At 36.5% G+C, this 72,089-nt stretch overlaps 1 protein-coding gene across 2 annotated transcripts; it reads left to right on the forward strand.

Moving 5' to 3' along the window:
- The first annotated feature begins 11,946 nt into the window (after positions 1-11,946).
- On the forward strand, positions 11,947-45,035 carry LOC119051921 (T-cell receptor-associated transmembrane adapter 1). 2 transcript variants are annotated; one of them, XM_037148886.2, is made up of 6 exons: positions 11,947-12,165; positions 24,570-24,680; positions 34,251-34,287; positions 38,469-38,533; positions 39,870-39,958; positions 44,524-45,035. In XM_037148886.2, exons 1-6 carry the CDS (start codon positions 12,159-12,161, stop codon positions 44,779-44,781), a joined length of 567 nt encoding a protein of 188 aa, XP_037004781.2. In that variant the 5' UTR covers positions 11,947-12,158; the 3' UTR covers positions 44,782-45,035. The 2 variants fall into 2 exon arrangements, with proteins under 2 accessions (XP_037004781.2, XP_037004780.2); XM_037148885.2 differs by lacking the exon at positions 11,947-12,165 and adding an exon at positions 14,871-15,035.
- The last annotated feature ends 27,054 nt before the right edge of the window (positions 45,036-72,089 follow it).

Genomic DNA, 72,089 nt, shown 5'->3' on the forward strand with positions numbered 1-72,089 from the left:
AGACTGCGAAGTGGATAACTGGGGTTGAGTAGGTGCAGCTGGGCCAGAGGATTGAGCCCAGTCACATACACTTGAGAGCACAGTGTGATGAGGAATAAAAGCTTAGGGAAATCTGAACAGTAGAGAAAATATACTCAATAATATCATCATCACTTTGTACAGTGACAGGTGGTTAGAAAACATCAGGCTGATCACATCATAGGCTATATAAACATTGAGTCATTATGTTGTCCGCCTGAAACTAATATAATATCGTATGTCAACTATAATTTTTAAATATATATATAATTAAAAATAAATAAAATTTTAAAAATTAAAAAGAGGGAAATTGAGACACTACTGATTTTAAAAAAGTTTAAAGGACATATGGACAACAACTAAGGGGGGTGAAACTGGGAGGGAGGTGGGGAGCACTGGGTGGTGGACTGGGATGAGAGTAAAAGACAGAAAACTGTACTTGAACAACAATTAAATAAATAAATTTTAAAAAAGAAAAAAAGTTTAAGAGATGCTAGACCTCAGGATTTCCTGAGCTACCATGCTCTAATATTTCCACCTTTTCAACTTCATTGCTTACTACCATGCATGCCCTACAAGCATTTATGACAGGAACCCTACAAGCTGTGCAAACCACTGTACATGCTGAAAAATTCAGTAAATACAGATAAAATGGACAAATTTCTAGAAAGATGAAAATTACCAAAACTAATTTGAGCTGACTTGAGAAATAATGGAAAACCTGAACAGACCTAGCAAAAGAAGGAACTTAAATTAGTATTTAAAAATAAGGGAAGAGACCTGGCTGGTGTGGCGCAGTGGGTTGAGAGCAGGCATAATTAAATGTCAGGGTTGTTGTTGTATGTGCTGGGCTATTTCCTGTTTGCTTTCTTAAAACCAAATAGGCTTGGTGCTGGGTGGAGCCTGATGTGTGATACAAGTTTAATTATTAAGCTGAACTCTAGACAACGACAGCTAGCCAAAACAGGTATTTTTATCATCACACTAATAATTCAGCATTATATTCTCATTGTAAAAGCTTCAAATAATAGAGAATTTAATAAAGTCCCCTTCTTTTTTTTTAAGGATGCCGGCTCCGTCAGGTCCTAGAGTTAGGAGCCAGTGGTTCCTAGAGTGGTTTAGGAGCCAGTCTTTGGGGCTGGCAGTCAGAGCAGTTGTGTGTCAGATGCTGGCAACATGGTTTTATTGTTTTATTTATTTTTATTTTATTTTTTAAAATTTTATTTAGTTATTTTTCAAGTACAGTTTTTGTCTGTTTCTCCCATGCCAGCCCCCCCGCCCCATGCTCCCCACCTCCCTCCCATTTCCTCCCCCCCAGTCCTCATCCCTGTGTGCTTCATACTTGTTCCTCCAAATCCCTCCCCTTCTTTTGATCTCTCTTCCTTTATTTTTTAAAGGATTTCATTTATTTATTTTTAGACAAGGGAAGGGAAGGAGAAAGAGGAGAGAAACATCAATGTGTGGTTGTCTCTCACGGCCCCCTAGTGGGGACATGGCCTGCAACCCAGGCACATGCCCAGACTGGTAATCAATCAGTGAACCTCTGGTTCACACGCCTGCTCTCAACTCACTGAGCCACACCAGCCAGGTCTCTTCCCTTATTTTTAATTACTAATTTAAGTTCCTTCTTTTGCTAGGTCTGTTCAGGTTTTCCATTATTTCTCAAGTCAGCTCAAATTAGTTTTGGTAATTTTCATCTTTCTAGAAATTTATCCATTTCATCTGTGTTTGCCTAATCTTTCAGCATGTAAGGTTGTTTGTATTTTCGTATGATTTTATTTTCTATAGGTTCTTTACTTATGTTTATCAATTGTATTGACCTTCACACAAGAACAGCTCTTGGTTCCATTGATATTCTCTATTGTTTTTATGTTTCTATTCTATAGATTTCTGCTTCGATCTTTATTATTTTCTTCTTTCTCTTTTAAGTTTGATTTCTTCCTTCTTGCTTGTCAAGTAGATTACTTCTTTAATTATGTAAGCATTTTATGACCCAAATTCCCTTCTAAACATTGTTTTAGCTGCATCCCATAAATTTTGGTGTTGTGGTGTTTTTATTTTTATTCCGATGCAATTTCCCTTGTGGGTTTTTCTCTGAACATTGGTTATTTAGAAGGCTGTTGTTTATTTTCAAAACATTTGGGTATTTCATGAATACCTTTTTATTGTTGATTTCTAATTTAATTCTATTATGGTGATAAAAATACTTGGTGTTATTTCAGTCCCTTTAATTATTATGAGACTTGGTTTATGGGATAGCTTATACCACTCCTTCCTGAAGATTGTTCCATGTGTGCTTAGAAATAATGTGTATTTTGTTGTTGCCATGTGGAAGATACTATTTACATATCAGTTAAGTTCTTCTGATGGTGTTGTTCAAGGCTTCTATATTCTTACTCATTTTCTCTCAACTTCTTTATATTACTGAGTCAGGAGTAGCTAAATCACCAACTAGGGCTGTTTTATCTTCCATTTCTCCTTAAACTGTATTGGTTTTTGCTTCATTTGTTTTCAGATCCTATTGTTATAAGTCTATATATTTATAATTTTATATGTTTCTGATCTGTCAACCCCTTTATCATTATGAAATATCCACAAAATTATCACTAGTAAGACTCTTTGCCTTGAGGTCTATTTCGTCTCAGATTAATGTAGCCCCTATCTGTGATAGTTACTGCATGCCTGCATTTTTGTTCCATCCCCCTCACCGATTTGTATTTTTGAATTTTAAATATTTCTCTTGTAGACAGAGAATAAAATCGTTTAAAAAAAAACATTTTACCTCTGCCTTTTGAGTGGAGTGTTCAGCCCATTCACATTTAACGTACTTATTAATGTAGCTGGACTTATACCTGCCACTTTGCTATTTGTTTTCTGCATATCTTACTTCTTTTTTGTTCCTCTATTTCTCTATTACTGTCTTTGTGCTAAACTAAAACTAGTACTTGGATATCATTGTAATCCCCCTGTTGATTCTTTTAGCTGTATTGTTTGAGGTTTTTTTTTGTTAGTTACTCAAGGGATTAAAATATTTATCTTTAACTTTCACAATTCACTTAAAGGTAGCACTGACTTAATTTTAGTAAAACATGTAATATCAGTAAAGCTCCATTTCATCTCTCATTTGTCTGTGTTGTTGTCATACATATAAAAGCTTCATATACCTTATAAAGCCAATAATAATGTGTTAGGATTATGGCCTTAAGCAATCTGATTTTTAAAAAATTAAGAAAGAAAAAATGGTACATACACACATACACAGTCTTTCCATTTACTCACATATTTCTGATGACTTCCATTTCTTCCTGGGTATCTGAGTTACTATCCCATGTAATTTCCTTTAGCCTAAAGGATTTACATTTTTTCCCTAGTAAGTCAGGTCTGCAGTGAATTCTATTAATTTTTCTTTATCTAGGAATGTTTTTATTTTGATATTTTTAATGCTTTCCAGTGCTTTCAATATGTAAGTATTAGTTTATTAGTTTTACTTATTTTTATTTTGAAAATAATTAATGTACTGGAAAAATGACCAAAAAATTCAAAGCAGAACACAATTTGGTTTAAACCCATTTTTTCTTTTCGTACTTTTAAAACTACTTATTGTTGTTCAATTACAGTTGTGTGCATTTTGTCCCCACCAAACCCCTAACCCCAGCCAAACCCAACTCCCTCCCTCTTCCACCCTTCCCCTTGGTTTTGTCTTAGTGTCCTTTACAATAGTTCCTGAAAACCCTTCTCCCCACTGTCCCCTTCCCCCTCCCCCCTGGCTATTGTTAGATTACTCTTAATTTTTATGTCTCTGGTTATACTTTGCTTGCTTTTTTCTTTTGTTGATTATGTTCCTGTTAAAGGTAAGGTTGGTTTTCAGTTGTGAGTATATAAAACACAATATATCTTTTTATTATTATTTATTAATTTTTATACTATTTCCATTAAGCTGTAAACCTACTTTGCCCACCCCTGTATATAATTTATATGAATGTTTTTCTTTAATATCGCTGCCTTATGCCTATATTAAGGGAAATACATCACTGACAAGGATGATATCCTTGATCATTGATTAAAGATGATGTGAATTGTAGGGTTTGTATTTTTTTGTATTTTTTCCATTACCATTTAACTCCTTTAAACCCCTCTCCCCACTGCAATTACCACAGTGTTGTCCATGTTCATGAGTCCTTCTTCATTTTTCCTCCTCCACCCCTTAACCTCCCTGGCAACTACCTGTCATTCACTTACCATCTATGAGTCTGTCTCTATTTTGCTTGTCAATTCATTTGTTTGTTGGATTCCATACACAAGTGAAATCATAGTATATTTGTCTTTCTCTGACTGGCTTATTTCATTTAGTATAATATTCTCTAGATTCATCCATGCTGTCATAAAGAATAAAATTTTCTTCTTTTTTACAGCCAAGTAGTATTGCATTGTGTAAATGTCCCAGAGCTGTTTTATCCACTCATCTACTGATGGGTCCTTGGGCTGCTTCCAGATATTGGCGACTGTAAATAGTACTGTAATGAACATGGGAATGCTTATGTTCTTTTGAATTGGTGTTTTGGGTTTCCTTGGATATATTTCAGAAGTAGGATCACTGGATCAAAATGCAAATCCATTTTTAATTTTTTGAAGTATCTCCATACTGTTTTCCACAGTGGTTGCACCAATCTGCATTCTTACCAGGAGTGCAAAATGGTTCCTCTTTCTCCACATCCTCACCAACACTTGTTATTTGATTTATTAATGGCGGCCATTCTGACAGTCCTGGGGCGATATCTCATTGTAGTTTTAATTTGCATTTCTCATTGAGCATCTTTTCACATGTTTATAGGTCATCTATATGTCCTCTTTACAGAAGTGTCTATTGAAGTCCTTTGCCCATTTTTAATAGGATTTTTAAAAAATTATTGGAATTGTGGGGTTTTTGTTCTCTTATGTTGCAGAAATTCCCTACTACTCCTAGTTTCTTAAAAGTTTTATTATTTTATTTTGGAATGTATGTTAGGATTTTGTTAAATAATTTTTCCACCTCTTTTGAAATGATTACATGGTTGTTTTTTGGTTTTGTTTTTAGTTTTAGCTTGCTAAAATGATTGCTTACAATGATTAATTTTTCTAATGTTAAACTTTTCTAAAAATATTTTATTTATTTACTTTTAGAGAGAGGGGGAGGGAGGGAGAAAGAGATGGAGAGGAACATTAGTATGTGGTTGCCTCTTGCACGTCTCCACTGGGGACCTGGCCTACAACCCAGGAATTGAATCAATGACCCTTTGGTTTGCAAGACAGCACCCAATCCACTGAGCCACAACAGCCAGAGCTAATGTTAAACTATTTTTGTATGCCCACTCATGAATGACATATTATCTTTTAGATATATTGCTCGATTAGATTTGCTTAAATTTTGTTAAGAATTTCTATCTATGTTTATAAGAAACAATTTTTCTGTAACTTTCTTATAATATTTTTATTAAATTTTATTAGTTTATTTTTTTAATTTTAAAAGTTTTATTTATTTATTTTTAGAGAGAGGGGGAGAAAGATCAATCTGTGGTTGCCTCCTGTGTGCCTCCCATGCAGGACCCGGCCCACAACCCAGGCACATTCCCTGACTGGGAATTGAACCAGTGACCCTCTGTCTGGCAGGTCAGCATTCAATTCACTGAGCCACACTAGCCAGGGCTAAATTTTATGGGTTTAATAATGACAGCATCAGCATCTAGTACTTACTGAGCATTTCACATGTAGCAGATACTAAGGTAATTTACATATTTTTATAAACTTGTACATTTGACATCATTTCAGACTTTACAAAACAATGGTAAGAATGGTATGAAGTATTCTTGTATATTTTTCACTTAGGTTTTTCCAGTTTTAACCATCTGTCAGATTGGCTTTACCTGTCTCTCTGAGACTTTTTTGCTTTAAAGATTCATATCTTCCTTAAAATCTGGGAAATTTTGACACACAGTCTTCTTTATTATTTCCTCCATTCCATCATTTTAATACAACCTCTGGATAAATGTTATCCTTAGCTTTGTTTTTGTATGACAGAACCAAGTTAATATTATTCAGGACATTTCAGGTATTATTTTAGGGTCAAAAAGTTGCCCTGATGAATTTAGTTAAATTTCTCAACATGAATTGATCTTATTTACTCTTCTGTGTTCTGGAGAATAAGTCTACTTATAAAATTATAAAGTCTCTGTCTGACAAAACAGACAGTACCTACTAAAATTAAGTTCATTCTCAGCGCCCCTTCTGTGAATATTTGTCACTCCAGACCCATTCTCTGTCTTCACCCCCTCTTTGACCCATGAGAGGCTGACTTCCATGAAGTGCACTATGAGTACTGACTTTCCCTCTGATGTCACTGGGTTTGGCCAATGAGGAAAATGGATGGAAGATTGAAGGACAAAGAAGAACAAAATTGAGATATTTCCCCACAACTCCCTCCTTGTCTGATCATCACAGGCAATGACTGTGGGGGTTGTTGTTTTTAAATGAAAACCATAGTTGCTGACAGGCAGCCTTACTTACAGCTTCACACTCCTTGGTTTCCAGTAACCAGATATGTCTCTAGTACCTCTAGTACTTTCTAGTACTTGGTACCTCCTAGTACCAAGGGATTGATATGGGCTTTCACTGTTATTAACATGAAAGTGCTTCACCATCCCTCATTCCTCCCATTAGTCCTGCCTGCACATTGTGTCTTTATTAAACTCATTCAACTAACTCTTGACCGTTGCATCTGTTTCTAGTCAGGACCCTGAGTGGCGCTTCACTTCTTGGTGTCCTTGCCTTCATTGTATATTTCTGGTGCCTAGGGTTCTCCAGCTAGAGTTTGCCTTCTAGAAATGTCCTAGTCCCAAACCTCTTATTTTGATAGACGTTTAATCTACTGTATGTCTTATTTGGTGAATTCACTAGCATTCAGTAGAACTAGTATTACTGTATAAGTGATTCTGAGGTTGCTAACTGTGTTACCTGCCCTGAGCATTTGGATTTAAGGGCTCATTTCTTCATAATCTCAAGCAAAACATCTCAAGAAATGGACACTCATTCGTAGGGGTTAAAGTCGATGTTATTTTTGGTGTTCCCTCCAGTAAAATCAGGTCCTGAATGTGGGAGGAAACCAGAAGCTAAGAGCCAGTTCAGGAAGACAAAGATGCTTGATGCAGCGTCCTGCAAAATGCTTTGAAAAAAATAAAGGTATATTCTTCTAGTGAAATAATTTTGGGGAATATTGTATAATATAATCTCTTGAGAAAAGAAATTGCATATTAGCTCATTAAAGCTATGGAAAACCCTACAGTAAATATACCGATTTTAATTAGTTTGAGTCAGTTGTGTGTCAAATAAACAAAATTTCTTAGAATGCTTAGAATTTGCTGATAGCACTCCCTCTAAAACATCACATAAAAATCTTTGTAATGGGGAAAATTGTTTTCTTCTGGAAAATTTGTATACATAAGCCTTTCCCAAGTAGGAAAACAGATTGTGCCTACTCTTAGCCATTTATCTGCCTTGTTTCTAAATTTTTATTTTTTGCCCTATTATTTTAGTGTTTGATTTCTTAAGATTTTTGGTTCTGTAAGGCAATAATAAGTGTAATAACGAGATCTAAGAATTTTATGCCAAATGTATGCATTGTTCTGTTGTTTTAACTTGTTTTTTCTCCTTTTCATCTGAGTAATTATTATGTTTTCTGGGGGATATTAAAGTGTAAACACAATGAAAATAAGAATCATCGCTATAGTCTAATCAGATGCAGTTGTAACACCATAATTAATTTTGAATAATTTCACATTTTAAAACAGCAAAATTGGAAGCACAGGGGACCCTCCTCTCCTGTCTAAAGTTTTTGTTTATTTTTTACTAGCTCCAGTCTTACTAACAAATGATTCACCCAAATAAAGGAAAATCACACAGAGAAATAAATTCTGTCTCTATAAAACAAAGGTATTCTAAAGAGTCTTTAAAATAAGGAAGCATCTTTTGTTATAGCAATAAGAGTTGTGCATGTTATTGCAAGTAATTTAAACAATATCTAAATATATAAAATGTAAACTAAAAGTCCTAGGTTATCCCTTGCTAATAACTACTCTTTACAGTTTAGAACCCCTTGCATTTAAAAAAAAGAAAAACATATTCGAGTATGTATATAATATATATATCTGAGTATGTATAATACACATATATATAATATACACACAGGGATATAAAATGACTATGTTACAGTGATAAAGGTTAATTATATAAATTAACCATATTAGAAAGATAACCATAAAAAGAGATTTAAAAACTGGGCTTTCTTTTATACTTTCTTACTTATTTTTTTGGTGTGGAAGCTCTGATTGGCAGCTGCCATTATGATCTCTCTCTCTCCTCCTCTTTCTTTGTTTTTTTAAAACAAAACCTCAATTGTGTTGGCCTTAAAATTCTCATTGCTTGATAGGTGCCTATCAAACCCACATACCTTCCCTCAAAATTTCCCACAACATTTCTAACTGCTTCAAGCTTGTCAGGACAGTTCTGCTTAGTCTAGCTATCTTATAAACTTCATTTTGATGACCCATCTCATCAAAAGTACTACAGAAGCCTCATGTTTATTCATCATTTGAACATGGCTCATGAAGCTATTATTCAAATCTCTGAATGCTCTTGCTAATGTATTTCATAACAAACATATATCCATAGGTTTTTAAATATTCTCATAATGTCTACATGTGCTCAGCCATCTATATTTAATGACAAGCTATCATTTTTTCCCCAAGCAAATTTCAAACATCTTGGAGCTATCTAATTCACAAACACAAACTTTCTGTATGACCTTGGTCGATCTTGCTCCATCTCCTGAGTATATAAATCTATGGAATGGGGAACAGTATAATGTATAAGGGGGGTCCCCCAAAGATAAACCTGAATTATCTTCTGGAGGTTGGACCCCTTGTAGTACTGTCTTCCCCACTGGCTGAGTGTTCTAGGAACCCATCTGTATCAGTGTACCTACGACCTGGTGTTGTTCTGACAGGCAGAGTTCAGTGTCAGTGAATTTTTTTGAAGACTCTTGCAACAAGTTTATCCATTTCATGGTGGGGGATTGACCAGTGCACCTGCCCACACCATGCTAGTGCTCAGCAGCTTTTGACCAAAAACAGCCTGACCCTCATGCCCCACCCTCCCTACTCACCTGATCTTGCCCCAAGCGACTATTTTTTGTTTCCCCAATTGAAAAAGTCCTCAGAGGGAAATGTGTTGCTGATGTGGAAAAGGTGAAACAAAAACTGGCAGAAGAACTAAAAGACTTCAAAACTGACAAATTCAGAAACTGTTTTGAGCAGTGGAAACAACATCTTGATAGGTGTATTGCATCAAATGGAGAGTACTTTAAAGGTGATTGAAGTTCAAACATGTAAGAATAAATACACACTTTTTTATAAATGAATTCTTTTTTTGCATCCACTCTCATAGATCACTTTTCAAAAATATGATAATTGGAAGTTGTGAAGTGGTTAGGATTTATCAGCCTAGGTTTATTTTGGAGATACCAATCATATGTCATATTCATTATCTCATTGAAGCTATTAGTTAATCACTCAGTGTGTACCCCAGACTGTCTATTGACCTAAAAAGAAAGAGTCTCCTCTTCCCTTTCCTTCCCAGACATCACAGACTTGAGGCAAGGAAGCCCCAAGGCAGCTTCAGGCACTGTTCCAACTGGTGCATTTAGTTGGAGTCTCTCTTCCTGTTGGGTTGTCTTAAGAGGTGCACCTACCTTCTGGGCCTAACCACAGAATTCCTGCATTTTTACCTGAATCATTCTTACTGAGTCTGGTTTTCCCTGCAGCCAAAGCCAACTACTGAACACCCTTATTATTTCTGGATTTGTGTTTTATGTAACGGCTGGGATGGGGGTGTCCTTGTTTCTTCTCATTTCATCCTCTGCACTGTTCTTATTCTAACAAGGAGATGTCTGCACCTAAATTTCCAGGCCTGAGGCCACCTCTCTCCCATGTATATTCTTCATATATCCCAAATGATATAGGAGAGCATCTACTTTGCCCATATTCCAAGGTCCTGTTCAGGTAATCTAATAGAAGACTGAGGCTCCTATTCTGCTCACCTGTTATCCTATTTCAGGACCCAAGCTCAACCTCTTATGACTGTTCCGCAGCTGGGCCCTTTCCTCTTCAACTGATGTCTCAGGTGCTCAGAACTACCTGAGGTCTGGCATTCGGCTTTCCAGCAGCTTTCTCTGTTCCTGTGTTCTACCTAATTCTTGATGGATCCTTTGAATTTCTCTGTTGTCCTTTGGTCCCTACATGAACCTGAGACTTCTGTTCCTTTGAGCTCTTGGTCTGCGGGCATCCAGGCCTGCTTCACACAACCTGTCACCCTGCTAATGCATGGCAGCTGAGCAAAAAGTTCTCCGGCCAATGGATTGAGAAAAAGCTCTGTTAAATGATTGGTCAGGATTCTTCTCTGTAGGATTTACCAAGCCTTTAATGTGCTTGCATTCACAATGGTGAGAATAATATGTTGAAAGAACATTTGTTTTTCAAAAATATCCTAAAGACCTAGTGTTATATAGAACATGTTTTGGAAATGCTTTTAATATATATATATATATATATATGATTAGATGAGGGAATCTCCATGGTCTCTTTTAGTTTTACAGATTCTGATTTAATGATTCACATGAAATGTTTTTGGAGATAGTGACTGAAGTAGAAAAGTCTGTTAGTGTTTAGTCAGCTCTGTCCAAAGAATAAAGAAACCCTGCATTTTGGGTACTAAGGAGTTGTTTTCGGTAATGAAGCAAGGCAAAAGCAGAAGACTAGCATTTCTTTATTTATTCAATCATTGTGAGAATATTTATTGAGAACTACAGCATGCCACGCATTTTTCTGGAGGCTGGAACTTTAATGGTGGATAAGATTAATACTCTTCCTGCTCTCAAGAATCTTAGAGAAATCAGCTGGAGCAAAATATCCTGCAAGCCATCTGATAGCTTTGCCCTGAGTTTGTGCATTGCCTCATTTTTTATTTCCCCTCAGTCTCCTTTTATAATGAACTGGATTCAAGTTTGCCATTCTTCTATAATTAAAGAAAATGAGTGGACTACATAAGCAAATATGCATATTGGCATACAACATGCAGCAGATAAATACATGCACAGAAATACATACAAAGCATATGTGTAGATAAAGAGACAATCTTTATCTAATGTTAAAAATAAAATGCTACCATTGATATATGTGTGAGTTGTTCAGAGCATTGTTCAGAACACCTGTATTAAAATAACCAGGGAAAATGCAGGTTCCTGGGCTCCACTCCAAATATTCTGATTTAGAGGATCTGAGGGATATGCATGTTGAATTAATACCGCATAAGATACTTATGCTCACTAACATTTAACACTTTTCACTATTGAGACTCCAAGGTGGGGACTGAGAGCTGGAGCTCGCTGCCAAATGGACCTGGATGGATCAGAGCACCCACGTGGGCTGAGGTGAGGGCTGGCGGGAAGGGAGGCACCCATTCTCCTAGTGCAACAATGTCAAGAAGGTGCCCAGCATACAAAGTTTCAAAAAGTGCTAATTCTCCTTCTGCCATGCCTCAGAGAAACCCCAGCTGACAGCTGAGCACACCTGGGGCTTCTCACTGTTTCCTTCCCAGTTCAGCAGAGTTTATTGTGTTTCCATGTAAATTCTTCAGGGAGGATATCGCTGGATTCTTTCCAGAAAGATTGGAGACCTAATTTATAGATCTAATTTATAACTTGATTTTATTGTTTATTTTTTTAAATTAGGTTTAGGTGTTGATAAAAAGTCAAAGATCAGGGTACAGAGGATTGTGGGATTTTCTCACGTTACACAAAAATTAAAAGCCTACTAGTTTCAGATCAAAAGTCTAGAAACCTCCATCACCACATTTCCTGTTTGCAACTGAACAAAGAACACACAAAAGATTTTAAGAAACAGAAAAGAGAAAAAACTGAGGTAGAGACAAAGACAAGTTTTACTGTCATTCTTCTTCTAACAAAGCAAAATTACTCAGAAACAAAAGTTTGTGAGAGCATTTGTAAAACAGGCGTTTGCCTTATGGCTACATAAGGAGTTCTTGAGAAAAGAAGTATGCCGGGTAAGTAGAATTTTTAATTTTTTTTCTTTTGTTCCTATGCCTAAAATTTCACTCAATAACTTCAAGTCTACTGCAAAGACACTTAAGATTTGGAAAGTAAATTAGTTTATACATTATTTTTAAAATGTGAGATAGCCTTGAACATAATTAGAACACATTTGGAAATCTATTAATCAGTATAAACGACTATTTTAAAAGAAAAAAATTGGGAAGTGATTTACAATATAAAGCTAGTTGAAGCTATTCAGTGTTTTTTCTTTAATCACTATGACATGTAAAGGAATTGTTATTTTTAAAGGAACTTTCATTGACCATACACATTCCTCTTCAGTGTTGTTCAGTTACAAAGCAGGCTAGGAGTAACTGCATTCTAATTCTTTAGAGTCTGGGAACTAGACCATCTCCCGAGGCTGGTGGGGGTTCCATTGCCTGTGCAATGGACTGTAGCAGTTGACTTCATGTTGACTGGCTGTGTCTCTCCCATTGATGGTTCATTCTTCTTTCATTGTTTAATGTACTTTTTATTTTGTTAGTGAATGGGTTTTTTGTGGTAAGAGAAAATGCATATTTATTGAGGAGAACTGAGAAGTATATATGAAAAAGGAAAAATTATTGAGTTACCATCTCATAATAAAATTCAAGATAGTACATTGTATTTCCTCCCAATTTTTGGTTCAATACATTCTACATGGTTTGTTTTTCAAAACCGAAATAATAATGCACATAAAATAATAATCCAACTTTTTTACCAACATTATAACATAACTATTTCCTTTTTTATAACTCCTACCTAATTATTTTACATGAATGTACAAAATAACATCTATTGGGTTAAATATAGTTTACTTAGTTAATTATTTTTTTGTTGAGCATTTATGTTGTATCTAGTTTTTCTTTTTTATATTTTAAATGACAGAAAGATGAGCATCTCTATAGCTCATCTGCTAAGGATTATTTTTTAGGAAGGATTTCTAGAATTGGAATTACTGAGTAAGAGGCTGTGAACATTTTAAATCTCATTATTATCAAATCACTTTTCCAAGAGTGATGCTAATTCACTCTCTTCCTAGCAGTGTTTCTCCTTAACAGGCTGATCTAATTTTTTAAAAAAGAAATCTTTTCTAATAAAAGCACAACAGGCTAACCAATTGTTTACTAAGCATTACTTTGATTATAATGAGGTTGAACATTTTTGCATGGGTTTTAAAACTGTTTATAATTCTATCACTTGTAAATTGTCTGATTATATCCTTTGCTTAATTGTTCTGCTTAGAGGACTTAACATTTATGAGTATGAACTATGTATTAAGATATTGTATCTTATAATTTCTGTGAATTTGCATCAGTGTTTTGTTTGCTGGATTTTACAATCAATTGATTGGGTTAATCACATGGGAGCGTAAGTTGACATGCACAGTCTTCATGCCGCTCCTCCTTTTCCAGGGTTCATAGATCAGCAAAGAACAACAAAAAAATGTGTTCCAGTTTTGCTAGTGTCCTGCAGGAAATGAATACAGCAACACTAGGAACAACTGCCATGAGCTAATGGTGATGGGGAACTCAGGAAAGCCAAAGTCAGTGAATATGACAGTCAACTCTTTCCAGTATTAATTAATTATAATTTTATAAGTGAAATGGTAATATCCCCTCCATGGCATTTTATAATCTAGTTTTCCCTTCAGGTGTAATAAGGGAACTCCTCCATTGTCGATTAAGATCTACAATTTCACAAAAGAGAGAAAAATATAAAGTATTCATGGTGAAGCATCATAGATCTTAAAACAAAACAAAAACCTTAATGTGAAAAAAGACGACAGTCTCATTTTGTTTGTTACATTGAGATGGGTGAAGTAAAAAAGAAAATGTTTGAACACAACGGGTTAAATTCCTAGTTAATTAAAACTAGGTATGAAAAGAAAACCCCAAATCTTTCCTTCTCTCCCACCCATGTGCCTCTGGTCACTGCATCAATCCATGTGCGGCATCATAATTCCTGCTGTGTTTCTGCAGTCACACAAAGTCAATATTAGCTGAGCCGAGTGGAGAAAACAACTCCTTTGGGCTACCATTAATTTCGTTTAAACAATGACTCCCACTGTAGTTACACTGCTGTTTTTCTAAAACAGAATTTTCATTGTCTTTATTCAGTTTGCTTTTCCCTTGGGCCTCAATCGCCTTTTTGAGAAAAATGAAAGCCTTTCTTTTTAGAAACCAGGTAGCTGGTTTCTAAAAGGAAAGGCTTCTGAAAGGCTGCAGGTAGCTGGGACTGATTTATGAATCATCTTTCAAATTCAGCTGTTCTCTAAAATAAAGGTAGGTTACAGATCATGTTTGATTCTTTAACTTAGATAGTTTGGCAGTGGTTTTAAGGAAAGTTAACTCAGGAAAAATTGTCACTTAAAGGTCACAGATGAGAAATAAATGTCCACAAATTGCTAATTAATAATAAGTATTGTAGATCACTTTTCCAGGCATTTGAAATTTCATTTAATTTTGTCAGCATTCCCGAATTAAAAAGAAGAGAGAAAAATGAACAGACCTTCTTAAGACATTAAAAAAACATAGTAGTGAAAGAAATTTGTTAGATGAACGTTTTCACACACCCATGCCGTCATCCGAGGGCCTCACCAAGGTGCTGATCCAATAGGAAACAATAGGTATGGACATGGAAGGGACAGCTAAATGCAGATGAAGAGAGATTCGCCTAAAGCAGGGATTTTTGCCGTTACTTTCATCCCAGCAGGATTTCTAAAGTTTACCAGCTACAGTTAAAGTTTAATTATGAAAGTGACTACAGGAATGACAACATACTGTCTTAAGATCTACCCTCCACTTCACACACATCCGTATGCTTTCCTCGATTAAATTTGGTAAGTATCGGTTAAGGGCATTCACGATGTGCTTAAAGGATGCACGCTGACATGACAGCAAGTCTGTGACTACACTCACTACTCCCTTTCTCCATGTTGTTTGACAAAGACATTGCAATGGGCTGTATGGCTATTGTCCCTTTCTCCTTTGTGGCCTCTCTTGGACATACACCACTCACTTCTCAAACAGCCCTCTGTGTATGATAGACATTTAAGGTTGACAGGTTTTAATTTTTCCATGAAAAACATTCTCTTATTCACTTGAAAGCCTGGGACTGGATTTGAGAACCCCTCCCGGTGCTCCTACCATTCTAATGACTTCTAGTGATGGGTCACGGGGGTGGACAGTCATGGTGGGCTGTCTGGGCAGTGACAATGTGCCACATTCAGAGAGTCATGAATGTGCCTGGTTAGCCACCAATCCATCAGCACAGTAAGAAAACTCATGGGGTTGCTATATCTGAACTTTTTCTTTGAATTTTCTGGGGTGCCTAAAATAAATACACATACACATTCATGGAATGCAAAGAAGGGTCAGTCACTTCTCTGACAGAGTTCATGAGGCAAGAAGAGAAACCATCAAGAAAAGTCATAACCTATATACTATAAACTCATACACTTGTCTCAGTTACAGAACCCCTGAAGGAGAAACAATTAAGGCATTATATGTATTGCTTTTCTATTGTTAACTTGTTTAAGTAAAGGCTCCTGTAAGAATCAAACCTGCAAGCAGAAAGACGTTACATTTGCTCAGCTGAGTTTCCGTCCAGAGCACATGTCACTGTGAATTTTAAATACAGTGCCTACCAAGTACTATTGGTTTTAAGGGAGTCAGAGTTCTTGTAATTAAACCTATCTCCATTAGCCTCTGGCAGTTGAAAGCTAATAAACTTAAATCATGGCTTTCCTGGTTGTCATTGCCTCACTAATGACTTCTTGTGGCCTTTGGCTTTTTAACAGTGTAAATAGCTAAATTCACATTATGTGGGAGTTCTTTTTAAATTGATAAAAGCTATACAAATGAAAGTAATTATAATTAATGAATAAAGATACTAAAGATTAAATTTGTTAGGCAGGAATTTTTGAGCACTTTGTGCATTCAGTATTATAACAGGCACTGTCTCTGCTGAATAGATACCCACACAATCTAGAAATATTCATATTGCACATGGGAAATAACTGGGTACAGGAAAGATGAAGTGGTGTGTGTGTGTGTGTGTGTGTGTGTGAACATTTACACAAATCTCCTGTTCAAGTTGAATATCTTCACCATGTAGCTACTCAATATCTTCTCATCTCTGTGTGTTTTGCTTTGTTTTCCAAAATGGGGGGGGGCTATTTATTGTTGGCAATCAAAGATTATGTAGGATATCAAGAACGTCATGAAATACAAAGCTTCTAAATAAAAATCCTCCTATGTAAAACTCAAATCACATTATAAAGGGAAAAAAATCTTGAGGGGAAAAAAGAGTTCAATATTCATATGAACTCTTAACATTAGAGGAAAACTGGAGACCATGCTGAACCAACTTTACACATTAGAAGTTAGCCTATGGTTTAAATTGGTTATGTGAAACAAATTTACTGTTATAGTAAAGAACAGTGAATGATAAAACACAGCCCAAGAGGAATGTACATTGTGGTCCCATGTTTTTGCCTTAGTGTTGCTGACATTTCATGAAAAGTATAAGGTCTTTCCTTAAAGCTTTCACATGAAATATAGGCTTGTGAGACTAATTTAGCTGTTTGTTTATAGCTGAGAGGGAAGTGTCTTCTTGCTGCAATTGATGAACTAATACAACTTTTTCAGGGCTTCCTTTAATTAAAAAGGTAAAAGAGAAACTTATAATCAAAATATAATTTTGTGCAAATGATATATAATGTATAGCTAAAAAAATCAGTGTATTTTAAAAATAAGATTAGGGCTTTCTCCTTACTGCCTCGAAGCATATATTTTTAATACTGTGCTGTATTTTATTTACCCAAACCACAACTATTTATTGAGTATGTATTAAATACTAGATGTGAAAAATGGAGAAAAAAACACTAAGTAGAAAGGAGTATGATTTTGTTCTCTCAGGAATGATACATTCTAGAGGTTTATTATTATTTTCTATGTATTTATTTAATCTTTTACCCCTCCTCCAGAAAGAGGGGTATTGGAAATGCAGAGAACAGTATAAAAGATAACCAAATAAATCAATGCAAAGAGAAATTAAGGAGCAAGGGATACAACTAGTTCACAAAAATGAGTATCATATAATCCCTGAGAATTATAATAGATTGTATTAAACAATACAGAAATACAGACACATAATCAATCACAACATGCACATAGACTATAAGCATAAAAATGTTGCAGGTTTTGAGGAGATCCCAGCTTCTTACACCTGAAATTACCTAATGATGTATCAAACAATATCTTCTAGTCCATAACATCCCCATAATTAATAAATTCAATGGTAAGTTTCACATAGTTGCACCCTGGCTGGTGTGGCTGAATGGACTGAGTGCCAGCCTGAGAAAACAAGGGTCGCCAGTTCGATTCCCAGTCAGGACACATGCCTGGGTTGTGGGCCAGGTCCCAGTAGGGGGCATGCAAGAAGCAACCACATGTTGATGTTTCCCTCCCTCTCTTTCTCCCTCCTTTCCCCCCTCTCTAAAAAGAAATAGATAAAATCTTTTAAAAAAGAAAGTATGTTTCCATATAGTTGGTTCTTTTCCTTAAAATGAGATTTATTTTGTCCTGATAACAGACAGAAAATATAGAAAATGAAAGGGAAAAAAAGAGTAGCAGAGAGTTTTAATTTTTATTTTCTTCCCACAACCCAAAGATTGGGTCTCAGCTACCATTTTAAGGCTGATGATCAGCTGAGATGGAAGAAAGTTTGATATTCTCTTACAACTCAGGAATATAACTGGGGTGTTTCCCGGTACAGAAAGTCACTGAAGCCCATTCTACCTCTATCCACAGGTAGATAAAGGAAGAAGTTAGAGGTAAGGTCAAAATTTCCTTCCAAAATCAGTTCTCCATCTTTTCAGTATGTGTGTGAGTGAATGGTCAAGGTTACAAAGCATATGTCCTAGAGAGTTGATGTCATAATTTCTAGAATGGACTATTTCTAAAGCAAGGTTACAAATCACTCAATTTGGCTGAAGGTAAACTATGAAGACATTTATTAAATGTTTGATTCTATAGGAATTTTAAGCAATGCAGCTTTCTGGTTAACTCCACAGTAATGAATTAGTTGTGAAACGTGTCCTTAGGCAGGTTCTACTACACTGTGCTGTACTATACCGTACCATGATTTATAATCACTAGGCTGAAAGGAGAGGGACATCTGCCGAAAGCAGTCATTCTTTCCTTAATAATAGCTAGAAAGAACAACTATTTCACAACTGGCTTTAGAAAGGTAAAAGCATGTTATCAGCATATAAGAAAAGTCTATTTTTCAGTTCTCACAGTTGAAGGATGTACACTTAACAAGTAAAAATAAACATAGTAGGTCCTTAAGGTAAATGTTGAAAAGAAGAGATTGAAAGCACATCCCATTTTAAGCTTCTTAAAATTATGACATGGTCTGTGAGGAGATTCTTTCTGCTCACCCTGGCACAGGTTATCACCATCCCAATTTTATGCAAATGAGTATTTCCGAGGGTTGTGATTGGGTTCATACTAGTGGTATTTCCTAATTTTCTTTTACAGAAATTGTACTCACTCTACTACAACTCCCCGATGACTTTTAAAAAAGAAAATAAAATCTCTTATTTATAATGGTAACTACTCCCATAAATGTAGTCAGATAGCCAGCTGTTAGCACCAACATTCTTGTATTATGCTTCCTAAGAAACAAACTAATTCTCAGTAGGGTTTTTTGTAAACACTGATTCACAGAAGAGAGAATTAGGATTTGTTGATGAGAAGTTTCGCCAGAGCCACAGAGGCCAAATGCGTTCCTCTTCTCTCACAGGTTCTATTTCTCAGCTTCTGGGAGGAAGGTCCTTTCTCAATAGCACTATAGACAAATGTAATAGAATCTTCATCATGTCTTTCTCAGGTTGTAGATGTTTCTAGACCTCACACTTGGTCAAAACTCTTCTGTCAGCTCATCATTACATAACCCTTCTTTACTCCTCTTTTCGTTTATTTAGTCAGTTGACACATGTTTAGCGAGCACCTACTTTGGGCTGAACAGGTTGCAGAAATGATGGTAGGAGTCTAACTAGTAGTAAGATAATAATAAAAAGAAAAACAATAGATAATATTATTGAGCATTAACTATTAGTGAGAAACACTAAGCTCCAAATCTCATCACATATTTTAATTCATTGAATTCCCATAAAAATAGGTACAATGAAGAAATGAGGCATGAAGATGAAGATAAATATGACAATCTTTCTGTCTCTTGGGAACTTGAGAGACTTCTGGGGACAGATTTTTGTATATAAATGATTAGGTCAATACTTGTGGAAACATAGAGGGATGTACAGGATGTCACTGGGGGGCAGGCAGCAGTGAGTGAATGCTTCAGAGAGAAGGTAGACTTGAAGGATGGTTAGGAATAGACGAGGTGAGAGGTACTTCAGACTAAGGAACAAATGCACAGAGACATGAAGAAACAAAATGGTGAATATGGTATCTATTGAAAATTGCAAATGCTTCAGAATGACTAGAACACAGTGTATTATTGGGTGGGTATAGCTGGCAAGTCCTAAAATACTTGCAATTTTTTAAAAGATTTTATTTATTTATCTTCAGAGGGGAAGGGAAGGAGAGAAGGAGAGAAATATCAATGTATGGTTGCCTCTCATAAGTCCCCTGCTGGGCACTGGCCTGCAACCCAGGCATATGCCCTGACTGGGAATCGAACCGCGATCATGTGGTTCACAGGCCCATGCTCAATCCACTGAACTACACAGGGCAGGGCGAATACTTGCAATTTAAAGAAACCTAAAATAACATCTTGTAGAAATATATCATGGCGAGGAAAGAAAGTGGAATGTCCTGTATATTTAGGGCAGAAACAGGAACAGGCCCCTTCTTTTGAAAGACCTATATCATAGACTTCAGCAAGAAGACAAGGAGACAACTTTCTCCAGAAGTCACGGAGCAGTGGAATGTATGAGGACAGTGTGTGGAAGGAGAGAGCTAGATCCTGAGTGGTAGCTGACGTAGTGTGGATTAAACAAGAGCGATAAATGTAATGTCAGGGCCAGTTGGACTAATGTGAAAGAGGGCAGACTGACCTGAGAACGGTTAGCTTGGTATTGTGTTTTAAAACCGTGAACATCAAGATAACAAATTCCTTTAAAATGTGTATATCCTTTGACCCAGCAATTCCTCTTCAGGAATTTTTACCTAAAAAACCCAAGATGAGTATACAGCTTTGGCTAAAGATATTCATCACAACATTGTTTATATAACCAAAAATTAGAAGCAACTTAAATATCTTACAATAAGGGATTGTTTAAATAAACTATGGGAAACCGCTGCAGTGGAATGCAGAGTTGCTGAAGGAAATGAAAGAATCTTTTGAGAGAGGAAAAGAAAATAACCGTACAGTCTGTATAATTGAGTCCTATATCTCTGTCTACAATAATTTATACACAGAGAATCATAAGTTTGGAAATAAACAAACTGCACAGTGATCATCTCTGGATAATAAGATTGGGGTTGATTCTTACCTTTGTGGTTTTGCTTCTCTGAGTTTACTAATTGTTGTGCAACATTCAACATGGATGATGTAACAGTTAAAGTTAATTTATTTAAATTTCCCCAAATATAATGACTTTAGAGAGTGAATGAATACACTCTACTTTGGCTTCCTGAGTAACCTGAAATATTTTTTCTGTTTTTCAATAGAAAAATATAGTGTGTACCCTCATACTGCTTTAAAATGTGAAAGGACTTAGGATTGTAACTAGACTGTGGTTCCATGACATATACAAGAAAAAAATCTTTAATAATAAAAATCATTAATTTAATGATAGAAATCAGAAATTAATATTTTTGTAAAATTGTTAGCAATGAGGGAAACTGAGACCCATCTGACAAGTGAGACAGCTTGCTGGCTCCATTTTCCATAATTATGTTAAAGCAACCACCTGAGAGAGATTATTACCAGTGGGATCTGGGGATCAATTGCTCCCTGAAAGAGTGCTTTAAAAATTCCCTTTGTCACAGCAAGTCTATTCTCAGGAACCTCTTCTACAAATAGTCCATGTATGCATAAAATGTTTAATGGAGTGTTCTGTATTTTGCTTATAGGAAAAAAACATCTTAAAACATCAGAATGTTCCTCTTAAAGAAATAAGTAGATGAATTATAGCAAATGCTTTGGGATTCTATGCAAATGCTAAAATTAACGTATTAGCATGGTAAATATCCCCCCAAATACAGTGGTAATCTTTTTAAAAAGCCAATTAGTTTAATATCAGTGTCCCATTTATGTATTAATAAAGGAACTTACATGTTATTTTACATCCTGGTATTGCTAGAATTTTTAATTTACATTCAGAAGTCATGTGTGACCTTTTCAAAATATATAATTAAACATAAATAGCAAATAAATAATTCTAGGAATATATGCAGTATCATACAATACCTAGCATTATTATATTTAAAAGTTAATAAATATTTTGTTATAGAATCCTCATAAATATTTATAGGATTATGTTCCTAGTGAATAAATTAGTCCCCTCTAAACCTTAGTGTTTTTAAACAAATTAATTGGTAGTGCTATTAAGGAAGATAAAAGGCTATTCAAGTCATCTCAATTGTTTTTTACTTTATGTAATATAAAAAAATTAAAGAAAAGAAATTCACACATTTTCCTACCATTTTCACTTAATTTTTCTTTATTAATTCTTGACATTTTTTTATAAATCATATATTTTATGTCCAGCATTGCAGAGTAGGAGGCAGAAAATCATCCCAATTTATTGTGCAACATACAGTATCTTGATCATCTAACTGACACAGTACAGAATTAGAGAGGAGATAGCAAACCTTAGTAGGCAGATTTTCTGGTGTTATAAGAAGCACAGACTAGTTCAAACAAAAGCAATGTATATAAGAATGTGACATGCAAATTATATGCACATGTACATCTATGTCAAATACATAGATATACTTTTTGTATTTAATCGTCTGTATGCTTAGAGAGCAGGCAGACAACAGTGTGGTGATTGCTGAGGTGGAGGGAGGTTGAGGAAGGTGTGGGAGGGACAAATGATGATGGACAGAGACTGGACTTGAAGTGGTGAACACAATATAGGCACAGATGATGTGATGCAGAATTTTGTACCTGAAACCTGTATAAATTTGTTAACCAGTGTCACCCCAGTGAACTCAATAAAAATAAAATAAATGAATGAGTGAATAAATACTAATAAATAAATAAAGCCAACCAAAATAGACAGGACCATTGAGGCAGTTCGGCAACCACGGCAAGGACAACAGGTATTCAAAGAAAACGATTAGCCATTCATCATCACCAAGCCCGTATTATGTTAAAAGGATTTATCTAAGAAATTGAAGAAAATCAAAAACTGTGATCAGTAAAATGACAACAAACTCACAACTATCAACAACTGAACCTAAAAAAAAACAACGATGAGAACAAATACTAAGCAAACAACTAGAATAGGAACAGAATCGGAGAAATGGACATCACATGGAGGAATTTCAGTGGGGAGGGGAAGGGAAAGAATAGGGAGGAAAGGCACAGAAAATTAAAAGCATAATTGGTAGGCATAAAATAGACAAGGAGAGGTTAAGAATAGTATAGGAAACAGAGAATTGAAAGAACTTATGTGTACAACCCATGGACATGAACTAAGGGGAGGGAATGCTGGAGGGTTGGCGGGTGCAGGGCAGAGGGGGGACAAAGGGGAGAAAATTGAGAAAACTGTAATAGCATAATCAATAAAATATACTTAAAAAAGAAAATAATTAGCCATTCAAATGTCAAATCTGAGATAAAGATTATTAGTAAAATAGAGCAGCACAAAGAACATTTGAGTTTAGGTATTTTTTATTGGATTATTTAAAGACAAACTAGGGAAGGAAAATTAATTTTCCTCCTGTTAAGGTTTTGCTTGTGCTGTTTATTGTGTTTAATGCCAGATTTTTTTAAAGAGCTTAAAATGGTTTTGTATTTTGGATAGTCACAGAGAGTTGGGATTGGAAGGTACACAACAATCTCTGCTGTAGCTATTTACATATTGCGGTTCATGAATATCTAATTATGGGTTTATACATTTTTCCCCTTCCCTGCCCCCAACTAAACAGAGAGTTCCTCGAGAGCAAGATGCTGTTTCCTTTATCTTTGGTTCCTAACATGGGGCACAGCTTCTGGCACAGAAGAGATGTCCAATTAGTACTGGTTGAACCCATAAATATACAGTATTATAGAATCACAAGTTACTCTTCTGGGGTCAGCATTCACATGGATATATGACTACTAAGATAATTAACCTAATTACATATATGTATATTGCAATCTAAAAGCTGGTTATGATATTAGATTCATATATATTAGGTTAATATACATAATTAGGCTAACATGTAATATATACATATGGTTATATATTATATAAAAATAATTTTGTATATAGTAAGTTATGTAATTTATGTGTAATATATATTGTATATATAAAATCAAGCTAATTATCTTAGTAGTCACTTATATCTGTATAAAGATTGCCATAAATAATCAATGGCAACTAATAGGCAATTGTATCCCACAGAAACCCTTTTATGGCTTAGGAATGAAAAAAGAAGCCTTCACAGAAGAGAAAGGGAAACAATGAATTATCCATTATCCATTCATGGGGATTTAAATAATATGAGAAAAGCTCTTTATGGCCAGTGTTGACAAAACTGGGTTTCTATGGTTCCAGAATCATTGATTTATCCCAACACACAGTATCTTACACTACTGGGAATAACAGAAGGAAGTAGTTTTGCACAAATAATGAAAGCAAATAGTCTAAGGATGAAAGACTACAAATAGTCTAATAGTTTAATTATAGCAGAGTATTATCTGAGTAATTTGGGTATTCTTGATTTTGAACCAAAGATTTTATGATCAGTCAGTCACCAGTTGTTAAATTTTAGTAGCCAGACTAAAAATGTTTTCTTTGTCATTAACACTAAGAATGCTTCTTTTTGCTCATGTTGAATGTAGGGACTTTTACCAATACCCATTTAGAAAGCTGTAAGAAGTCTTTGACTTTCAATGTTAATTAATTTCTTGACAGAGGATTTATCCTTTTTTGTGAATGAATTCAATAGTTTTAATTGTGTAATCTAGTTCAAAAAAATAGGTAAGCAGCTACTATATACATATTTGAGTTGATAGCACATTTTATTTTATTTATTTTTATTTTTCATTTACAGTTGATACTAAGTTTTATTTTATATTAATTTCAGATGTACAGCATAGCAATTAGATCTCTATCTGGTTTATGAAGTGTTTTCCCCAATAAGTCCAGTACTTATACTAAGGGTATGTTTGTTTTGTTTCACAGCAAACTCTGGATGCCAGTTTTATGTGTGGGCAATTCTAGTCTCCTTGATTTTAGCTTTGGTTATATCACTGATCTTCAACATTTCCCACTATCTGGAAAAGCAGCGACAAGGTAAGACATGAGAAATAGCCAGAGGGGGCTTGCTAGAGTTGAGACGGATTCACTGGAAAACAGTGGCAGACAATTTTATAAAATGTTATTCAACAGGATATTTTTATCTGTAGAAAATCTATTTGATACATTTTTTACCCTACGGGTTTTCTTAATTTAAGAATATAATCACATTAGAAATGTAAAAGCTTCCCAGTCTTAACTTTATCTTTGCCTTAAGTGATAGAGTTGAAAGAGCTTGTTTTGATAAAACATATTTTTTCTCTTCCAGTGGAATGACCTATAAAATTAGCCTATTCTGGTGCAGCCATAAAGATTCTCTCAGATGTGTGATGAGAAAATTGAAGGCTAGCTCTTTAAGTTTCCACACAAGCCTACTCAAACTTCTTGGCATCAGTCAGAACCTCTAAAATACAGATGGCTCATTGGCACAAAAAAGAAACTGAAAAAGCAATAGAATGAACCATGCGCTTGTTTTTAAACACTCCCAGGAGCAAGGAGGGAAGGTTAAGGGGACCTGTCACTGTCTGCTTTTCTTTTCAATAAGCAGGGCAGCAGTTTTAACCATAAATTTTACCCTCTTTTACATTATTGAAATCATGCAATGCTCAGCAAAAGCACAATCTTTGCACATTGTAGGCATTCAATATATGTGCAATGAATGCATGAATGGTTGGATGGATGGATGGAAAATGAATGATGGATGAATAGATAGAAAAATGAAAGTTCTCATTAGTAAATGAGTGGATCAAAAAACTGTGGTACATTTACATGATGGAATACTACACAGCAGAGAGAAAGAAGGAGTTCCTACCCTTCACATCAGCATGGATGGAACTAGAGAGCATTATGCTGAGTGAAATAAACCAGTAGGTGAAAGACAAATACCTTATGATTTCACCTTTAACTGGAACCTAATCAACAAAACAAACAAGCAAGCAAAATAGAACCAAAGACATTGGAAATAAAGAACAAACTGACAGTGACCAGAGGGGAGGGAGGAGGAGGGTCAAAGGGTAAAGAAGGGGAAGGGTCAAGTCAAGGAACATGTATAAAGGACCCATGGTCAAGGACAACAGTGTAGGGACTCAATGAGAGGAAGGGCAGGGCAAGGGAGAGCAATGGGGGATATTGGAACAACGGTAATAGAACAATAAAAGAAAAGAACAAATATGAAAGTTCAACAGTCTTTGGGAGGGATCTTAATATTCTAGAACCAAAAAAAAAAAATAGGGGCAGAGCATTTAGGTGGTAATTAACAAATTGAAAAGAAAATACATAACAGATGAAAAGTTATTAAAATGAAGTTAACTGAACTAAGTTAGATACATGTAACCAGGAAAAGTTGCATACAACTAATTTAAAACAATGGTCAGATTCTGGGGTGAGTCCTTGGTTCTCAGGGGTGTCTTCTTCAGTGCTCACAATGGTGACATAAAATGTGAAGAGGAAGGCATCATTGCTATGTGGGTTTGAAAACAAATGAGAGGCACTAGAAAAGTGGCATAGGTGATGTCACACATCTATTTAATAGCAAAATCACGGGTAAGTGCTCAGTTTTTCTAATTCTCTGTCCAAAACAGCTTCTACCAGTGCATGCTGCTTTTGCGTTGCTGACCAAATGTCCTTGGCCAGGAACCCAACACTCTTCTAGGTTCTCTATTATACCATTTCTACGCCTCAGAGAAAAGTTCAGGCAAGCAGCACTTTTTCACTAGTAATGACTTCAGCGATTACTTTTATAATAAAATATTTTTGAAAGTTTGTATCAGATGTGCAATTGACCCATCATCAGATAACTTCTCGGAAAGGTTTCCTTACTATGCAGAAAAAAAAATGAGCCAAGAGCAGTACCTTTCTTTATATAATCACTTAAAATGAATATATTTTAAATGTTAATTAAAATATTTTATGAAGGCAGAAAATATTTTCACCTGAGTTAGAAAGGTGAGTTGAACCACAGAGGTGAAGTAATTTAAGGTGGAAACCAGGACAACAGTAAGCATCTGGACAATACTCAGTCTTCCACTGATTCTAGTGATAATCCTGTGGAGATTCATGTGGGGTCGAGAAACAAGTGGGTTTTCCGATTCTCATTTTTATAGTTTGTACTTTGAAATTTATTTATGCATATCTATACCATTTTTTCATCATACAAACTGCTTTGGAGAATTGTTTACTTGAATGGTCAGTAGATCACTGCTAAAAACAGTAGCAGGCTTTTATTATTTTTTTAAAACAGATTTTTTTTTGCAATTGTACAAACCCTTACTGCCTCTGGCTTACCATAAATGAACCTATTGCCTGGAGGCAGTATAGAGGGAAATAACTTTTTTTATGTTGTTCAGCTACAGCTGTCCAAATTTTTTATACATGTTCCTTGGTTAGACCTTTTTTAAAAACAGAGAATAACAAATTACATTCATTGATGTATTTTTAAAAATCTATTTTAGTTCTTTCAATATTTTTTAACATCATGGTTTTTGAAGTCAACCTGGCATTGAATTAAAACTCTGCTTTTAAGATTTACCTGGGAGATTTTATACAAGTAGTATGAATTCCCTGAGTTTCAGTTTCCTTACATACAAAATGTTGTAAATGTCATAAGACTATAGGGTTCATGTATATAACTGTATTAACAAAGTAGTCCCCCTTAGTAATGGGGGACATGTTCCAGACCCCTGGCGGATACCCAAAACTATGGCCAGTACCAAACCCTATACATACTATGTGTTTTCACATATGTATATACATATGAAAAAGTTTCATTTTTATATTAAGCACTGTAGAAGATTAACAATAGGAGCTAACAATAAATTAGAAAAATCTCAATAAAATAAGGGTTACTTAAACACAAGCACTGTGACACCATGACAGTTGATCTGCTAACTGAGAGGGCTACTAAGTGACTGATGGGCAGGGAGTGTACACAAGGTGGATGGGCTGGACAAGGCGGCGATTCACTGATTCACGGCCCAGTGGGAGTAGTGGGACAGATTGAGATTCAGTCATGCTGCTTAGAATAGCATGCAATTTAAAATGTATGAATTGTTTATTCTGGGGTTTTCTATTTAATATTTTCGAACCACAGTTGACTGTAGGTAACTGAAACCACAGATAAGGAGGGACTACTCTACCTGAGCACAGTGGTAGGGACCTAGTTGGTCAGTCCTGGACAGTGTACAGCCCACGTCATCATCTGGGTGACCCTGGTGCTTCCTACCCTCATCCCAAAAACATTTGTTAAGAACTCACTATGGTCCATTCGTTTACTGACAGGCACCTAAGTTGCTTCCAGCTCTTGGCTATTGTAAATTGTGCTGCTATGAACATTGTAGTGCATAGGTTCTTTGAAATTGATGTTTTGGGGTTCTTAGGATATAATCCTAGCAGTGGAATTGCTGGATCAAAAGGCAGGTTGATTTTTATTTTTCTGAGAAAATTCCATACCGTTTTTCATAATGGTTGTACCAGTCTGCAATCCCACCAACAGTGAACCCTTTTCCCCACGACCTAGGTCCCCTTTTCCCCACAACCTCTCCAACATTTGTTGTTGGTTGCTTTATTTATGATATCCATTCTGACTGGTGTAAAGTGGTATCTCCTTGTGGTTTTAATTTGCATCTCTGGTAGCTAGCAATATTGAGCATTTCTTCATGTGTCTCTGGATCTGTTGTATGTACATATACACAATGGAATTCTATGCAGCAGAGAGAAAGAAGGAACTACTACCCTTTGCAACAACATGGATGGAACTGGAAAGCATTATGCTGAGTGAAATAAGCCAGGGGTTGAAAGACAAATACCATATGATCTCACCTTTAATAGGAAGCTAAACAACAAAACAGACAAGCAAGCAAAATAAAAACAAATACACTGAAATAGAGAACAGGGGGACAGTGATCAGAAAGGAGAGGGGAGGGAATTTAAGGGGAAAAATGAGAGGGATTTAGATGAACAAGTATAAAGGACACAGGGATGATAACTAAGGGGGGCAGAAATGGGGAGCATGGGGGAGGGGTGGGCTGGAATGGGAGAAATAAACAGAAAACTGTACTTGAAAAATAACTAAATAAAAATTTAAAAAAATAAAAGTATAAATAGGAAAAAAAAGAACTCACTATGGCAACATTATCCCATTTAATGTTAATGTCCGTCATCTGAGTGAACATTAGTTCCTCTGGCTTCTTCTCTGCTCCCCCCATTCCTTCACCCTCCAGGCCCTCTCCAGCTCCCACCTCATGTCTTGTCCCCATCTCTATTTTACTAACACGATTGTACAATCACCTGAATTTTAGCAATAATGGTTGTGTTCATTTAAGTCACACACAGGTTCATTTTAGAGAGTTTTCTGTAATCTTTCATGGAATTGGTTCTAAATATTAATCTATTGCAAATTATTTTATTTGAGATGCCATGTATCCTCCTCAGGTGGTGCACACAACCCTGGGTCTTGCACTTCATTAGTGTGCAAACCTAAGATTAGCCTTGGAGCAATGTTTATTTATCCTGAAAGAATGCCCTTCCTTCCTGTCCTCTCCACTTTTTCTGCCTGTGGCCCCTTCCCACCTCCCTAACATCTCCCCATATCTTTCCCCAAGTATTAGTAATAATTGCCTTCCTTTCTATTACATGAGCAAATAGCACTATCTTTCTTTCTCAACCAGAGATTCCAGGTGGATTTGGGATTAGCTCTGCAGACAAACTTGCTTCCTGTTTCTCGAAGATTCCTCCTTGCTTTGTTTCTGCTAGACAGATAAACTAGAAGAGATTCCATCCTACTAAACCAGCTTTTCTGCCGCTTGGTCTGGGAATGCAGTACCCCTGTATCTGGCCTCATACAACTGTATATTTTTGCATCTTTGTGCTATTCTTTGTGGTTAAGAAACTTGCAAGATATGACTCCACCTTGGCAAACAGTCAGTGGGTAAGTTGACTGTTTAGGTATTAAATAGCTTACAAAAGACAACCTCTATCCCATCAACAAGGTAATATCTTCACATTCAATCAGATAGGCAAGATAAGCCTCTCCTTGACGTTTTCTGTAGCAGTGCTAGGTAGAAGCTTTGAAATGCAGTTCTTCCTCCCCTCCAAAAATAAATCTTTCATTTTTATGTGATTCTTGGTCCAAATCTATTCTTTAGGAAGGTTATGTTTATTTCTTATTTCTTCTGATAGGATTGCATTCATTTTTTCTCCTTTAAAGCTGTATGTGTGTGTGTGTGTATTCTTTATCCAGCTTTTCTTCTCTGTTTTGAGAAGGATAAAGCAAGTATATGATTTGCTCATACATCAAAGTCTTATCAGTATCTCTCCTATTCACTAGAAAATTATGGCACATTTTTCACATTAAAAATGTATCAAATCTTTTTTTATTATGGCATTTCAGCCATGTGCTGTTGTTTCTTGTTGTTATGTAGTGTGCATGGAAGGGCGAACCCTATAAAAGGGAAAACATAAAAGCAGCTGTTTGCTCACACCCTCTCAACCATGAATCAGAAACAAAGGTTTGTACCTGAATCACAGGAGAGGGTTATGAAAACTCACCCAGCTCTTCTCATACAGAGTCTTGCAAATATAACTGCTTTACCGCTAAATAAGAACTGTTTTTTTGTTTTACTGATAATTATTGAAGTGATTAAGTAGCTTTTAAATCATTCCAGTTATATGTAAATATACTTTGCAAGCCCTCATGTAAGAGCAAGACCTTTTCAGGAGCCTGGGCTTGCCGACCTTTCTCCTTAGCTGAAACCTTTACATTTTTTTATTACTACCAGCCTTTTTAAGGAGATCATATTCTATTACACTTCACATAGAAAGTATTGTAAAACTGAAGCTACACTTGTCCCAGGAGTCCAACTCCAGGTGACACATATAAGCTTTAAGAGTGGCCTGGAACAGAGCGGTATCCTTGAACTCTTCTTTATAATTCCCCTCTTTAGGGTGCTTCTTCAAAATGGTTGGTCTTGCAATATAATTTTTTTACCTGTTAGTTATTTTTTTCTTCACATTGTTTTAGTTCATTTCCTTTTACCTACACATTACATTAGTATATTGCATCCTTTGCATAATTGCTTCCACTTTTTTCCTCACGAAGCTTTTTGGTCTAAACTCCTTTGCTATTCTTTCGGGACAATATGTCCAACCACATTTCCGTTCTACAGGGTAATCTTTTCACCCATCACACCAGGGTACTTTCCAGGCACTGGCATTCACACTCCAACCACCGCCATGGAAAACACACACTGTTCTTTAAAAATCTTTGTTTGGGGGAATATTTCTACTCCATAGTTATTTTTACTTATTCTAAGTAATGCCACTCTTTATTTTTGTTTTGACTTCTTTATTTTTTATCTTTTCTTTCAATTCAATATTCAGTTGGTGACCATGCCTCTGCCAAAGGTGAGATTTGGTTATTTCATTCTAAGTCAAGCTTTACTTATGAATATTTTATCACCAAAATAGCATCGTACTTATATTCATTGTTTTCAGCTAATCCATTTAATGAAGTAACTTCCCAATTGAAATCAGCACAATTAAATTGTGGTTTGTTATGTGATATGCATTTAGAATGTATAGTATTAAAAATTAACTTTGTCATTTTCTATGAGGTTTTTACAAAAATTGTTTTATTTATTGTCTACATCTATTTGCCTGATGTAGGCATTATTATCCTTACTTATGGGTAAACCAAGAACAAAGTTTTGAAGTGATTTGCATGTTGCCACATGGCAAATACATCAAAGAACTAATGCTTAAATCCAAAGTCTTCTTATTTCTCACCCTGAATTTGTTCCATGACACATCAGGCTATTCTTGTATATGATATGCACTTTAATTCTAGACAAACCTGAATAATTATTGATTACCTGAGTGTAAACATTTCTGCCATATCAAAAAAACCCCACATGTTTTCTATTTTCCCCTTTACATTTTTTTTGGTCTTTATTAACTAATTTTTATTCTTATGCTTATTGAAGTTGTTTACATTTCTCACTCTGCCATTGCAACAGCAGACATCTCTCTGCTTCTCCCTAGGTCTACATGCTTTCATATTCACAGGACTAATCTGAAGTTAGTTGAAAACAACTGCATTTTTATTATGCAGCTTTTGCTAGGTAGGGCATTTCCTGCTGGCTGGCAGAAGAGAATTTTAGATATACCCCAGTGGATTACATTCATCATTTTTGGTCCCATGGCTGCTCTGTGTGTATGTTTTGCAAAAACTTCCTGCTTTCGGTCCTTCACAGAATTATTCCAAACGCATTGCCCTGTGACATGCCCCTTGTATCCCTCCGATGTGAGGATTTTGAGGTTGTTCCAATAATGCTTCTCTAACAATTAATGATCTCTCTGGAGAATAACTTAATTTTGTTGCATGTAAATCTTCCTAAAAATAATCTCTGTAGTGTTTGATGATTCGTTCAATTATTTGGAAATGTCTGTGCTAGTTCTTTACCAGTACACAGAGTTTTCCACATGTTAAGGCTGAAAGTCCTGTGTTTGGTCGAGACATAGATAATACTGGGGTTCACTTTTATGCAAGTAACTTCTGCAAAATTTTTACTTTATTTTAATGCCAGGTCAAATAATACCTAATCAAAATAAATTAAATATAATATTATGTACATCCATCTAGTTCAACATCAAAGAAAAGTTATTAATGAACAGATAAGACACACTTCTTCATAATACTGGTTTTATTATAGCTGTACTCTGAATTTGCCTTAATTTCCCTCAATAGTTCCTTATAAATCTACTGTCTTTCACTTAAAAATGTCTGGAAACTATTTTTTTCATTTTGAATACACATATTTAATTTAAAGTACAAATATTTCCTTTCACTTGCCTTTGAACCAGTCCCTGGGTTACCTTCTTTGAGTTGGCACGGAATCTGTTCACGGTTTTGCAGCCCTACACACCACTCACCAGTCCTGTTGCTGCAGCACCCAGACTGTTTCTTTAAAAGCCGTTTTGCTGTTTTTTCAAACATTAAATTTATTGAGGTGACAGTGGTTAATAAGACCATATGAGTTTCAAGTTTATTTCTACATATTCTTTTTTTTGGGTTGCAATTACAAAATAAATTGGTTTTTTTTATCATTTCTTTTTCTGAAGTTTAATTGTTAGTATACAGGAAAGGAGTGGATTTTTGTACACTGACTTGGTATTTTGAAACTTAACTGTATTTGTTTATTGTTTCTAGTAACAATAAACAAATAGATTTTTGATGGAGTATTCAGGAAAGTGTCATTTGCAAAAAAGTGATATTTTGCTTCTTCATCCTTAATTTGGATGCCTGTTATTTCTTTCTCTTGCCTGACCGCTCTGGCCAGGACTTCCAGAACCATATTAAATAAGAGCAGTGAGAGTAGACATTCTTATATGTTTTTAGAGAAAAAGCTTCCAGTTTTTTGCCATTGAATATGATATTACCTGGGGGTTTATCATATATGGCCCTTATTATGTTGAGGTATTTTTTTCCATACCCATTTTATTGTGTGTTTTAAACATAAATGAATGTTGTATCTTATCTAATGTTTTTTCTGCTCCTATTGATAAGATCATATGATTTTATCCTTTGTTTTAATGTGGTGTGTTACATTGATTCATTTATGTTTGTTAAACCCTCCTTGTGCTCCCGGAATGAAGCCTAGTCAGTCATGATGTATTATTTTATTTTTTTAATGTATTGTTGTATTTTATTTGCTAGTATTTTGATTAGGATTTTTGCTATATTAACAAGAGATATTGGTCTGTAGTCTGTGTGAGTGTGTATGTGTGTGTTATCCTTGCCAGGTTTTGATATCAGGGTTATTTATGTTGGCCTCATAAAATATGTTAGAAAGTATTGCTTTTTCTTTAGTTTTTTTGGAAGTTTGAGAAGGATGGGTATCAAATCTTCTTTGAATGTTGGGTAGAATTCGATAGTGAAGCCATCTGGTCCTGGACTTTTACTTTTGGGGATTTTTTGATGGTTGTTTCAATTTCTTCATTTTTGATTTGTCCATTTAGATTTTCCAGTTCTTCATGATTCATTCTAGGAAGGCTATATACTTCTAGGAACTTCTCCATTTCTTCTAGGTTTTTTAATTTATTGGTGTATAGTCTTTCATGGTATTTTAGTATAATCCTTTGTATTATCTGTAATATCTGTGGTAACTTCTCATTTTTCACTTCTGATTTTGTTTATATGAGCGTTTTGTTTTCTTTAGTGATTTTAACCAGGGGTTTGTCAGTTTTAAATCTTTTCAAAAAGCTGGCTCCTTGTTACATTAATTTTTTGTATAGTATTTTCATTCTCTGTTTCATTCAGTTCTGCTCTAATTTTTATTATTTCCTTCCTTATGCTGCCCTGTGTTTCACTCCCAAATTGCCAACAGACACAGGCTATGATTGGCCCAAATTAGAGACAATCATTATCTCTCGTTCAAATAGTGGTGATCAAACGGTTTGATTAAAGATATTAACTGACATTGAGGCTAAGTTCCCCCTCACAACCCTTTCTAGGGGATTTAACAAATATATGTCAAAACTTCTTTTAATTTGTCTATTTTGAATATCTTTCAGGTAAAATATACAGGTACACTGAAGACTACATTCCCAGGTATGTAGAAAATGAGTTACATATTGTGATTCCCAATTAATAAGAGAAAGAAACAAATGTTATGTTGCTGATAGGTTTGGCTCAGGGATATTGTATTTGGATTAAAAATAAAATGAGAAGTGAGTTTAATTACTTTTACTCCCATCTGAAAATTAAAAACTATAGCATTATTTTCTGCCCTAGTTACTTACTTCTCCTGAGTAAGTGAAAGAGCTGGGTGAAGAACAGAATGGGACTCCAGCCTGTTATCTCTAGAATTGTCATCAATTTCAAGGAAAAATAGCCTACATTATGATTCAGATTATATTGAACCATGCATTCATACACACACACACACACACACACACACACACACACACACACACATATATATAATTATGTGGCTCTTAAGAACGGAGAGTGAAAAGAAATCCAGCAATACCTAATAAAATTTAAGATGCTTTAAGATGTTTACATGCTTGCATTGATTAGGATGCTTTGTGATATGTTGTTTCTAAGGATAATGTCATCCACCACAGAAATGTGACAAATCGACTCTAAAATAATATGCAGTTATAGGTATCTTACTCTCTTTAATACCAGCTCAATAGCTAGTTAGAGAGAAATTGTATAGTATGATGCTTCTTCTTCTCCTTTTTTTTTTTTTTACAAAAGGTTTGTGGTGTGAATCATAGTGAAGAGTTTCATTTTCTTAGACAGTATCTTCTGACCCCAATGTTTCATTAGAATGGAGATTTCTCTTTTGGATGAAAAAGTCTAAATACAGAGAATTGCACTGAGGACTCTTCAAGACCTTCGTGAAATGGTAGACTGATAGACTTAAAGGTCTTTCAAAAGCACAGAGCTTTCTCAGTCAGTAGGATAAGATTTTTTTAAATTTATGATGTAGATTAATTTATTTAATTTTCTTTTTTTATTGTTGTCAGTCAGTAGGATAAGATTATAAGTCTCCGAAGGGTCTGTTGTTTTCTTCTCCACATGGGCATGTCTCTGGCAGATCCCGGCTCTGGGCTGTAGGCAGTCCACCCACAGAACTTGTTTTTCTGAGTGCTCTTTGCCTTGGATTCTGTAACATAATATTCAAGTCATTAGCTCAAATCAAGAGTAATTTGCTGACTTCGTAACAAAGAAAATCCTACATCATTATGTATAAATTAATCTGATGATTGATTTGATACTTGTCATTTGAGGGCAATTAAGATGCAAAATGATAGAAAGTCTTCTGATTGATTATTTTGCTGAAGACTGGGTTGGTAGTTTGGGGATGAAGATGGTAAAAGTCAGAAGGGAAAATTAATAAAATACCTATCTGAACGCAAACAGTCTCTTAGCTATAGGGAAAATGCAGAAAAGAGGTTGGTTCTTTTATAACATTTAATATAACTCATTCAACAAATAAGAGTTTCACTGAACAGTAGAGATGGAAAGATGCAGATTCCCTCCAGGGTTTAATAATCAATCTATTGTAACAAATCTTCATGCAGGCAAAAACTGATTATACAATGCAGATTTTATCTATAAAAAGTGGTTGGCATGTTAATTCACATATTTATATATATATATATATTTCACAATTTGTCTATTTCTGATTATGCATTTTGAGATCCAAAAGTAGCCATGGCTTTCTATAACATTTATACACTTGCAGAGCCCAAACATATACCTGCTGATTCATAGAAATGTCTATTAAGCAGATCACATTAACACCCAAACCAATTTCTGACAGACCCTCAGCTTGCTCTTTCTGCACTACGACAACTTTCCAGTCCTTTAAAATGCCTTTATTTAGTTTTGTAGAAATATCTTTCATTTGTATTTGGATATTAGAATGTTACATTTATATAATGCAATTTGAAATTGAAAAGAACAATAGGAGCTAAATAGTTTAACATCCATGATTTATAAATTAGAAACATAACTCAGAATTTATGCCCAAAGTCACCCAGGCAGAAGTAATGGCTTTTTAAAAATTGAATTTAATTATTTAATCTACTTAGACAATAAAGTATTAAGACATTTTTCTAGAAAGGACTTCACAATAAAATAATAGTAAAATGTAAATAACAACTTTAAAATATAAACTAGAGAAAATATATGTAAAAGTATAAAATATGGACCCTAGTAAAAGACAATATTATTTTAAATTGTGGAGTGTCATAAAATGTGCTTATTGGTTAGAGGACTATTTCAGACATTTTTCTGGGCAATAGAGAATCTGATCTAGCCAAGAACTCAGAAGTACACTGGCCTCTGGGATCTAAGCTTATTTATGAATTTATTTTTAATAGTAATTAATCTTCTACTTAAAAACATTGCCAAATATTTGTGCTTGAAGTTTATTAAATATTTACAATAGGCTGAAGCTATTTGGCATTGTTAAATATATATACACACACATATATATTTGTTAGGTAATATATATTACTTAATATATATTATAACAAATATATAACAAATTTATATATATATGTTATATATATATATAAATTTGTTAGATAACTGCTTCTGAATAATATTTCATTTGAGATGATTAATTGTTTGAGACCTGCCTGTAGACACAGGGCACTGCATTATAAATCACATCTTATTTTCATTCATAACAATGAAATGATGTTCACTTTTTAAACATGATTTATCATTTGCAGATTGTATCTGCTATCTGTGTGGGCTAGAAAAATAGATGGATTGTCTTATTAAAAATTCTTTACCTTTTGCTATTATATTCTCTGCATAGCCGGAGGAAAACCACGAACAGGGTCCCTTCTGTATCCCAATATTAAGCTGTTGAAATATGGATGGAAAAAAGGGTTATGTATGAGTTCCTTTGTTATAAGATAAGCAAAATACATGCCAGCATCTGGACTTTCAAACTATTTTGCCCAGGTATCATTTGATCTGTAATTTTTTAAGGACATCTACTTGCTATTTATATTCACTGTCTCCTTTCAGAAGCACCACTAGTAATGCCTTGAGATAAGCGTTCTTTTTTCTTTTGTTGCAGTTCCCTCCAGCTCTTGGTGATGTGTAATATCAAAGTTAAAGCAGGGTTATGAAATGTCCCTCTCACTGCCTGATGGGTCCCTATTCCCAGGCTGCTGTTGTGGAAGCTGGTTACCAGGGTCATGTGACAATGCTGGGATGGCTGCTGTAACCCTTATAGGATTACTGAGAGGAGGCTGTAAGGAAACTTAATCAAACATCAAGAGCAAATAAGATTCAGGGCTTTAAGACCAGACTTGATTCACAATCCTAGCACTGCCGGCTACTGTCTATGTGTCTTTGGAGAGTTTGCCTCTGTGAACTGCAGATTCCTTTTATGCACAGTAGGGATAAAAACAAAATACATCTGAAGGTTGAATGAGCACAGACATAACAAAAAGCTTTAGTAATTGGTAGTTATTGCTGATATTCTACATAAGGGTGGGCAAAATACATTAATCTATCTGAATCTTAGACTTGTCGTATGGAAAGTGGGGAGTGATAATAGGATTTGGGTAGAATTTTGCTGGATCTTTGATATAATGTATGTAACACAGCACAGCATCTGGGTATAATAGGCAATCAATCACTTTATTGCATCTGCCAATATTTTCTTGGCCTTTTATTTTTTAACCATCCCTGTCAATTAATAGTTACTTAGTAAACATAGTTTTAGGTTGTTCAGAGTGAATGTCTGGGTAAGTAAACAGGCAGCACAATATGTTGTTAGGTGCACAGATAACTTAGGTTCTGATCCCAGTTCTGCCCTTCACTACTCTCATGACCTTCAGAAAATATGTGCCTTCTCTGTGCCTCAAATTCTTTGCCTTTAAAATAGGGGTGCTATAGTGCTTATTTGGTCAGATTCGAATAAGAATTGAATAAATGATTATACAAAATTCACTTCAAGTAGCATCTGACAAACAGTTAAGTGCTAAGTAAGTACTTGTAAGTAAGTGCTAAGTAAGTAAGTAAATAACTATCGTTATTTCAGGAAAGAAGTTCCAAAAAATAACTCTTCAAATTCATACACACATGGATGCAGGCATGCTTTCACACTTGGATTCACTCAATCACGCATAAATGTTTCTACCTTAATTGGCCAAGGCTGAACAAGTTTACCCGATATCGAATTTAATTGAGAAATTAGTTAAAAACTATGTGTAAAGTGGATTCTGATCCTTTCTTTTTCCTTATTATAGGGAAGATGAGTATTATATTGAAGATACACCAATATATGGTAACTTAAATAACGTGGTGGCCTCAGGTAAGTTTCATTTAGTCAGAAATTAACTTACCTATAAATTAGTACACCCACCTCCTACTCAATTCCGCAAAGAATTTGAGGCAGGTTATTTTTCATCACAACCACATTTAAATACTCCAGTGATCACCATATATTCACATATATTTAACATATTCTTTTAAATCTAAAACCACACATTATAAATGCGTCATAACATTAGGTGTTAATTAACATCCTGCTTCCACATGCTCTCCACTTCACTCTAGTAGTAATGAGAATGCAGGGAGGCTCTATTCCATGAATTTTGGCACATACAGAATTCTCTGAAATGCTATTTCTAGAACAGAAAATAACCCACCCAGGGAAACAGTGCTCTGTGCAGCCTATATAAAAGCAAATCTACAGTAAAATATCTGAAGTAATGAATGCATTTTCTGGTTTTCCATGTTTTAACTCATTCTCTGCAAGTACAGAACCTAGGGCTATTTTGACAGCAAGTGGGAAGAGATCTGAGTCATCACCGAGTGGGTTATATATGTTTTTCTTAGGTGACGGGTATTCATCAATTCCCAACATGTTATTACTTAAAACATCCCAACCACCCAAAAAGAGAACACCCCAAATTCCTCAAAACAGACAACTGTGAGCAGATTCCAGAGCTGTGATGAGAGAATCCAGGAGGGTGATGCCAGCATTTAAGCTCATCCTTGCCTTGCACACACTTCAATTCCCAGCAGGAAAGCTGGAGCTGAGCTCCTGTGGATCTCTGTCTCAAACAAATGGACTGATTTGATCTGACTCTCCACATACCAAAATGATGTGGAATTCTCCTAGAGTTAGGAATGTGAGAGTTTTATAGGATTCTGTAATTTATATAATTGTAGTCTTTCTTCCATTGTCAAGTACCCTCTAATCCCTGCACTTTGAAGAATCAGGAACTGCTTTTCAGGAATGAACTATTGAAATGAATTTTCCCTCCTGTTTTGCGCCTTATGTCACCATGCATCATTTGCAATCGTACTTAAAGAGAAGAGAACACAGGCAAAAATTTAACTCATGGGATCTCTATAACATCTAAATGGTAGTTTGAGATTGTCCTGGCCTACAAATGACTGTGATTTAGTTTTTATCCCAAGTGACCTCCTCTTGACTTGTTGTTAACACTGTGAGACAAAAGACTTCACCATCTGACCTGCAGAGAACAGGTCACCTCTTTGTATCTTCATGACAAAAGACAAGTTAAATGATTCTTGTGGGTTTTACATTGATAGCTAAATGTCGTTTGGGTCATGTAGTTTTACTTGTGCCAGCATATTGTGTTTTTCCATCGTGAATCACAATCTTTTCAACTCCTAAGAACCAACGGATGAAAACTGCTATGAACAAATGAAAGCCCGACCAGAGAGATCTGTGAATGAACTGCAAGAAGCCGCCCCACCTGCACAGGTGAGTTCTGTTTTCTGCATCAGGGGTCAAGTTTAGTTTAGAGCACAGCACAGCTGCAGGTTTTAAGAGCAGAAAAGCAATGCATTCTGATGCACAACTAAAGCAGCCATTAGAAATTTTGCAGTCTGAATGTGTCAAGTTCTGGGACCTGAGCTCTAAAGGTAAACTCAAAGTCCAGTAAACACTACTCAGACCCACATTCAAACGGTCAAAATTGTGTGCAGTTACAAAGGCAATAGATTTAAATGAAAAAGCTGGTTTTCTTCTTAAGTAATCAATTAAGCTTTTTACTTTCAGATTGAAAAAATTGTGTCACAGAGATAAACATAAAAGTTGACACATGCATAATGCTCAAAGACCTAGATGTTAGTAATTTATGGGGAGGGGGGGGAAGGGGAGAGAGAGAGAGAACTTAAGTTAAAAGGTAAATTAGCTGGATGTAAAAGACCATACTTCTATTTTACAAGGCAAATGTGTATAAATTTTCAGACGAGCCCTATGTCTTTGGTCTTGCGGCAAGAGATTGACACACAGTAATTGGCAATAGGCAGGGCGATAGTTTAAACAAAAATGTATAAAAACCTCAGAAGATATGAATGGCTTTTTTTTCTACCACAATCAGCTCAACCTTCTTAGACTAACTTCAAAAGTTGTTCACAATTCTTAGCCTACCTGCTGCTAAAGTATACATTTAGTTAAAATAGTTCTTATTAATTCTTCTGTCAGATTTGTTCCTCCAACGATGTGCATTCTTGCTACTGTCTAGAATTAGCCATGGGTTCAGTATCTTCAGTGCAGTTGTTATGTGTCAGACCTGGTATTATGCCTTTATATGCATTATCTTCTCAGATTTCTATGAGGGAGGCAGCATTATTATTCCCATTCAACAGTCTTGAAAAGAATGAAACCCTTGCCCTAGAGCACTCAGGTCCTAGGTGGAGAGGCAGAATCTAAACTTAGTCCTGTCCAACAGAAAATATTCCCCTTCCTGAGATGGGTCCCATCTTGATACTTCTCAATAAGGTGGAATTTTTATCTATACAAATTCCGTACACAATCAACATTCTTGAAATTTTTATTAAGAAAGCAAGATGTGGTGAGATTTAAGCAAATGTAAAGTTGCTCTGTAATGGGCAAATCTGTCATCTATGTCCAATTAATTATAAAATGTCATTTTAGACAGAAGGTATGAAAAGACATGTTATAATATGACCAGCTAAATACATGATAACAAAAGGAACACCTCTAAAATAGGGTTAAAATATAACCACTAAATACTTCCCTTCTAAAATGTAGAGAGATTCGTAGCACCTTAGCTGTAAAAAAAACTGAGAATTTGGAACAGAAGTTACTTTTAATACATACATATTGAACAGGCCAGCTCTATTAGAGTTACATTGGGTTTTCACTAAATTGGAAATTGTGCAAAGCCTTAAAATGTCCTTAAATGCCTGCTATTTTATAAATTATAAGACTGAAGATACTCTAAGGAGATTCATTTTCATTCTATGACACCCTTCTCACAAATTTAGCTTCACAAATTAGAAGTAATTTCTTTATATTTGCACAATTCCATTTTATTAGAATGATCATTATCTTTAAAACACTGCCCAGTTTGCTACTATAATGCTTACTCTGTTGCTATAGTCCATTACAAAAGCATAAGGAATCTGTGATATTATGCATAAAGCTTGATGGGTGAAGCGTTTGTTGGAAAAGTGAAAATAAGTTTCTTGCCCTTCGAAAATAATATATACAGTTCAGAACTTGTAATTTTAGTATTTCAGTCTTCTTTTAACTAGGCAGAGTTTGATTATTAGCAAACCTAATAATAAAATGAGTCCTTGAGAATTCTCATATCCTTAAACATTTGAGGGGCACAAGTGTGAGCTTGCTCCTCTTCTCTTATCTTCATGTCAAAATCTCTCCTGTCTCTCCCTCCTATGTCAGAGACACCCTCTCTCCTTTCCAAAGCCAGTACTACTCCTTATGCTCTTGACCATTTCTTCTATTTATTTCAAGATCTTAAACATTAAATTATTTGTCTCCATTTTTTACTTTTTAAAACTATTTTGCCCTGGCTGGGTGACTCAGTTGGTTGGAGTGTCATTCTGTACACTGAAGGGTTGCAGGTTTGATTCCCAGTAAGGGCATATGACTAGGTTGGAGGGTTTGATCCCTGGTTGGGGGCATATGGGACGAAGCCAATCAATGTCTCTCTCTCACATCATCCTTTTTCTCTCTCTAAAATCAATTTTTAACAAACTATTTCTATTTACCTACCCATATGCACTAATCATCCCAATATTTAAAAACAAAACAAAACTTGAGTTCAACTTGTTTATCTCTCTAACTCCTAAACTGGTTTTTACTTTCCTTTACTATTTTCATTTCTTTCCATGGACATCCATTCTTTTACCCCTGGCTCTGTATTTTCCACCCATACACTCAACTAAAGTAACTTGGGAAACCACAGTGACTGTGCCAGGTACAATTTTTGGTTCTTTCCCAGGGTCACAGTTTTTGAACTCTGAAGCACTTGATAAAGTTGTCCAATTGTTGATCAGACATACATTATTGAAATGCTTTAAGCTATAAATGTGAAACTCAATTCAAACCACTTTAGCATAAAAGGAACATCACTGGTCACATGACAGCGAGCAGTAAGGGTGTGTTTTGCTTTTGAGATGACTGACTACAAGGGCTCTCTTTGTTTCTCTTCCCTCCCTGCTTTCTACTGTTACTGGCTTCATTCTCTTCTATTACCACAGACTCTTCCACTGAGGCTGTGTAAGCCACTGCAAGTCCCAGGTTTTCTCCCTCTCAGCTCCAGGAAACAACACATACTCTGTTCCTGTACCTGTACATCAATCCCAAACGTGCCATATAATTGGCTCTCCTGAAACCACATGTCATCTATTCTTGGGCCAACTCCTGTTGCCAGGGGATGGATGGTGTGATTGGTTCCAGCCTATATCATATGCTTAGTCCTATGCTGGCCCTGGGGTACAGTACTTTAATCTAGGACCAGGTAAAGCAGAGGACTTTCCCAAAGGAAAATGAAGAATTTATTATTTAAAAAAAGAATAAAACAAAGTGCTGGACAGACACAACAGATATCTATTCCTTCATAATACTGAGTGTCTTCTGGTTATTTCTGAACATCAGTGACATCCCCTTCTCCTTCTGTCTGGGCAAAGACAAAGGAGCTAAATGTACAAGGTGTGTACAGGGGAGCAGTGAATTGTTCCATTTGCCTGAAACACAGAATTCATGCGGTAGGAGGAGTATCAAGCATGGAAAACCTGGAATATCAGGTTATAAAATTCAAACTTTATTATATAGGCTAAAATTTTGGAGACAGGATGGTAAAAATATGAAAGTTGTGCCCTAGGAAGATAATTTGAATACAATGTACAAGCTAACTGGCAGAGGGAAGAGACTAGAGTAAAGATGCCTGTTAGGTAGCTATTGCAATTTTTCCAGAAATGATTACTTTGGGAATAGCAAGTCAGACAAAATTACCAGAGAAGTTGTAAGTAGGACCATCTTTTCTGCCCGGTAGAATATATAATATTTTAGGGATTTAGTTAATCCAATATTGCTTCTTTATCCCTGCCCTCACAAATTGATATAATTTGGCCTAATCATTAAGTAAATCCTTAATACAGAAATTTTTGGTTTACTCAGTAGCTGTCCCAAAGTTTTAGCCTGTAAATTCTAATAAGTATAATCCCACACCTTACCTTTGTACAATGGTCATAGCTTCCATATATATTATCTTTCTTTACTCAGAACACTGTGATTTAGGTACTTTCATTTTATAAGTAAGAAAATTGAGACTCAGAATAGTTTTTTTAAACAGCACAAGATGCCATGATTAGCACATTACAGAGCTGGAATTCAATCCTCAGATTTCCATCACCAAATTCAAGGTCTTGCTTTTCAGCCTATTGCTTCCCCAAGTTCCCCTAGTCTCCGGTTCTTCCTGTTCTAGTGCTGACCCAGCTCTAGACCAGAGAGAACTACCAGACCCTCTTAGATGTAAATAAATATCTCCAAGGCCAACTCAAAATAAGCTCAAAGGGACCTGAGGGGTAATCAGGAGGAAGAAAATAATAACAATGGGAAATATATTTATTGCCAAATATTAGTCATATAAGTCAACACTGTTATTTTTATATTTCTGAATCTCAAAAATGTAGAATAATTGGGGACTTTTGTGGATGCCATTAAATGACCACTTATTAAGTTACTTGGTAAGAACAACATAGGTCAAGTGCTCCCTAAGGTAAAAGCAGAATAGGGGCAGGTAAGCATTTATCTAAATGTATATATATATTTTAAATATAAGAAAGAAATAAAACTACCCAAACAAAAAATTTATGTAAGCACTGTTTTTCACTAAAAAATCTTGAGTTGACTGCTACTTTTTATCATCATTCTGACAAATTTGTCATAACCAGGTAGCTGAAGTCCAGAAAACAAGCTTCTTGCCTTTCCCAGAAGTGATCAAAGTGCAAGAATGGACCAACAATGAAAAATAAACATACCTTTCTTTTTAGGCAATCGGTGAAACGCAGATGTTTTACGCCCAACTGAATCACAACTGTGAGGGGAAGCGCAGAAAGCCCAGGAAGGAAAATACTTATTTGTCGGACAAGAATGAAGATGAGCTGCCACATGGAGCAAACACCAGCCTTTCTAAGACTAGTCTGGTGGACGCTTTCCCACCCGACAGCCAGGCAGTAGAGGAAAACATTCATGATGACCCTGTTAGACTGTTTGGATTGATTCGTGCAAACAGAGAACCTGTAAACTAGCAGGACTATGATTCAGCTCTGATTGAAGAAGATTGTGAAGGAAAACAAAATCTCTACATATGACACAGCATGATTTGACAGAGTGACAATCTCATCATTTGTTGGTGGGGTGGTGGCATACCTGCTGTCCAGGGCTTACATTCTTGGACACTGAATGTAATGTCATGAAAATTAGTTATTTGAATTAGTTATTTGCATTCACTTTTAAAATGTCTAAAGGTAAAATGTAAAATAAAATTGCGTTTGTAAATTGAGCTTGCTGATGTTGCAACTTCACGGATAATACTCAGTGAAGTTAAAAAAGATATTTCAAGCATTAAGTGTGCTCTGGAACATATTGGAAGAAGAATAAAAGTCAATTTTTAATGAAGGGGGAATAGAATGATTGTAATGGCATAATCAATAAAATAAAAAAATAGATTAAAAAAAGAAGTACAAATAGGTAGTTACAGAAGAGCCTTGGGGATATAAAGTACAGTATAGGAAATGGAGCAGTAAAGGAACCTATGCATGACCCACGGACATGAACAGTGGTGTGGGGCTTATCCAAGGGATTGGAAGGTGCTGGGTGAAGGGGGACAAAGGGAGAAAAACTGGGACAACTGTTATAACACAAACAATAAAATATAATTTGAAAAAAAACAAAAAACAAAAAAAAAACAATTTCACTTTTCTAACCAAGGTGAAACACCCTAAAATTGGGAGAAATTTTTTTTAATTGAATTTATTGGGGTAACATTGGTAATAAAATTACATAAGTTTCAGGTGTACAATTCTATAAAGCATCATCTGTATATTGTATTGGGTTCATCACACCAAGTCAAATCTCCTTCCATCTCCATTTATCCCCTTTACCCTCTTCTACCTCCCTCTACCAACGGTTCCCTCTGGTGAACACCACACTGTTGTCTATGTCTATGAGGATTGTTTTAATCCCTTCATTTTTTTACCTGGCCCCCAAACCCCCACCCCTCAACAGCTCTCGGTCTGTTTTCTGTCTCATGAGTTTGTTTATATTTTGTTCATTAGATTCCACATGTAAGTGAAATCATACACTATTTGTCTTTCTCTGACTGACTTATTTAACTTCACACAATACTCTCCAGGTTCATCCATGTTGTCACAAAAGGTAAGATTTCCTTCTTTTTTTTTTTTTACAGCTGAGTAGTATTTCACTGTGTAACTGTATTACATCTTTTTTATTCGCTTATCTGCTGATGGGCACTGGTACTGCTTCCAGATCTTGACTATTGTAAATAATGCTGCAATGAACATAGGGGTGAATATGCTCTATCAAATCAGTGTTGTGGGTTTCTTCAGATATAGTCCCAGAAGTGGAATCACTGGGTCATAAGGTAAAAGAAATTTCTGATTGGACGGCATGGGAGACATTCAAGTATATTCCTAAGAGAAGTGGAGTAATCTTCTTAAGAAGTTTTTTTTCCAAATAGAAATATATGTATTTGTTTTAGAAATTATTCTAAAATTAATGCATGTTTCTTGTAACAATAAACAACTATCTCAAAAAATTTAGAAATTCCACTAGCCAGAAAGAATGACTATGAGCAGCATCCCATATATCCTTCTAAATATTTTTCTGGGCACGCCCATATGCATTTATTAATTATTTTTTTAAACAAAAAGGGAGTAATTACTATATACATGTCATTTAATATTTTTTCACTTAACAATATATTGTAAATTTATTTTCACTGTAATTTTTAATTATAACATAATACAGTTATATATTTTAATTTTAATGCTTGCATACCATCTCATTGATGAATATTTCTGAATTTACTTAAATAATTTTCTAGCACATTTAGCTAATTTCCAACTTCTATTTTTTTCTTTTACAAATGACATTGTAATGAGAATGCATCTCCACATGATTGGTTGTCTGACTTCTCACATAGGAAAGGAATTGCTGCTTCAAAGGAATTGCTGCTTCATACATACTCAATATGTATACTCATACATATTGAGTATACTCATACTCAATATGAGTATACATATTGTGAATCTTTACAGAATACATTACTGAAAGTTCAACAGTTTGGTCAAAGTATGTGTCCAACTTAAATTCTGATAATGCTCCCAAATATTCCTCTGAAAAGTTTTTTTTTCTGTTATCTTTCTCCATTTGGAGTAAGAATTTAACTGGGTCTCACATCATCACTGACCAAGATAAATGGGCCCTCAGTCCTGCCCTCTGGCCAGAGCTTAGTAGATTTTATCTATTCTTTCTTCAATTCTTATAAAGATTTTATTTATCTTTAGAGAGGAAGGGAAGGAGAGAGAAGGAGAGAAATATCAATGTATGGTTGCCTCTCATGGGTCCCCTGCTGGGAACTGAACTGCAACGCAGGCATGTGCCCTGACTGGGAATTGAACCATAATCGCGTGGTTCACAGGCCCCTGCTCAATCCAGTGAGCTACACCAGCCAGGGCTTCTTTTTCTTTCTTCAATTCTTTACTGAGCTCGCACTGTAATTTAGGCATGAAGTTAGATACTGGTATACAATAATGAAGAGGAAAACAGAGACCCTGCCCCCATGGAATTTATAGTCCAGTAGAAAAGATGAGTGTCAGGTTAACAAAAAAATGTAGCTACTAGTACTTAAAAATACTATTAAGAAAATAGAAGAATGAGAAATAATGGAAAAAGGCACTTCCGAAGAGGAAAATTTAACTTTGAGAAATGAGGAATGAAAATGAATCAACCATGTAAAGAGAGGAAGGAAGGGCACATTGTATAAGAATTCTATCCACATATAGAAATGCCTATTTTGGTCAATAATTATTCTATTATGAATCTGTATAAAATTAAATGCTAATAATTTAAAGTAAAATATTTAAAATTGTCCACAATGTCATAGGATATTTAAATATAGTAATATTTAAGGGCAAAAGAAAAGGAATCACGTTTCTGATTCCAGGGAAAAACCAAAAACACCACAAGAAATAGAATTAATAATTAATTAATAATTACTCATTGACCTTAAGTTTTACTTTCAAATTACAATAAAACTTTTGCTGTCATATGTTTATATTAATTTACATTTCTGTATATACCATGGTTCAGTGAAAATAAAGTTTTATTGTATTTTTGGCAGTTCTTTTTTTCTATAACTATTTTACATCATTCACTTACATTGTTTACCTAGCCTCCAAAGATAAACTTTTTGCTTCTGGTTTATGTCATTTAAATTCTACTCAATAACAGTTTGAGTTTTATGCATCAAGTATATCTGATGAGTGATAATTGAGAAAGTTTTTAACTACAAATTTAAATTCTATAATAGATATAAGGCTATTCAAGTTGTCTATTCCCTTTAAAGTAAACTTTAGTACTTTGTGCCTTTCAAAGAATTTTTTCTGTCACCCAAGTTGATACATTTATTGGTATAAAGCTGTTCAAAATATTTTCATTTTATCCTTTAAATATTTGCAGAATCTGTAGTGACCTCAACCCTCTGATACTGGCAATTTACTTCTATATTTCCTGATCTATCCAGTTTTACCAATTGTATTGATTTTCTCAAAGAACCGGTTATCATTTGTTGCATCCACCAACGTGAGAGACAAATTGTCAGAAACTTTCAGGATTCAGAGATGTTATTTTATTGGCCAAAGTTTTAACCTGCGCAGGGGCGGACCCTCAGAGTGTCCGGAGACACGGTGCTCATAAGAGCTGCAAACGAGAGCTGCTCTAGCGCTTACAGCTAAGTCTTTTTATAGACGTGAGCAAGCAAGCATTGTATAGAAGCAAATGTGGCTGTTAGCTACTGGCTACCCGGGTGGTGCAACATGACCTAAGCTTTCTGGGTTTTGAGTAATGGAAACATTTTAATCTAGACACTTGAACACCTGTTCAGTCCTCTACTTGTTCAACCCCATTGGTTTTGTAGTTCCGCCTTCTCCACTCCCTATGTTCTTTCTTAATTTCCTTGTGGTTTCTGCCTCCAGGCCAAATCTCTTTAAGGCAGTCCCTATTTTAACCTCTATTTTTCTGGTTTCAACATTGTTCACATGATTTTTCTATTGTTTTATATTTGGTTTCATTGAATTGTCCTCTGACCAACATCATATTTTTCTTCTGCTTCTTATGTTTCATTTTTAAATTTTTTTAGCTTCTTAAGGTAGAAGCTGAGGTTATTAACATGAGACTTTTTTCTTGTCTAAAATAATCATTTAGTTTCATGATTTTTCCTTTTTAAAGTGATTATTCTAATTCTCCAAGATGGCCAAGGAATAAGTGGAAGCTACACTAACTTCCAGGATTAATCTAGAATTACAACTAAATTACAGAAAAGTCATCCTGAACAACCAAGACTAAAAAGTCACTTTGTCGGAACAGGAATGATAGGTTATAGAGGAGGTGCGAGAGGGCTGGCTGGGTGTCCACAGGCAGCAGCCGAAGTTCCAGAAAGATATTTCAGAAGCCAGGGGGTTCCCACTGAGAAGTGCGGGGTCTGGTCCCCAACTTGGGCTCCCCAGCCTACAGCACCAGAGCAGAATGAAACACAGATAGCATCTAGCTCTGAAAAGCAGCTGGGTTTCTCTCTGCCAGAGAGAGATGGCTGGAGATGCAGAGAACCTATTAAAGGGCCAAAGCACAAAATTTCATTTGTAGCCACTTACCCTGGGCTCTGGGAGTGGGAGGGCAGAGTAGACTAGAGATGATTGAAGACAGTCTGTAGTTGGTAGCTCTGGGAAAAGAACTGAGGGAACAGCCACCATGATCTCTGTGCTGCATCATTCCCCATAGTGCAGAAGCTGTCTTTCTCAGGCAGAGCCCTCCTTTCCAAGTGGCTGATGCCTTAGGGGAAGCAATAGCTCTGCCCACAGGAATTAATCTGCCCCGCCCTGTGAAGTTGAAACTGTGCTGCTAATCACAGCCTGATTAGTTTAACAGCTAATCAGCTTAACAGCCAATTAGCTTAACAACTAAGGTGGAAAATACAAAGAGGCAGCCAAAATGGGAAGACACAAAAAAGAGGCCCCAGATGAAAGAATAAGAGAATTCTTCAGAACTAGATGAAATGGAGGCAAGCAATTTATTAGATAGAGTGGTTAGGGTAATGATTATAAGATTACTCAACAATATGAAAAAAGACATAGAAACCATAAAAAAGGACCAGTCAGAAATAAAGAATATAATATCTGAAATAAAATACTGGAAGGAATAAGCAGAAGGTTAGATGAAGCAGAGGATTGAATCAGTACTGAGGTAGTAGTACTTATATCTGATGAAATAGACTTTAAAACCAAGGCTATACTAAGAGACAAAGAACACTACATAATTATAAAGGGAACAATCCAATAAGAGGATATAACCCTAGTAAACATTTATGCACCAAACATAGGAGCACCTAAATATGTAAAGCTAATCTTGATGGATGTAAAAGAAGAGATTGACTGAAATACAGTCATAGTTGGGCTTTTTAACACCCCATTGACTTCAATGAATAGATCTTCCAGGCAGATAATCAACACGGAGACAGTGGCCTTAAATGATACACAAGATCAAATGAATTTAACTAATATCTTAAGAGCATTTCACCCCAAAGGAGCAGAATATACATACTTTTCAAGTGCATATGGAATGCTTTCAAGGATAGACTACATGCTAGGACACAAAACAAGTGTCTTATAGATTTAAGAATACTCAAATACTATATTATAATACTCTATAAATTTAAGAATACTCAAATCGTATCAGGTATCTTCTCTGCTCACAATGCTATGAAACTCAAAATCAGTCACAAGAAGAACACTGAAAAACACACACAGATATGGAAGCTAAATAACATGCTATTAAACAATGAATGGGTCAACAATAAGATCAAGGAAGAAATAAAAAGATATCTTGAAACAAATGAAAAGAGGATACAAAAATCCAAAATCTGTGGTAAACTAGGAAACCAATCCTAAGAGTGAAATTTATATTATTACAGACCTATATCAAAAAAAAAAACAAGGAAACGCTGAAACAAACAATCTAACTTCAATTTCCAAAAAAGAAAATTGAAAAAGAACAACAAACAAAGCCCAAAGTGAGTAGAAGGAAAGAAGTAATACAGATCAGAACAGAAATAAATGAAATAGAGTAAAAAAAACAATAAAAAAGAACAATGAATCCAAGAGCTGGTTCTCTGAAAAGATAAACAGAATGACAAACATGTAACCAGACTCACCAAGAAAAATATGTGAAGTACACTAATAAATAAAACGAGACATGAAAGAGGTAAAATAAGAACTGACACCAGAGAAATACAAAGGATTTTAAGAAAATATTATGAACAACTATATGGCAACAAACTGGACAACCTGGATAAAACTGATAAATTCCTAGAAACATACAATCATCCAAAACTAAATCAGGAATAATCAGAGAATCAGAATAGATAGATTACACCTATTTAAATTGAAGCAGTCATCAAAAAACTCCCAACAAACAAAAGCTCTGGACCAGATGGCCTTACAAGTGAATTTCACCAAACATTCCAAGAACTAACATCTCTCCTTCTCAAACTATTTTAGAAAATCCAACAGGAGGGAAGGCTCCCAAACTCATTTTACAAGGTCAGCATTATCCTAATTCCAAGACCATACAAAACCACTACAAAGAAAGAAAATTATAGGCCAATATCCCTGATGAACATTGGTGCTAAACTCCTCAACAAAATATTAGGAAATGGAATACAGAAATGCATCAAAAAGACCATATACCATGACCAAGTGTGATTTATTCCAGAAATGCAATGTTGGTACAAATTTCACAAATCAATAAATGTGATTCACCACACAAACAAAATGAAGGATAAAAAGCACATGATCAAATCAATAGATACAGTAAAAGCTTTTGTTAAAATCCAGTACTCATTTATAACAAAAACTCTCAGAAAAATAGTAAAAGAGGGAACATACCTAAACCCAATAAAGGCCATATATGACAAACCCACCGCCAGCATCATACTCAACAAGCAAAAACTACAAGTGTTCCTCATAAGATCAGAAACAAGACAGGTATGTCTGCTTTCACCTCTCTTATTCAACATACTACTGGAAGTCCTAAACATAGCAATCAGACAAGAAGAAGAAATAAAGTCATCCAAATTGGAAAGGAAGAAGTAAAACTGTCTTTATTTAAGATGACATAATAAAGTACATTGGGAATCCCAAAGATTCCACCAAGAAACCACTGGAACTGTTAAATGAATTCAGCAAAGTAACAGGATACAAAATTACATCCAGAAAACAGTTGCATTCTTATATGCCAGTAATGAACAGAAAAAGAAATTAAGAAAACAATCTCATTCACAATTGCCTCAAAAAGAATGAAATACCTAGGAATAAACTTAACCAAGGATGTAAAATACTTCTACTTGGAAAATTATAACACATGAAAAAAATTGAAGAAGATACAAAAGAGTAAAAGCATATACAGTCGTCATGAATAGGAAGAATTAACATAATTAAAATGTTCATACTACCCAAAGCAATAAAAATTTTAATGCAATTCCTATCAAGATTCCAATGACATATTTCACAGAACAGGAACAAATATTTCAAAAACTTATGTGGAACCACAAAAGGACCCACATAGCAACAGAGATCCTGACAAAGAAGAACAAAACTGGAGAAATCATGCTAGCTAATATCAAACTATACTATAAGGCCATAGTAATCAAAACTGCATGTTACTTGCATTAAAAAAGACATAGATCAATGGAATAGAATAGAGAGCCCAGAAATAAACCCACACCTTTGTAGTCAATTAATATTGGACAGAGGAAGCAAACACATAAAATGGGCTAAAGACAGTTTTTCAATAAATGGTGTTGGAAACATTGGACAGATACATCCTGGAAACATTGGACAGATACATCCAGAAAAATGAAACTAAACCACCTCCTCACACAAGAATGAATTCTAAATGAATCAAAAACTTAAATGTTAGACCCAAAATTATAAAAATTCTAGAAGAAAACATAGGCAACAAAATCTCGGACATTGTTTGTAGAAATTATTTATTGGATATATCTCCCCAGGCAAGGAAAACAAAAGGAAAAAATAAAGAAATGGAACTACATCAAACTAAAAATCTTTGCACATCAGTGGAAATCATCAACAAAATAAAAAGACAACCCAGAGAATGGGAAAACATATCCACTGATACATCTGCTAAACAGTTAATATCCAAAATTTATAAAGTACTTACAAAACACAACACATACACATAAACCAAGCAACCCAATTAAAAAATGAGCAAAGGACCTGAATAGACACTACTCTAAAGAGAGCATACAGATGGCTAATAGGCATATAAAAAGATACTCAACCTCACTAATCATCAGCGAAATGCAAATAAAACCACAAGATACCATCTCACACCTGTCAGAATGACTATCATCAGTAAATCAACAAACAAGTGCTGGTGAAGATGTGGAGAAAGGGGAATGCTTTTGCACTGTTGGTGGGAACAAAGACTGGTAAAGCCGCTGTGGAAAGCAGTATGGAGATAGCTCAAAAAAATTAAAAATTGATCTGCCTTTTGGCCTAGCAATTCCACTTCTGGGAATATATCTGAAGGAAGTCATAAAACTAATTTGAAAGAATATAAGCACCCCTATGTTCATTGCAGTGTTAATTAGCATTGTCAATATGGAAGCAGCCCAAGTGTCCATCAATAGATGAATGGATAAAACAGCTATGGAACATTTACACAATAGAATTCTACTCAGCCATAAAAAAGAAGAAAATTTTACACTTTGCAACAGTATGGATGGAACTAGAGAACATTATGCTAAGTGAAATAAGCCAGTCAGATAAAGACAAATACCATGATTTCACTTATATGTGGAATCTAATACACAAACTGAACTAACAAGCAAAAGAGAGACGGAGTCATGGATGCAGAGCAGATGACAGGTAGTGGGGCAGGGGGAGGGATTGGGTAAAAAGGAAAAAGGATTCATGGACATGGACAATGTTGTGGTGATTGCTGGGGGGAGTGGTATAAGGAGACTAAATGGTAATAGAAAAAATGCAATAATTAAATTAAAAAGTAAATTGTAAAAAACAAAAATAAAATAAATTGTGTTGAAGGTTTTTTGAATCTAAAAAGATAACAGAACCATTCATGACTTCTAATGAAATCCCAAGCCAAAACCCAGGTTTGAGTCCTCCTGGATATTTCAGCACAGGAAGCCGTGACGTCCCTGAGTTTGGGTGCTCTGAGCCCTATAGCTGGGTTCTGAAACACTTTTTAATAATCCTATGGCTATTAGTAGCAAGGTTTAAAATCAATGAATTTAAGACATTTGCTTTAAAAATCCAATTATGAAACAATACTTAGAATTATCTGTACTATTAATCAATTGCTCCATAAGAAGAAAAATACAATGAAAGGACAAGTAATGAATCATGAAAGGGTTTCCTTTAACCTTCCTTTTACTATCCCATCCACGGTCTCTGAGAAGCTGCTGTGCTCTTTGTCTTTTCTAGGACTTTATCAGAGAACACAGCCTCTCTGCCTGACTATATTAGAAAACCTGTGTTTATGCTAAATGTTCTTGATTACCTGTTGTCGTATTTTAACATGTCTTTTGGAATTCAGAGAGTCTGATAAATATTGTCTCAGAATCCTATCAATCCCTTTCAGGTAATTTCAAATAAATTGTCTTCCTATTTTATGGAGCGGTTTCTCAAGGTAAGGTGTGGTTGAGAAATATTATAAGTACCCTATTTACTGGCATATTTGGGAATGGAACTTGAAATTTTTTAAATTTTCAGTCTTGTGGCCTAGACTCTTTGGCTTTATTTAATTGTCTCAACCAAATTCAATAATGAAATTCTTAGTAACCATAATGCCTGACACAAAGAAAAATACTCACTGAATAGTAGTTCCAAAAATGTCTTTTACAGACAGTTCTAATTTTGATTTTACTGAAACAATACGTAATTGCAAAGATGTGAAGCCATGTTATAAAGACACACCTGGTGCCCTGGCTGGTGTAGCTCAGTGGATTGAGTGCAGGCCTGCAAACCAAAATATTGTGGTTCAATTCCCAGTCACGGCACATGCCTGGGTTGCAGGCCAGTTGAGAGGCAAGCACACATTGATATTTCTCTCCCTCTCTCCTTCACTTCCCCTCTAAAGATAAATAAATAAATAAATAATTTTTTAAAAGACATACCTGGGGACGAGAGAGATGCTGAGGACCAAACCATGTGCCTGCTCCGAAGTCTCAGTCTTCCTCTCTCTTGCTTAAGCTGTTGTATAGTCTGTGTGCCACAAATCCTTTAAGAGAAACATGTACTGAGATGCTTTCTACCAGCTTCATGTGATAGAAAAAAGTGAAAATACATTATAATGACAGGTCCACCCACCCCATGTGCTTCACCTCAGGGCCACCTGAAAACGAGTTTTGCCTCTTAGAACATAGATAATAATTTGACAATAATTATTTACTTACCTACTTTAAAATACTTAATTTAAATCAAATTTTATCATTTTTTAACAATCTAACTATAAGAATAACAAATTCAGGCACAGCAAATGACATTATCAACTGGTCACTACCAATCCTAGGAATAACTGTAAGTCACCTGCAAGACTAAAAAAGTAACTTTGATTTTTGAAATGCATGTGTGTTTATACACTTCCCATCTTAAGACAGCTGATTATTATAGATATAGAAGTCATACCTTATTCCTCTAAATTTAAAAATTAAAGGCAGCAAAGCTATATTATTAGCCTATACATAAGTGCTAATTTATAGTCTCATTTTTAATTGCATATGAACTGAAAGTTTTAGCATAAAGATATTGGGCTATAATTTTATAATTATGTAACAACATATATTTTTACTAGTATATATACTTGTATACATATGCAAATTTCATAAGATTCCAAATAAGAGATTCTAACCTTCTCTATTGGACAGTTCTTTCTGAATTTTCTCTCCTGATTTGTCCCTGGTTATTACTCCAGGCCTCGGTGTCAGTATGATGAGTCCTACATGACATGTTTTGTTGTAAATTTTGGCATGAAGACCTCCTGGCTAGATGCCACATCTCCCAATGCAGGTTCCTAGAATGAGATGGCTAGTGCCTCTTGGGAATCCTAATAGGAGACAGGTTCTGAATAAGACCATGGATCTGGAGGCTTTGTATTCAGGTAGACTTTTGCTTTGAAGTGTCTGTTCCTGTGTGTTTTGGTGGCACTGCTGTTGGCTGTTGAAATCATTTTGGTGGATAAGATGGGTGCAGTTCAGGAGGAATATGAATAAGGAAAAAGAGAGGGAGAGTGCAGATGGACAAGCCTACAGGAATCACTGTGCACCACTGCTCCTTCTACAGGCTTCCAACTGATGGGAAAAAGCCTTGCTGTTATGACATGGCATGATTATGAGATTTGCATTTAAGCTGCATCTCACCCAGTGATATAATATTGGACCCTTTAAAAATGCAAGGCAACCAGAATTTGGCATAAGGCAATCAATGATTGATGTGCTAGTGGACTTAAATAATATATCTAAAATAAAATAGAATTCATATGCACTGAGTAAAGCAGCCCTCTGCATTGATTTCTAACCTGCATGAGACACATGCCCTGAATAAGAACTAAACCTTGGAAGACAGTGAGTAGCTTTTGGGGTGAGGTTAGCAAGATTGCTTCATGATACAGCTCATTTTATTTCATATTCGTGACTTTGCTTAAAGTGATCCATCTCACCAGACCAGAAAAATTTTATCCTTTAATGATGACCTGGGGTTATCTGAAACATAAATATATATGTACACACACACGCACACACCCCCGAAGCACAGGGAATCACCAGGTACATAGCTGAGGATAAAGTCCCCCCAGACACTTCATTCTTTTCTTTATTTATCAATGTCGACATCTTTGTAAAAGTTGATTGCAATAAAGTGAAAAAAATCAAATACATTCTTAAATATATTTATATTAACAAACTATGTTAATATAGACAAAAGAATGAAGATGACCACTTTTAGGCTTAGGACATCCTCCTGCTGCATGGTGGCTCTGAGAAACGCTACTGACCCTGTAGCAGCTGTTTGAGTGCATTTTTTAACTGCTGTCCATTCTCAGTTGCAGGCTCACTCCTGGTCGCCCTGGAAATGTGCTTGTATTTTACTGCTGTCATGGAAGGTTTTTTTTGTTTTTTGTTTTTTGCCTTAAAAGATGGGAGTTGCTGTGAGTCTTGTTCTGAACAGAGCCCTGACATTGCATCCATGGTAGTTGAAAGGGAAACACAAGAGCTCCCACGTTACATTAACTAGTAAATCAGAAAGAGAAGGCAGGGGGTTTTCATTCTGTTCTTAAACACAAAATCCAGAGCACAAGGTCTTTGGAAATTCCATGGGGAGGAAGTAGTTTAAAGCATGAAATTGCCAAAGAAATTACTTGGCCGCAGCTCCCGATGATGTCAGGACATTTTCCCACCATGTACATATTGTTTAGCACTTTGTTTACAGTTCCCGAGACCAGGCATCCTCCCCTCAGATCACTGTCTGGTAGGACCCCCTGACAGGGGACAGTGGGGCGAGGAGCGGGGCAAGCTGGCACAGGGTCTGGCGTAGGCCTGTGATGAAACACCCAGAAGACAACAAAACATCAGGTATGAGCGAATAGCAATTCTTGACAGATTTAGTCCCATTATTTGAAAAATATTAATCGCCAATATTGACTAATGTATTTACTTTGTCAGTCTGGGTAACAGAGGGGTAAGCATTTTAAAAATAAATGTTGGGCTCAGAGGGGTCAAGTAATTTATCTAAGATGGACAGATCTAGGTGTTGTCAAGTTAGAAACTAGGAAACCTGAAATAATCTCAGATGGAGAACCAAAGTCAACGTTGTACAATGCACCAACAGATCTGTGCCTTCCAAGCAAAGCAACAAGCTCCAACATTTTTTTCTGTTTACTTCTTAAACTCTTCTGCTTGGGCAGCTGCCTTCTACACAGCCTCTCCCTCAACAGAGCCCATAATGTTCACTCAGCAGGCATGGCCTTCTTTATCCAGAAGCCCCAGGAGAACAGCACACCAGGGTGCTGTCCATGCTCATGGTAAGCTAGGTTTGATCACACCACCACCATCAGCCTAACATCTGCATTTTTCTTTGTGTAGCTCATGAACACCCATATGGCCTTATGCAGAGCCATGTTCCAGCACTGCTCTCTTGCCTTAGGCACCGTAAAACTCCAACTCTCCTTCCATCCTGGGGTCCCCAGAGCTGCAAATCCAGTTCCTCCTGAAGTCCACACTGATCAGTCCAGTCAGGACGCATCTGTGTGCAGAAATCTGGAGTCCACCCCACCTCACATTCTTCTTCCTTGAAAGCCACACTCCTTTTGTGTCCCATTAATTACATCTTTAGCTGAGCCTATTCGACTTTACAACTCAAATATCTCCATGGATTTGACTTATATTTCAAGCGCTTATGCATTAAGTCTCACCCTCAGGCAAATAAGAATCCATTTAGCCTAACAGTAGGTGTCCAGAAAAAGACCCAGCATTTGGCCTGTGTTATCTCAAGTTGAACCCTCAGTGTTAACATTTATTGAGTGCCCTTTATCCCTCCAAGTAAGATACTAGATGTAGGGATTTTTTTCTAGAGATGTAGAGGCAGGTCATGCAGGTTCATGCTAACTTTGACCAAATCTTTCTCAGCAGCTTTAGGGGGAGCCTCAATGAACATCACCCCACTTCACAGATCTAAAAGCAAAGCCTCTGTGAAGCATGCACCATGCCCAAGGCCACACAGCAAATGAATAGAAAAGTCGATTTCAAATCCATGGGTTTCTGACTCCAACCCCACAACCCTCTACGCTGTGAGCAGAAGATGCAGCAAAGGAAATGAAAGAGTGATGGGAAGGGAACGTAACCAGAAAAGGAAAGGGATTGTGAGCCTAATTTTACAAGACACAGGGGTCTCTAGTCACTTCATGGGGAGTAAAGAAGTGGGAATCACTATTTAAATTGTTTCAGCATATGAATGGAGAATGGATTGTCGGACAAAATGTATTGAGACACCAAAAGAAAAATCTGATTTTTCACTAGGTGCTGAACTCCAGCACTGACCCTTCACTCACCCAGGTCTGGCTGTCAAAGGGGGAGTTTGTGTTCTGGGCCCATGGATACTAAATGCCATAAACTATTTTTCCCCTATAGAAAATGCTTTTCTTTATCAAACAAAAAGGGCTACTCATAGAATCCATCTTCAGAAATCAGCCAATATGGACTCATGCAGAATCCTAAAGGACAAACTAAATTCTGGGTACAAAGTGAAACTGAACAGTAAATCTGTGCTTGTGGTAGCACCTATCCTAAAGGTATGGAACGTTCTAGAATCATCCACATGTAACATAACTCTGACACAAAAACACTGGCTTCCTTCACCATGACTGACCAAGAACCAAAATAGGCATAGCAGGGTAAGAATCTGAAACACTGAAAAACACCTCACCAAGTCAAAATTTCAGAAATCCCCTTTGATGTAAAAAGACCCATTTACTAGATACACTTTCCTCTATTACACACACCATACACCTCTCTTCACTCCTGAACACTCCCTGGAAAATAAGAATAACAACAACAATAATATTAATATGAAGAAGAAATTTAAAATACACACACATACAGAATGTCTAACAAAACACCCTATTTTAAATGAAATCCTCCTCATCATCCTAATGGCGGCAAAGGTTCTAAAAGAAAATACACATTAAATGTTTGACAGTAGTCATAGGAGTTTATCCTAGTTAACAAGCATTTGCCTTATGATGAATCAAAAAATGCACAGTGAGGCCGCTGGAAGCCCTTTTCACCTCATCATCCCCAGGGGCCATCTCTGCGCCAGTAGCTGGAAAACCATGTGGGATGAGGCCGTGGCTGTGGCCTGCTTTCCTCTCTCCCAAGCTGACCTCCTTTCTCGGTAGTTTTGAGACTTCGCTTACCACCCACAATTATGGTCACATGGTAACTAGCTCCCACCACAAGCCTCTTATAACTTATAAGTCTGATTTTTAAAAAGTGCGTGCAGCAACCAAAATTAGTTTGAAATTCTGAAAATTCAATAGATTTATACCAAAAAAGGGATAAATTGTGAAATGATACTGTGAAATCACAAGTATCCAGTTACATTTCCATAAGGGGAATAATAGACCGCAGAGAATTTAATCAGTCCCTGTTGGTACCTGTGAAGGCACTGAACAACAATACGGTAATGTAGAAATGACGACAAACAGGTTTTTAAACTTGTCTTAGACTCTGGCTTACCTGAGTCTTTCCTTGTGCCCCTGTACACTGGGAGCACAGTGAGGCACACTAGGTGTGCAAACGACAGGCTAGGTGTTGTCCTCTGGAAGGTGAACACATGGAACAGCCCTTCCAGTGAGCAGGGGGCTCATCTGCAGACTCCTGCCCATTTCTGTGCTAAAAGTACAGACTTAGCAAGAAGGCAGCCTCTCATGGGTACAGTACTAGACATTACAACTTTTCCTAAAGCTGACTGTTCTTGGTGGGGTCACACTTTGCAAGCTTGGCCTTCAATGCTATGTCAAACTAACAAGAGAGCTGCGCTAAAACCAGAGAGAGAGATTTTATCAGGACCCCACTGAGTCTGCCATTGAGCAGCCTATAATTGGGGTCCAACAGTGAATAATACCCTTGGCATATTCCACTTGAATTGTGTTCCGGCGTCACCACACTCAGTCCCACCAGTGGACTCCGCAGCACAGGATCCAGGAATCAGAGAGGAGACATATGCCCTGAGAGCAGGCAGTTTGGTCACATCAGGAGAAGGCACACTCCTAAACCCGCCCTGACCTCCGGAAGTCAGCCACAGCTGGGTGCTTCCTCCCTACACATACATTAGGAAATAGTGACAAACCCTAACTCCTGTGGGTGGGTATCATACATAGAAGGTAGAAATGGACTGGAACTTTGTCTACTTGCTTCCCCGCTCTATCCCCAGTCCTCAAAACGGTGCCCACCACAAATAGCAGCTCAGCAAGTATTAGGAGTGAACCATTATAGAGAACCTGTCTGCGTGGCAGTGGTGAATGTAGCCCTGTCCCTGATTTGAAAAATTGGCAGGGAGCAAGTCCGCACACAGGACCGAGCCCACAGATCGGGTTTTCCCGTGGGGCATTGGGCCTGCATTGTACCCAGGCTGCTATGAAGCTTGCTTTTTGCTAAAACTCCCTCATCCTGGATTGAGGTAGAAAATGTTTACTGAGTATCTTTATAGTAATTTCCTAAAATCTGAGCTAACCCTCCCAAGGATGGAGTGTAACCAGTTTTCAACCACCTTTCCCCTTGAATCTCCAACATCCTTTTCTTTGACGTAATTAGCAACATTCTTTCCTTTGTTATCTGTAAAAGGTAATCGCCTAAAGCTAACCTGTGCATAGTAAATGAGGACCATCCTCGATGTAATGTGCCCAGAAAAGCAATAAAAGCCTGTCCAGGCAAGGGTCGGGGCCCTCTCTCAGAGTGGCCATGCTGTCCCTTTTCTGCACAGGACTTCTGTAGTCCATGTGAACTTGTTTGTCGCAGCCACAACACACAGACCCCACTGGCTGGAGTCCAGATCAAACCATCACTGGGATATAATCATGATAACTCTCTGGAGGATTTCCTGAGCAGGATACTATTAAGAGAAGTAACGGGCTATTTAGTGAGACCAGTGGAAGTAAGGTGTGACTTTGAAGCTAGCAAGGCCACATGACAAATTCCCCTCAGTCTTAGATGAAAAAATTAAAGCTTCATATATGTTCCAAGGCTTGATTCTATGTTATCAACACTTGTTCTTCAGCCATTTACAGTGACCAAGTTTCCTGGCCTCCACTTAGGAAGCTGACGTTTGTTTCTCTCCGTGTGAGATACTCACACACCTGAATATGTGTGATCCACACCTGAAGCTGTGGTCGACCTAAATTTTGATTGTTTCCCTCTGGGGAGGATATGTTTGTTCCACTCGAGGGGTTGCCAGGACTAACAGGTTGTTACCCAGCTCCCACTCCTGCTGCTTCCAAGTCCACAGAACTGAACATTCACATTCAGTGAAACAAAAGGGAGAATGAAGCTGCCTTGTGAATAGTTTTCTCCCAAGGAGCACCTACACCTCAAGTCAAAAGGCCCGGCTCTCTCTTCCTGTGGGCACCAGCATGTGGCTGTGTGTGTGTTTCAGAGCTTCTCTTGCTAGGAAATAAGAGTGAACACTGTGTCTAACCCCTGCACAAACATAATAGGGATGAGTATTACTTTTCAAGAAACTGATAGGATTCAGACAACTTATCACCAGACCCAGTGGGTCTATACCAACTTGCAAACATGCACACAGAGAGGAAGAGCCGGATGATAGAAAGGGCTTCACCTTCATTCCCGCCACAGCCCAGACTCTGATTCTGAGCTGTTAAGTTTAGCTGAAGCTATCCCAGCACCTGTCCCTGGGTGGGGAGCTGGACTTGAGATCTTTGGGGGTCACAGTTGGAGGGGCTATAAAGGAAGTGGGGACTGACGCTGAATTTTTCAACTGAACATTTTCTCTGTACTATCTCCAATACACATGCGCTATCACATATCACTGTTTATCTGTGTAAGAATTTCCTTCGAAGTATTCAAGGAAGTATATTTTAATGGGGTATCTACGGTAAGTGGCTTGGTGTCACTGATAAAGGGACCAGGTGGAGAAAATCACTGCATCCCAGAGGTAAGGTGGCAGTGGTGACTCTGCTGGGTCCCACTTCCAAACACAGCCAACATACATAGGAAATTACTAGCTTAGGGTTTACAGCCCTGGCTGCTAAAATGAGGGCCAGTGCCACTGGGTTCTTATCATCACCCCCAGGGAGGCCAGTTTAATCACAGGCGCATATCTACTGCTGTTATTGAATTCTTGTTTTTTCCTAATCTTATTAAGACAGAATCTGTGACCATCTTATACCTTCTGCATACATGACACTCACAGGAGATGGAATCCATTGGTCCGGGACAGGCTACAGGGACCACTCTGCTGGTGGTGTGCTCTTAGCCCTGTCAAACACTTACCAACGCAGGGAAGTCTTTATTTGGTCCAGTAACTGGACTCAGCGAAACATGTTTGCGTGTGTTTATGTCTGGAACTCTGCTAGCCTCTGAGATCCTAAGTAATGATCAGGTTCTTACCACAATGCAGCCTGGCCACGTCACTGCCTTAAATAAAAGAGCCTCTATTATTTAATTGTGGTTTTATTTAACCAATAAGCTCTTATGCACTTTAGTTGAGCACATTCTAAGATGTTAAAGAGTTTTCAAACACACTTATATTAAATTAGATATTTATCAGTTTTGCCCCACTCCCAAATAAAACACATTACAGGAGTCTCAGGAAAGTATATCAGACAGTATTTTCATGAGATGTATTTCTACATTATTTTGCCTTTTCACTGGGCTTTGTACATAATATGCAAAGTCTCTCTGTTTCCAACTTCTGAAGTGAGGTGGCTGGTCTGTGAAAGGTGTGTTTTTCTGCCCCGCAGCTCCTGGAGCAGCTGCCCGGAGCCAGTGCTGCTCTCCTGCGATGCCTCTTGGGACTGTATGTAGCTCAACCTCCAGCAACACTCTTCAACCAATCACATCAGCTCACAACCTGTCCATGTGTCTGGCCCCCAGCATTCTTCGTCTGCCCAATTCCTGTAGCTCAGAATTAGAAATGGACTTGGAAAAAAAACGTAATGATATCTCTCACTTTGTGCCCTGGGGGCAGAGTTCTCACTTGGAACTCTAAATTTGCACATTAAGTCTGAAGGACTAGCTCTTTCAAATGCACACTTCAATCACAAGCCTCTGAGTGGCAGACCCATTTAGCCTACCCCCAAGGGGTACGGCAAGGGGAGGTTGAGTGGCAAACTGACAGCACCTGAGTGCCTTCTCCATTCCCACCCAGAAGATGCAACATTAGATGACTGAACAACAAAGAGATAAGACTGGTGTGGCATCACAGAAAGAACATGGACTTTGGAGTTTGACGAACCAGGTTTAACTCTCAGCCCAGTCACTGAGGGATGTGTAAACTGGGGCATAGTTTCCAAGCACTGGTTTCATCATTATGCAGTAATGACAGCACCAGCTTCTCTGGTTCTTTCTGGGTAGGTCCTCAGTGGCTTGGGAGATGTGAGCACCCATGGCTCCACCCACATGGGACTTCTAGCCAGTGTGCCCCATTGAAAAAAATACTTGGCTACTCTTTTGTCTCTGCTCTGGGTGAGGAAACTAGTGTAAGAGTCCAGAGTACCTCACAGAACCACAACAGACCCGAGAAGATCACAGCTCTTCCCCAACCTCACCCGCAAGTACGTGTGAGGCAGGCAATGCATGAAGAAGACCCACCGTAGGAAGAAAAATGGACATTCTTCTCCTCAGCTGCTGCTAGCTTCTTTCACAAAAATACCACAAAAATCTCTGCTTCTCAAGTTTCAGATAGTTCTTTCCTTAGGAAGTGAATTTCACAAGTTTTATCTATTGGATGCTTTCTTTATAAATTTTAATAAGATGTTATATGTTATTTATACTTCAATAAAACTGGAAAAAATTAAAATTATAAAAATAAAAATAAATTAAAGTCAATAAGAGAGCATACATCTTCACCCCAAACATTTTATGTGGGTTTCTTGAAAAATTATCTTAGTTTTAAAGATATAACCTTTATAAAGATATAAAATATTAGTTATTGAACTAGGCCATAAATTATAACTTTAGGCCACTGATTAATAGTATTTTAAAATGTGTTCCAAAAGTACCCTTGAAAGTTATTTCTTTGAGAAAACTGGTTTCAATATTTTTTATCCAACTCTGAGTTTTTCTCAGAAATCCTTCCCATTTTGTTAGATCCAGCATTCATATCTGTCATTTATATGTGATTAATGTAATGCCCGTTTGCCCTTGGGGTTCCAGATTGCTCTTGGACAATTTCTCATTGAAAATGGCCTCAAGATCCTTGGAGAAGACAAGACAACTCTTCCCTCTGTGGCGAGAGCCCCATGAGTCATGACCAGAGCAAGGAGGCTGCATGTACTGTGAATGATGGAATTGGCACTGGGGAGAAACAGGCTCCAGGCTGTTCTGGGGAGAGGCACATGCTCAGATGGCACTGCTGGGGGCCCAGAGTGCATCCCTTGGGCACTGGCTCCGAAGGCTGGTACACTGGTCAGGGAGGTTTTGCACTGCTCGGAGACTGAAAGGGAAAATGACATGAGGAGACAGGTGAGGCAGGACAGTTAGCATAGGGAACAGAAAAATATTCCTCCAGAATGGTTGGATTTGGATGAAATCCTCTAGTCCTATCCAGAGGTAAGTGAATTTTTCTGCAGAAGAATGAATACAAGGCACCTTAAGCTAAGCCCCTGATAGCATTTGTTTTCAGTTGGCACATTGTGTAAAAAGGAAGCACCTTCCAAGGCCCCGGCTCATCCCACTTGAGTTTCTCTCTTCCTTTGACCCCATTTATCTGTTTTTGAGAAAATCTTCCTGCACTTTGTACTTCTATTTTTCCCTTCCTACCATATTATATTATATTATATTATATTATATTATATTATATTATATTATATTATATTATATTATACTATATTATACTATAGTATACATATGTTTTAAATTGTATTTTATTGTAAATGTTTATATTGATGCAATAAAATCCTTCTATAATTTAGTGGCTAAGACAGTTTATCTGGTCACAATTCATACTCACACTTTGGTAGATGCTCCTTTGGGCAGCTCTGCTCTCAGCTGAGGTCACATGGGCAACTGTAGTCAGCCAGCAACTCAGCTGGAGCACCCCAATGTGTCTGTCAGCTGGTGCTGGCTCCAGGTCGGTCTGTTGTCTAAAATACCATCCAATTGTTAAAGACAGTATTACTGACTGCATTTTTAATTATCAAGTTGATATTAGTCTGACCAAATTCACTCAACCTAGCTGCCCCTGGAAGTGTAGATTCCAGCAAAGATGTATATCAAGTAGCCTGTAGAGTTCAACTCTGATGCAGGTTTGAGCAAAGAATGGAGGAGTGCAAAGGTCAGTATCTGACCTGGAGGTCAGTCTGCAGACTCTTGTGAGGGACTTAGGAGAACAAAGATACTTGCTTCTCTGGACAGAAGTGCCTCAGTTTCCCCTGCTCTGTAAGGTTTTAAACTTTTCATTACCTTAAGAAAGGAACATCTTTGCTGGCTGGTGTCTGTCTATTGACATCTTTTTTTGTCAATTCTGCCATTCTTGTATTCTTTGCATTCAATGAGAAATAACACATTTCTTGTTTGCAAAATCAGAATGTGGAAGATTAATGCTACCTGTACCTTTTTCACTGTTAATAAATAAATCTCATTCATTTCTTATTCCACTTCTACAAATAAAAATGAGGTCTTAGATCTCCTATATTATTTTTATGGCAGTGATAAAATGAACAGAGTCTCACCTTTTTAAAAAAGTACATTTTTGTAATTAACAAAAACAGTCTAAAAGAGATATTCACTATCCCTTGAAGTTACAGAGATAGAGCTTCCTGCACCATAAAACACATTCAGATAGGCTGATTTGATAAGGTATTAAATCGAGAACATTCACAAGAATATCAATCTTGTTACCTCTGCAACAAGGGGACTTGTGTGAATATTCATAACTGTTACCAGCTTGTACTATTCTATTAATATAAATTTGTCCTTGGAAGTAGCAGTTGAAAAAAAGATTCTTGTAAGACTTTAAGGAGTTTAGAGATTGTTGCTAGGCCCTGTAACAATAACGAAAAGAAATGTTCAATTTTGATTGGTTATCATACTTGGCTTGGTAATATTTCTGTATCTCAGTGTTTTTAAACAATATATGAGTAAATATCTGTAAGATATTTGTAGGTCATTTCAGAAAAGAATCACTGGCGTTTTTCTCTTCCCTGACATGCATGATGGGAAAAAAATTAAAGCCTATGACTACAACTTTTTTTGTTTTAACAAGAGAGATTGAGTCTACCGACTTTTCAGGGACAGCATTTCACAAACACTGTGAACAGGGAGGAACAATCCACCCACGTGCTGCCTAAAAGTAATATATCTAAAACATAAAGATACAAAAGTTGGAGATAAAAATATATCATCACAAGTAACATAAGGTAAAGTTGACATAGCTACATTAATTTTAAGCAAAATAAAAATGAAAACAGAAAGCAATACGATGTAGTTTATTAACTGAAATAAGTTAACACTTACTAGAGATGTATAACAATTCCAATTTGTATGTACTTAATACCATATATAAAGCCAATATTTGCTGAACTACAAAGAGAAAGTATGAAAATAAGAGATTTAAAACACAATTTTTCCTGTAATTCATAGATTAATAATTTAAGAAGTATTTGGAAGATTTGGAAAATGTTCCTAGTATTAACCCAATGCAAAACTTACAACCTGCTCAGCTTTGGCAAAGTGTTATGCACGAAGGGTTTCAAGTTGGCCCAGATTGTGATTTCCTCTCTTCTAGGGATGGACAGTGGGCTGAGGGCCTTGAGCCTTAAAGATAGTCTAGGTTAGTCTAGTCTAGACTAACCTCAACAAACTCATTCATTTACCACAGTAAAGCATAATACGAAAATGTCTGAGAACTGGCACAATTGACTTGTACAGGAGACTGTATGCAAATAAACCTAACCAAGGAGGCAAAAGACCTGTATGCAGACAACTACACAACACTGAAGAAAGAAATCAAGGAAGACACAAATGAAAGGAAACATATAGTGTGTTCATGCAACAAAAGAATTAATATCATCAAAATGTCCATACTACCCAAAGCAATGCAATACTTTACAGATTCAATGCAATACTTATTAAAGTACCAATGGCATACTTCACAGACATAGAATAAACACTTCAAAAATTTATATGGAATCATAAATGACCCTGAATAGCTGCTGCAATTTTGAGAAAGAAGAGCAAAGTAGGAGGGATCACAATACCTGATACCAAACTGTATTACAAGGCCACTGTAAACAAAACAGCCTGGTATTGGCATAAAAACAGACACATGGACCAATGGAACAGAACAGAGAGCCCAGAAATAAACCCAAGTCTCTATGGTCAATTGATATTTGACCAAGGGTGCAGAAGAATAAAATGGAGTGAAAATAGCCTCTTCAACAAATGGTGTTGAGAGAACTGGACAGCTACAGGCAAAAAGATGAAACTTGAGCACCACTTACACCATACACCAAAATAAATTCAAGGTGGATAAAAGACTTAAATATAAGCTGTGACGCCATAAAAGTCCTACAGGAGAACACAGGCAGGAAAATCTCAGACATTCCATGCAGCAGTATTTTCACTGGTATTTCCCCTAGAGCAAGGGATATAAAGGAAAGAATAAACAAATAGGATCTCATCAAAATAAAAAGCTTCTATACAGCTAAAGAAAACAGTATTAAAATAAAAAGAGAACTAACCATATAGGAGAACATATTTGCCAATGATACCTCAGACAAGGGTTTGATCTCCAAAATATACAAAGAACTTACACGACTGTACTCTAAGAAGACAAGCAGTACTTGAACAATAATTAAATAAATTAAAATATATATATACAAAGGACTTGAACAGATACTTCTCCAAGGAGGACATACAGAGGATCCAGAGACACATGAAAAGGGGCTCAATATTGCTAGCTATCAGAGTGATGCAAGTTAAAACCACAATGAGATACCACTTTATACCTGTCAGAATTGCCATCATAAACAAAGCAACAAACAACAAATGTTGGAAAGGGTGTGGAGAAAGGGGGACCCTAGTTCACCGTTGGTGGGATACCTAGTTCACTGCAGACTGGTACAACCACTATGAAAAACAGTATGGAATTTTTCTAAGAAAACTAAAAGTGAATCTGCCTTTTGACCCAGCAATTCCACTGCTAGGATTATATCCTAAGAATCCTGAAACACCAATCCAAAAGAACCTATGCACCCCAATGTTCATAGCAGCACAATTTACAATAGCCAAGTGCTGGGAGCAACCTAAGTGCCCATTAGTAAATGAATGGATATAAAAAGCTGTGGTACATTTACACAATGGAATTCAATGCAGCAGAAAGAAAGAAGGAGCTCCTACCTTTTGCAACAGCATGGATGGAAGTGGAAAGCATTGTGCTAAGCAAAATAAGCCAGACAGTGAAAGACAAATACCATATGATCTCACGTTTAACAGGAACCTAAACAACAAGACAAATGAGCAAGCAAAATATAACCAAAGACACTGAAATAGAGAACAGGCTGACAGGGGCCAGAGGGGAGAGGGGAGAAAATTTTAGGGGAAAAGGGGAAGGATCTACAGGAACAAATATAAAGGACACATAGACAAAAACTAAGGGGGGTGGTCATGGGAGGGAGGTGGGGAGCACTGGAGGGGGTGGGCTGGGATGGGAGTAAAAGACAAAACTGTACTTGAACAACAATTAAAATAAATTAATTAATTTTAAAAAGGAGACCGTGTTCAGGAACTGGACATTATCTTCAAGAATACATGGAGTGACTTGAGGAACCAAGATGCCAGTGGAGTAAGTGAAAGTTACAATAACCTCCTCCCAGTAGCAAACTGAAATTACAACTAAATTATAGACAAATAATCCTGAATAACCAACAGAACACCAGCTGGAGAGAAGCCTTATAACCAAGGACAAATGAAAGAAACCACAGTACCACATCAAGACTGGGAGGAAGTAGGAGGCAGGAGAGGGCTGACTGGGCTCACGTGGAGAGCAGCTAAAGTCCTGGAGGGATATTTCAGCAACTAGGGGGTTCCCCCTGAGAATTGAGGGGTCTAAACCCTAAGCTGGGCTCCCCAGCGTGGAACCAGGAAAGGAACCCAAATACCATCTGGCTGTGAAAACCAGTGTGGTTTTTGTCCACCAGGGAGAGATGGACAAAGATGCCATCTTGTAATGGCATCTTGTAATGACATATTAAAACTGGAAATACAAACGGGATGGGAGTGATACTGGCATGTAGTGGGCAGAGGCCAAGAAGCTGCTAAACATCCTATAGTGCCCAGGACAGTCTCCTCTCCAACAAAGGATCATCTCACCCAAAACGTCAAGGTTGAGAAGCCCTAACTAGATAGATGGATTAAGAATTGACAGAGCTGCCCTGGCTGGTGTAGCTCAGTGGACTGAGCATGGGCTTATGAAGCAAAGGGTTACCAGTTCGATTACCAGTAGGGCACATGCCTGGGTTGAAGGCCAGGTCCCCAGCAGGGGACACATGAGAGGCAACCACACATTGATATTTCTCTCCCACTCTTTCCCCCTCCCTTTCCCTCTCTCTAAAAATAAATAAGTAAAATATTTTTAAAAAAAGAATTGACAGAAGCCATTAATAAACAATATCAGGAATGAAAAAGAGTTCACATCTGAAAAAACACAGAAAGAGATTAAATACAAAAAAACAAATATATGCAAAAATGTGTAGACATTTAGACAAAATGCATAAATCCCTAGAGGTGCAAATTACCAGAATTAACTCAAGAAGAAGACAGAAAAACTATAAGATTCTATAACTGCTAAAGAAGCTGGCTCAATAGTTTACAGTCTTCCTACTGAAGACAGCACTCCCACATTGCTGATAAAGATGAAATATCAGGTAATTTGGCAGCATTTATAAACTTTACAAATTTAATTGCAGTTTGACACAGCACTCCATTTTTAAGAATTTATTCTGTAGATAAACTAGAATGCACAAAATGAAATCTCTACACAGAATAAATTGCAGCATTATTTGCAATAGCAGAAGTGTATAAATGATAGGAATCTGGATCAATACATTCTGGTATAGCTATTAAATGAAATACTATAAGGCTACGAAGAGAAATGAGGACATTGATATGGAAGGGTCTCAGGAGATAGGTTAAAATTTTTTTTCAGTTTTTTTAAATTACCGTTCAAGTACAGTGGTCTCCATTTTCCCCCCACCACTCCCACCCATCCGAGCCATCCCCACCTCCCACTTTTGATCCTACCCTCCTTTGGCTTTGTCCATGTGTCCTTTATACATGTGCCTGACAACACTTTCCATTTCCCCCCCATTATCCCCTCCCCTCTCCCCTCTGGTTACTGCCAGTTTGTTCTTAATTTCAATGTCTCTGGTTCTATTTTGCTTGCTTGTTTGGTTGGTTGATTAAGTTCCACTTATAGGTGAGATCATATGGTATTTTTCTTTCACCACCTGACTTATTTCACTTAGCATAATGCTCTCCAGTCCATCCATGCTGTCGTGAAGGGTAGGAGGTCCTTCTTTCTGCTGTGTAGTATTCCATTATATAAATGTACAGATTTTTGATCCACTCATTTACTGATGGGCACTTAGGTTGCTTGTAGCACTTGGCTATTGTAAACTGTGCTGTTATGAACACTGGGGTGCATAGGTTCTTTTGGATTGGTGTTTCAGGATTCTTATGATATAATCCCAGCAGTGGAATTGCTAGGTCATATTAAGTTACTAGAATTTATACTATAATTTATTTCTCTCCTTTCTTATCATAGTCTTAATCTCTAGGTTACATTTTTTTAAAAGACACAGTAACAGTGTGTAATGTACGTGACCTTTGTGTAAGAAAATCAGAGATGGAGGAATAATAAGATATATATTTGTATGAACACAACTGACTCTTTCTGCAGAGGTGGAGGGGTCCTGAAAACACTCCTATTGAAATTCACACAACCTTGACCAGGGAAAACATGAAGCCAGAATTAATTTGATTTACCCACAAAGCAATGTACCATTTCTTTGCCTTGAGTGTTGTGAACTATTGCACACCTTCTGTACTATATTGATTTTACATGATCTTATTTTAAAAACCATCCCTCCTTTGGAGCATGCAGATAAGAAACTTAAGATTGAGAGAGGTTCATATTTTATTCAGGGCCATGTAGTTGTTAGCAGTTGCTGCCTACAAATACCCATATTTAGATCACCTGATCTACTCAAAAACATCAACTCAGATGTGAAACACTTCTCATGCACTTTCTTACCAATGCCGTATTTTCTGGCCCTCCTGTTTTATACTAGAGAATTGATATAAAGCCTTTCTTAATGGAGGAAAAATATCCGAAGAAAAAAAACTGTGTATTATACTATAAATTGAGAACTAGAATTCATTCATATGTGTATGAGTTTTCACACCAGCATTTGTTTGCCCCCACTATGGCAGGCACGGTTATGATGAAGGACGAATCACACATTCTCTACCCTCCAGAAGCTCTGG

The sequence above is a fragment of the Artibeus jamaicensis genome, unplaced genomic scaffold, assembly GCF_021234435.1.
Source record: "Artibeus jamaicensis isolate MK-2021 breed Jamaican fruit bat unplaced genomic scaffold, CSHL_Jam_final contig_3126, whole genome shotgun sequence".
Taxonomy (NCBI): Eukaryota; Metazoa; Chordata; class Mammalia; order Chiroptera; family Phyllostomidae; genus Artibeus; species Artibeus jamaicensis.

Coding starts and splice junctions, on each gene's coding strand:
- LOC119051921 (XM_037148885.2), top strand. CDS start 15,014: ATGCTTTCCTCGATTAAATTTG. Junction 24,681..34,250: donor TCTGGAAAAGCAGCGACAAG/GTAAGACATGAG, acceptor AATATCTTTCAG/GTAAAATATACAGGTACACT. Junction 39,959..44,523: donor AAGCCGCCCCACCTGCACAG/GTGAGTTCTGTT, acceptor CTTTCTTTTTAG/GCAATCGGTGAAACGCAGAT.